Consider the following 72089-nt stretch of genomic DNA (forward strand, 5'->3'; position numbering starts at 1 on the left):
ACATCAAGGATTTGACACGTGGCAAATTTTATTTTTTTTTTAAATTAAAAAAATTTAAAAAAATTTAAAAAAATTTTAAAAAAAATTTTAAAAAATTAAAAAAATTTAAAAATCCAGAAGCTGACACGTGGCAAGGTAGTTAACATCGTTTGTGAAGACTTAACGGAGGGTACTACATTGATGCAATAATCAAAATTGGGTACTAAATTGAGACAAAGTTCAAAGTAGGTACCATTTTGAAATTTTCGAATTAAAATGGGTATGATTCGAGTAATTAAGCCTAAAAATTAATATCAATTATATTTATACCATAATGGTCAAATGACCATAGAAGACTAGTATCTTATCAGAAAAATACTACTGTTCCTACAGTGAACAAATAAGACGAGTTAGGTACAAACGTCACCTTACCATGTAGTCCGCTGTCTCCTCAGTTGGCCTATTCCTTGTTGGTATATGTCGGTTTGGACCCAGAAGGGGTTACCTGCAAAAGGGACTCCGAAGCTCAAGTGAGTCAAAACTCTCAAAAAGGTCAAATCTGTGATTAATGAATACGTACCTTTAATTACTGGGGTCCACACGTATTTATAGAGCATTAATAATGTTTGATTATCCCATGGGCCGGGCCTTGACTTGGGCTCTAGCTTGGGCTGTGAGTGGGCCTGGGTCCTAACCCAGGCCCTTAAGACCTATTGAACGCGGGAGCTTCCATTTTTACTAAGTCTTTAAGAGCGATCTAATCCGTTTACTTCTCAACTTGTCGGATGTCGTTCTTGGCCGTACACTGTCCTAGGTTGGCCGTTTTGTTGTTACTTTTGCTTTCGTTCAATTATGAGTTTGAGTCCATACCGACCCAAGTCGTGTACTTGGGTTGTAGAATAAAGAAAACTAAGCTTTGAACACCTCTTAATTTGATTCCTTCTACCTGCAATCAACTTTATCTTGTATAAAAAGCTCGATCCTACATATCAACAGCTATTAAAAAATATTTCTTTAGCCGAGTTTTTCTTCGTAATATGAAATAATAAAATAATATATAATAAATTTTCATTATTTTTCTATTCCTATATATATTATTCTTAAAACAGAAAAAAGGCCACAAAAAAAAAATCAACAATTTCAGTACCAGTCCAGCAAATGATCTCTAAATTTAATAATGGATTATTTGAAAGTAATAAAATTTTAATCATTTCCATTTTTTATATAATTCTTTCACACTCTTAAGGCAATGATGGAGTATTAGAAAAGTAATGATATTTTAATCATTTCCATTTTTATATAATTATTTCGCAATCTTTTAACATAATAAAACATGGAAAATTATTCCTTAACGATTGTTGACAAATGACAATACACCTCAATGTAAAACAAAAATTTGATGTGATTTAAAGAAAGAAAAAAAAAATGGTATATGTTAAAAAGGTGAAACTTTTTTAAAAAAGATGTTAAAAGATCATAAAATTTGACGCGATTTAAAGAAAGAAGAAAAAAAAATCGATATATGTTAAAAAGGTAAAACTTTTTTTTTAAAAATTGTTAAAATATCATAGTCCTAATAAAATATAAGAAAAGAATAAAATATAAGAAAAGTATGAAAACTACATGCTGCTATAAATTAGAGACTCCGCAATCCTCTTTCTCAAATTGCATTTCTCATATCAAGAACAAACCATCCACAAAAATGAAGCATTTAAGCTCGTATTTTACTCTCGCTACTGCCATTACTCTGTTATTTTCATTTGAACCTCCTTCACTTGATACTCGTGAAAAATTTGTTCAATGTCTTTACAACTATCCCCATATCTCCGACTCAATCTCCAATGCTGTCTACACACAAACCAACTCTTCATACTCCTCTATACTAGACATGTCCATTCGAAATTCTAGGTTCTTCAACTTAAGTGAAAAACCCCAAGTCATTGTCACGCCACTCGACGTTTCCCACATTCAAGCCACCATAATGTGCTCCCAACGTCATGGCCTGCAGATTCGAACCCGAAGTGGAGGCCATGATTATGAGGGTCTCTCCTACGTTGCTGAGGTTCCATTTGTCGTCCTTGACCTCATAAACCTTCGACAAATCAAAGTTGACGTAGAAAACCGAACTGCATGGGTTCAAGCTGGAGCAACTCTTGGTGAACTTTACTACACGATTAGCCAGAAAAGCAAAACACTAGGGTTCCCAGGGTGTGTGTGCCACTGTAGGCACTGGTGGCCATTTCAGTGGAGGTGGTTATGGATTCTTGATGCGTAAGTACGGTCTTGCCGCAGATAATATCATTGATGCTCACATAATAGATGTGAATGGTAATCTTCTTGACAGAAAAGCCATGGGTGAAGATCTGTTTTGGGCCATTAGGGGAGGTGGGGGAGCAAGCTTCGGAGTCATCGTGGCTTGGAAGATAAAGCTAGTTCCAGTTCCATCAACTGTGACAGTGTTCAATGTTGCAAGGACATTGGAAGAGAATGCAACCGAGATCATTCAAAAGTGGCAGCTTGTGGCGAATAAAATGGACGAGCGCATATTCATTAGGGTGGACGTGAAAAAGGCAAATTCAAGTGAACATGGAAAGCAAACAATACAAGCGAATTTTGTGTCCATGTTTCAAGGAGGTGTAGAAGAACTTATTCCATTGATGCAAAAGAGCTTGCCGGAGTTGGGTTTGGATAGAAAAGACTGTACTGAGACTAGTTGGATCGGTTCAGTTATCTTCGCGAATGCTGTTTTAGTTGGATCTTCAGTGAATGAAGCCCCTGAAGTTTTGCTGAACAGAACTCGATTTCGTCCAGGAATAAACAAAGCAAAATCTGATTATGTGAGGAAACCCATTCCTGTTGAAGGATTACAAGGGTTATGGCGGTTGCTTTATGAGGTTCCAGATGGTGAGCTTCAATTCGCGCCTTATGGAGGCAGAATGGATGAGATTTCCGAATCTGAACTTCCATTTCCACACAGATTTCGATACATATTTCATATTCACTATGTGGTCGTTTGGGAAGAGGAAGGGGAAGAGGCTGCACAAAAGTACATGAATTGGATAAGAAGATTGTATAAATATATGGAACCTTATGTTTCAAACTCTCCCAGAGCTACACCAGCTACGACCAAGCCAGTATTTGGGGTGTCAAGTATTTTGGTAACAATTTCAGGAGATTGGCTATAGTGAAGACCAGGATTGATCCTGAAAACTTTTTCAGAAACGAACAAAGCATTCCTACGCTTTCGGCGGACGAAGAAAATTAAATTAAATCGAAACCATCTAGTATCTACAAGTGAAATAAAATAGATGTCCTATATTTATGTTTTCGGAGTAATCGAAATACTCAAGATGTCCTATATATTCATCAAGTGTACTGTTTCGTTGTTGTATAAAGTCCTCTCCAGAAGGACTTGCAAAGGTTTAGCAATAATTTTATCACAATTGGTTTACTTTTGCGATTTCACATTTTTAACAAGAATCAAAGTTTAGTTCATAGGACAAGGTTAATTGTTCTTGCCTTCCCCTTTTTGTCAAATTACAATTACCTCTTTTTATCTCAAACTGTGCAGAATATTTACTCTCGAAGCACTCTCTTTGGTAAATCTAGAAGCATCTTTGTTGTCTAGAACTTAGGAAGATTAAGTCCAAGGTGATCTCTCACTCTTAGCTACCTAAATCCTTGCATTACAGCTTGAGCCTTTGCCCCAAGCCCAACATCCCTTCTGGATACTTAGTTTAGCACCAGTACAGGTCTGGCAAGATTGTTGGACCTCAATTCAAATTAGTTTCTCAATTCAATTTAAACCAGTGAAATAATCACAATTTAATCAAAAAATTTGCAGCTATATGATTGCAATAGTAAGAAATGATAAAGCAGATAAGCGTATCGTAAAAGAAGGGCGAAACAATTACAATAACCTTGCCTCTTTGAGTTTTTAGTTACTCATGATGATTGTAGATCTCCTCCCATTACAACTTCCCATCTCTTTCCCTCTACCCTAATTGATCTATTGAATTTAGAGAGAAAAGGGTATACAACAAATTTATTCTCTACTAGCTTGCCCCTGTAGATCAAGGAGGGGTCACTATTTTATAGACTGGTATGGGCGGTGCTCAGCTAACTTTTCCCAGCTTAGCCATACGAGCTTTATGTTTTGGATTCCCTTTTGTTTTGAATTAAGCCCATGTTCAATGTTGAGATTCTTCTATTACTGAGTTCATTGAGCTCTTTTTACTCCTGATCCCCTTTTTAATTTTATGGCTCAGTAGCTTTCTTTTGGCTTAGTTGCAGGACTTATGGTTGTGTTCTGTATCTTCAACTATTATGGTTGAGTTAGATTGGAATGGCTTAGCCACTCAACACCTTTCTCCCTTATTTTTCTGCAAAAGAGTGACATTTATCTTAAGATTCTCATTTTATCATCCAAAAATCATAGGAGTTGATATTTTCATTGAGAAAAGTATTTTTGTACCTTAGATAAGTGCCTAATTTGTTATGCAAAATAGATGTTATGCAGACACTTATCATTACTCGATCACCTTCTCATATTATCATTTTGAAAATTTTGGGATAGATGTGTGTTAAGAAAAAATGGAAAATTTTGATGATCATAACTTTCTCAAAAACATTTCAATTGATATTTTAATTTTTTAATAATATTATTAACTGTTGGTTAAGCTGACGCTATTTTCCCAGTATTAATAAAAGATAAATTAATTGGTGTCAATTAGGTCAACGTTTCCATTAATGTTTTTTATTTTTTAAATATATCTTACTTATCAGTTTCTGGATTGAAGCTACTATTAGTATTTTTTTTATCTATACTAGTTAGTGTCGGTTACAATTGTTAGCACAAATGATTTTGATGATTTTGTGCTTAAAGATTTGATGAAGATATATGAAACCATTGCATTGGAACATGTTGGACCCAAGGTTAAATTGATGAAGATGTGAAGATTTGATGTTTTAGGTGTTGATCAAGTCTTGTGATTGTGTGCTATATTTGGATTACTCATGAAGAAAACAAGCTTGAATATTGGAGTTCTTATTGTAGACCATTTAGCATTGTGTAGATGTATAGGGTCTTTTTTGTGTCTTTTAATTTGTTAAATTGGTTTTCAATAGGTTAAATGGTGTATTTTAATCTATTGAATGACTTTTTAACATATTAAAAGGTTTGTTGCAGTAGTTTTAATTGTTACATATTCAATCAGTTGATTTATTTTGAAATTGACTAATTTCACTTAAGTGAAATCAACTGATTGATTTGAAAATCAACCTGTTTAATTTCGTAACATTTTGAATATAAGTTTTGTTTTTCTCGAAGGAGAGGTAACACTTGCCATTTTCAGTGTGAAAATAGTTTGATATCAGTGGTATACTATCTTTCATGATCATAAAAAAGTCCAACTGTTGAAGATTGATATTGGATCATTCTTAGAGCTTTTTGTTTGGTTTTTGACCCTTGGAGGAAGATGTTTGGTAGGCTTAGTTTTCTAGTTTTTTAGTCGACTATTTTTGTGATTTAATTTGTTGATTTACACAGTACAGTATTTGAATTATGAAATCAATCGATTGTCTCTATTTTTTATTGGTTAAAAGTGTATTGTCTATAGTAGCATTTGCATCCTCATTTCGTGGCTGATTTGATTAAATTTAAAAATATTTTAAGGTTTTAAAAGTTACCTTAATTCTTTATTAGCCAATTCAACTCTTCAACCTTCTTGGCATTTCAACCATTTCAATACTTACAAGACCGACACTCATGTCAATAAAAAAATTTTATTAGCATCGATCAAATAGACACTCATGTCAATAATGTATTAAAAGTTCTTTTTATGCTTATAAAATCTTTTATAGGAAAAATTAAACCCCCTTTATACATCTATATATATCTCTCTCTCACACACACACACACGAATGCAAGTATGTATACACACATACATACACTAAAGTAGTAATATATATATATATATATATATATATATATATATATATATATATATATATATATATATATATATATATAAACTACAGTAATTGATCGAGGTCGTACCTGACCAAATAAAACATGAAAATGCAGTATACTCGATAGTTCAACCAAGGTCGTCTCTTAGTGACCAAACATTTCATTCAAAGAGCTTTTCAGATGCAATTCAACACAAAGGGGGAGGGGGTGGCAGATTCAGATTTTAGAATTATGAAAATATATTTAAAAAGTTTTGCAAATGTTAATAAAACGGATTAAAAACAGTATTGACTTCCTTGAATTCGAATGCAATTTCACTTATCACAGGTCACGTTATTAGGGTTTTGGTCTCACCCAATCCACTTGTTCAGACCCACTAAGTGAGGGTTAAAAACATGTTTCAATATGCAATTAAGCAATGCATACATCCATTCATTTCTGGCAGTCAACCCAATTCATTAAGCATGAATGAAATCAACCAAGAACAACCAACTCAATCTGTAATTAAGCATTAATAGAATAAAAGTAACCATTCATAACAAAATCAAGATGAAGAGAGGCATAACACGAATTCAAAACAAAACCTCAAAGTTCAATTCACTAGTGCAGAATCGCGTTTTTAACTCACCTTATAGGCCTCGGTTATTGCGGAACCAAAGCCTATAAGGACGCGGTGGCATTTTTGAAATTTTTTGAACTTTTTTGTCTCGGGTCCCTTTCCAACCGAAGCCTATAAGGGTTTATATGCTTCAGTTATCACTCAATTGAGGCCTATAACTCATCAATGTTCCCCAAAATTTCAAAACTGCCACTAGCAGCAGAGGCTTTGGCCTCGGGTGGAATAGGACCGAGGCCTATACGACTTTATGTCTCGGTTATTAATGGAACCGAGGCCATAGACCTTATTTAGGATTCCAAATTCGCGAACCTTGCACTGTTCATCTTCTCTGCGCGAACCCAAATCGCGAACTAGTTTTTTCTCCTCTGCGCAACTCCCCTAAAACGCAACCAGACCGGGAGCCAGCGCGATGTCACACCATCGTGTGCAACAACGACGTGAAACCAGGTTGCTGCTACGCGTTCAGAGCCATACTTCAATGACAGAGATCGACATTGCTGCGAGCGAAGACGCAAACAACCTCTGTTGCGACGCCATCAACCTCATCACTATTACTTTGTCTTGTGAGACAGATCTGTCTCGCACCTCCGACAACCACCACGAGTCGCGTCGCTGAAGGAACATCACTTATGACTCACGCGTGACTGCACCATCAACACCGCCATCAGAAACCTCCGCCACTGTCGCTACCGCTGTCGTTGCAGAATCACCACTGCGAGTCGCGTGTCACTGCAAAAAAAAAAAACCCTCCCGAGACGCGTGCTCCACCATGGTAGCAGAGTATGAGGATGCAGATAGAGGCAGTGCGATGAGTTCAAAAGCAAGTTCGAAACATTTTGGATTTAGGGTTCTAAACCCTCGAGAATCAGTATATCAGGATAGCCGATTTGGGGATTTTCAGTTCCAGATTTGGCTCCGGTCCTTTGCAACCGAGACCAAATATGCCTCGGGTCTAAAACCGAGGCAGAATAACGAAAATAACCGGGGCCAAAAGCCCTTACTGCACTGGTGATTGCATCTCCTTCAAGTAGTCAATACACTAAGTTAGAAAGCCATGAAATTCGAATTACAAACCAAAGGTAAACGAAAATACATCACCATTATGAAAAGAAAACAGACTGCAATAATGTGCAAATTGTTTAAAAATGCTCAAGAACGTGTGGAAACGAGTGAAAATGAAAACCCCCAAATGGGTGTTCTCTCAAAAACCTAAAAATGGAGAATGGGGGAGAGAGTGGTGGCTGCCCATGAAGGAGAAGACCTAAAACGTGGTCACATCAATTCTGCCACTCCTAATTACAAAAGTGCCACTCAGGGCTGCAAAATTACAAAATTGTCATTCTGGTCGTCAGAATTACAAAAATGCCAGTATGGGCTGAAATTGCTGGCCCAATGACGTGGATAGGCTAACTAACATGGCGTAGACGTGGCAATGATGTGGAAATCACGTGGCAACTCTCTCTTGACCTTAAGATAAATGTTCAAGCTCCAAAATTTGCTCCACATAATACCTAAAAATAATTACAAACAATAATTAGACCAATTAATGTCAAATTACTCAAAATTCGGAATAATGGTCAAATGAAGCCCAATTGAGAAAAATGCACTAACAAAAGACAATTAAGCACTAAAAACCCTCAAAAAGGACACAATAAGACAATGGAATAGGAGAAAATAATGACTCATCAATAACAAACCCAAAAGAAAAACTATTATATGAAGATTTCATTGATGATTTAAAAATCGTCATCTATCATGTGTTATTTAAAGAAAGCATTTTAGACTAAGGTCTAAACCATATGATGAAGATATTATATATATATATATATATATTTTGATTTTAATTCTATTAATAGAGATATCATATATTTTATTCTATTATATTACTATCAGATATTCCATTTTATGATGATACATATTAAGTTTTAATTTTTCTTCTTATGGGATATTGTATTCTATAAGTTTCTAATAAATTGATATGCAAACTCATTTCATACTTTGAATAAAATATTTCTCTTCTAACTTTCTCTCACTTGTATTTTATCAAATACTAACATGGTATGAGACACTAACATGATATCAAATACTAACACCATCATCTATATATTTATAGAACACAATTGGAATGAGTATGATTATTATGATTATTATATTAAGTGGCGATTTTGTGAAAAATCGACATCTATGAGAGTAAATAAGTGATAATTTTTTTCTTAACTATAGTTTATTTGGCTATTTTTAAAATGTTTATTTCATTTTTAGTTTTCTTTTCTCCTAACACTAAAAAAAAGTCATTAAATAACAATTAATCTAGAGACAAAATATAATTAATTAGTCATTATATTGACTAATTTAAATACTATATTTTAAAATTAAAAATTATTGATATTTAAAATAGTTTTTATTATTAATAAAAATTTATAGTTCGTTAATGGATCAAGAGTCTAAAATTTCTCCAACATTAGCTTTTGCTAAACATACTTGCATTTCAAAATATAAGAGAATCCTCTTACTCTAATTTTTTTTTTTCAAAAGGCTTATAGTCATTGAATTTTACATACATATCTTCTTGACTATAGACCTTTGACGGTTTAGAAATATCCAAGTAATTCTTTTATGGATTCAAATTTTCCCAAACTATCATATGTGTTAAGAACAAAACATTGTATCCCAACAAAATGGTGAAAACATGATATTTTGGATCTTTTATTTTCCCACAGTTCATACGAAGTCTTTGTAATCAAAGTTCTTTTGTAAATAACAAACTGTATTATTGAAAGCTAGAAAAGTAGGTATGCATAGCGCTAGTTATAATGTCGTACGGACCCATACAACCATACCAAAAGTAGGTATGCATGCAGTCAGTTATAATGACATAGAAATCCATACAACCATGCTATCACTGAACCATGTGGTATAATTTTATTGCCTTATTAAACTTTGACTTCTGATACAATCACAACCAAATCGTCTGAATTCAAAGTTTACAGAATCTATATCTCGGATACAAAACACGACACGCAAGATACTAACAAGGCTCTCGTTTAAACACGTGAATGAGATTGAATGTGTGGCTACTACAAAGTATGCACTAACATAAACTATTATATATTTCAATCACTTTAACGTGAGAATTTATTCTAAATATATCTATCTATTGGTAGTTTATTTCCTCTATTATCTTTCTTTAAAAAAAATTGATAAAAAAACATTTAATACCTCATTTATTACATATCTATATATCTATATATCTATCTATATATATATTATAATATATATAGCTTGTAAAATATATAAATAACCATTTAATTACTATCATATTTTTTTTATTGAGTTTGACATCAAGAATGTAATATATAACTATGCTAAAATAGTTGGATTAATACAAAAAAGTATGCTATAAAAGCCATCTTCGGTGTTATAATTATATAACCTGATACATTCTCTCCATATAAATAATATCTTTTACATAGAATCATTTTTTAGATAACTAATTAAAATATATTAGATTGATCTTAGTTGATCCGCACAGAGACATATTCTAAATCTTATAACAAGTTTATGTTACTATCCTTTAGTTGTTCCAGAAGCGAAAAGGTGATTTAATGGTGGTATTTTTTTTTTATTCGATGTACTTATTAAATTCTAAATGAAAAAAAAAAGATATCTCATGATTTTTTTCCACCATTTTATTATAAAGTTTAAAAATACTTATGAAGTGAGTCTATTATTTCGAATTTGATAAAAATTAAAAATTAACTGGTAAGTTAAGAACTAATTTAATTTTAACTCATTCAATAATAGTATTATTGATAAAACTATCATAAAAAACTTTTCCATGATTGTGATTGTGATGTAATGATAACAGTTAATTTCTAAAATTCATATTATTGGAAAATATTTGAATGATGTAATATCTGTTGTTTAAGTGATAAAAGAATAGGATCTTATCAGAAAAATAAACTATTAAATTTTGAATATTGTAAATTAAAGAATAAAGAGTAAACATCCCTTATTTAATTGCTTCCACCTGCAAGCAATTTTTTCATGCATGAAAAGCTCGACAACATAACGGCAGCAATTAAGTTCTTTTTGCTGAATTTTCTCTAATAAATATGAAATGATAAAATAATATAAATTATGCTATAAGTTTTTGTTTTTTTTTAATTATTATATACCATTATTCTAAAAATAGAAAAAGGACTAGAACTAATTCTTTTATTGCGTTTTCACGGTGTGAAAGCAAAACACATAATTGGCGCCCCAACATAAGGATGTTAAAATTAAACTCAGACTAGTATAAATTAGAGACTTTGCACTTCTCATATCAACAACAAAACCACCCACAGAAATGAAGTTTTTAAGCTCCTATTTTACCTTCGCTACTGCCATTGCTATTTTATTTTCATTTGAACCTCCTTCTGTTGATACTCATAAAAACTTTGTTCAATGTCTTTACAATTATCCCCATATCACCAACTCAATCTCCAATGTTGTTTACACACAAACCAACCCTTCCTACTCCTCTATTTTAGGCATGTCCATTCGAAATTCTAGGTTCTTCAACCGAAGCTCAAAACCCCAAGTCATTGTCACGCCACTCGACGTTTCCCACATTCAAGCCACCATAATCTGCTCCCAACGCCATGGCTTGCAGATTCGTACCCGAAGTGGAGGCCATGATTACGAAGGTCTATCGTACGTCGCGGAGGTTCCCTTTGTCATCCTTGACCTCTTTAACCTTCAACAGATCACAGTTGACGTAGAAAACCGAACTGCATGGGTTCAAGCTGGGGCAACTCTTGGTGAACTTTACTACACGATTAGCCAGAAAAGCAAAACGCTAGGGTTCCCAGCGGGTGTGTGTGCCACTGTAGGCACTGGTGGCCACTTCAGTGGAGGTGGTTATGGATCCTTGATGCGTAAGTACGGTCTTGCCGCAGATAATATCATTGATGCTCACATAATAGATGTGAATGGTAATCTTCTTGACAGAAAAGCCATGGGTGAAGATCTGTTTTGGGCCATTAGGGGAGGTGGGGGAGCAAGCTTCGGAGTCATCGTGGCTTGGAAGATAAAGCTAGTTCCAGTTCCATCAACTGTGACAGTGTTCAATGTTGCAAGGACATTGGAAGAGAATGCAACCGAGATCATTCAAAAGTGGCAGCTTGTGGCGAATAAAATGGACGAGCGCATATTCATTAGGGTGGACGTGAAAAAGGCAAATTCAAGTGAACATGGAAAGCAAACAATACAAGCGAATTTTGTGTCCATGTTTCAAGGAGGTGTAGAAGAACTTATTCCATTGATGCAAAAGAGCTTGCCGGAGTTGGGTTTGGACAAAAAAGATTGTACTGAGACGAGTTGGATTGGCTCCGTTGTGTTCGCGAATGCTGTGTTAGTTGGATCTGCAGTGAATGAAGCCCCAGAAGTTTTGCTGAACAGAACTCGATTTCGTCCAGGAATAAACAAAGCAAAATCTGATTATGTGAGGAAACCCATTCCTGTTGAAGGATTACAAGGGTTATGGCGGTTGCTTTATGAGGTTCCAGATGGTGAGCTTCAATTCGCCCCTTATGGAGGCAGAATGGATGAGATTTCGGACTCGGAAATTTCATTCGCGCACAGATCTGGATACATATTTCATATTCATTATGTGGTCGTTTGGGAAGAGGAAGGAGATGAGGCTGCACAACGGTACATGAATTGGATTAGAAAAGTGTATAAATATATGGAACCTTATGTTTCAAACTCTCCAAGAGCTGCATATGTGAATTACAGAGACCTTGACATTGGGATTAATAACAATGGCTACACCAGCTACGACCAAGCCAGCATTTGGGGTGTCAAGTATTTCGGTAACAATTTCAGGAGATTGGCCACAGTGAAGACCAAGGTTGATCCTCACAACTTTTTCAAAAACGAACAAAGCATTCCTACGCTATCCGCGGAGGAAGAAAATTAAATCAACTCTATACCATCTAGTGTCTACAATTGAAATAAAATAAATGTCCTACATTTATGATTTCAGAGTGATCCAAATATTGAAATTTTAGAATTATGTATGTTTCAAATTTAACCTAAAAAACATGTTATTAAATCATTATAAGAAAGTATCAAGTTTTCTTTTAAATATTATCGTTGGCTAAAATGTAAAATTATTAGAGTGTACTGTGTCACAAAAAGATTAATTATTTCTAAATCGATAAATGTAACATCATTTATAAATTTAATTTTACGTTATGAAAAACATGTATATTATTTAAATCTATGTTTAACCTATTAATAAATAAAAATGTTTATATTAGTGTCAGATTAGTGTTGTTTTAACCGATGATGATAATTGAGCACTATTGCAATGAAGGTCTTTGGCCACAGTTTTTTTTAGACGTTATGTTACGATTATCTTACTATAGTATATTAAGCTATAGTAAAAAATGAAAGACATTTAGAATACGATTACTGAGTAGTCTGTAATACCAAATAGGCTACGGCCCCTGTGTAACTATAGCCTATTATCATTTGAAAATCAATCAATTATGTAAAAATATTTTTAAAACACTGCAGAGTAATAGGTTTTGATTACAAACAGAACAATAGCCCATAACAAAATATATTATTGTTGACAAGCAAACCGTAGTCTATTATGTAATTTTTTAATTAAAAAATACACAGGAATATTACTGGTCCTGTCTAAAATTGAAGGCTAGAGTTAATGAACAAACCATATAATAGCCAACTCTTCCGTAGTTTTTTAATTTAAAAAAATACAAAGGAATAGACGGTTGTTTTTGGCATAATCGTAGTATATATAAGTTTTTTTTAATTTTTTTGTGTTGTTTTTTTTCACATAATTATGAATCCTAGACATATACAGAGAGACAACAACAACAACCAGAATAATTCCAGAACCCAAAGCAATGAATAATTATATGTATTTCAATAATTTTACATAGAAAGATACATAGTTTACCTGGTCTAATTTATTAGTTATAATATATTTTGCATAAGTGTTTGTTATATACACAATTGAATCTAGATGTAATGGTAGATGTAATGGTTGAGAATTCTTAAAATGTTGAAGAAAAGACAATAGTTTTAATTTGTACATAAAAAGACATAATTTCTTATTATTTTGAAATGTGTCCAACTTATTTGAATATGAGCATAAACGATGGTTGTTATCTATTACATGACATAATAACCACAATCATATGAGTATGTTCGATTATTACACTACAAATATGCCACCAAAATTATAAGTAATTGCGAAAGAAAAATAAGCAACTGATAATTGACATTATCATGTTTTTATTTTATCTATTTCTATATCTTATTGTTATTTTATTTTTAGATTTTATTTGATATTTAAGTTTTATTCAATAAAAGTGGAAAGTATAAATGTGTGGATTATATTTTACAAATAAGTAAAAATTTCAAAGATTTGGAAAGATTATCAACAGAATGGGTGGAATATTGAATAGTCAGATATCCACAAAGTTGGTTACATAAATTATAAATCAGAATAATTGAAGAATAATTTAAAGATATAGAATCTCCAAATATTAATATATATATATATATATATATATATATATATATATATATAAAGGATTATCTCTTACAAGTTATTCAATTACAAAATCAAGTCCAAATCTTAGGCCCAATCCAGTTATGAAAGTATATAAATTGAGGACCTGACATAAACTTGGAGAGAAAGAAACTTGATATCTCTACCCTTGAAGGTAGAAAGACACTCTAATAGAAGGAGACATTCAAATTCAACATCAGTCTAGTATTCAATATGACTAAAAGTAGCTAACTCCCTCGTTCATGGGATTGGGTGTAATGTATTCTTAATTCTCTCTGAATTCTTCATAAAATATAATTCTTTTTCATAATCAAAATAAATTATATTTGAATTACAGAGAATTAAGAATACATTACACTCAACCCCGTGAATGAGGAAGTTTGAATGCCTTTAGCCTTCAGAATGCCCTTCTACCCTCAAAAGTATTTAGATAAGGTTTCTTCTCTCTCTAAGTGTGTGTTTTGACCTTTGTCAGACTCTCAATTTATAGACTTTCATAGTTAGACTGGACCTAAAATTTGGACTCTTCTTAAACTTTTGAGATTTCGACTTATTTGCAAAATATAAACCAAATACTTATCTTTTCTAAATTTATTAAATAAAACCTAAAATATCAAATAAATGCAAAAATAAAATAAATAAAACATAAAATATAAAAAATAAATAAAATAAAACTTGATAATGTCAATTATCAAATTATTAGTACAATTTTAATCCCTAGGTATATTATGAAATTGTATAAACAATTTCAGCACTGTCTAGATGAATTATCCCACATTTTCAATGGAAGGTCCGTATCTCATTCAATAACATTCATTTTTTTTAGTTCCTTAGTAGATATCAATTTTAAACAACAAGCCTTAAATTTCATAAAAATTTGGCCAAAATTTCAAATTGGTCTAAGTTACATGAAAAGTGGTTATTAACTGCAATTAAATATACAACTAAAGATGAAAGATGACTGCAAAATACATTTAACAAAAATTCATGAAATTTAATATATATATATATATATATATATATATATATATTTTTTTTTTGAAATTTCATTCGCACATAGATCTGGATACATATTTCATATTCACTATGTGTTCGTTTGGGGGGAGGAAGGAGTTGAGGCTGCACAAAGGTACATGAATTGCATTAGAAGAGTGCATAAATATATGAAACCTTATGTTTCAAACTCTCCAAGAGCTGCATATCTGAATTACAGAGACCATGACATTGGGGTGACTAACAATGGCTACACCAGTTACGACCAAGCCGGTATTTGGGGTGTGAAGTATTTTGGTAACAATTTCAGGAGATTGGCTACAGTGAAGACCAAGGTCGATCCTCACAACTTCTTCAGAAACGAACAAAGTAGTATTCCTACGCTATCCGCGGACCAAGGAAATTAAATTAACTCCATATACCATCTAGTGTCTACAATTAAAATAAAATAAATGTCCTATTTATGATTTCAAAGTGATCGAAATATTGAAACTTTAGAATTATGTAAGTTTCAAATTTAACCTAAAAAAACATGTTATTAAATCAGAAAACGATTGACATCCAACTCTTGCTACTTTTTTTTACCACCAGTAAACGTGGTTTTTCATTTATAATTTATAATTTTCTTTTAAGTCATCCATGTGATAAAGAGAATCAAATTGAATTGTGCTTGTTTTAAAAAAAAAAAAACATTTATCACCTTCTCCTCTTCACTTTGCAACCCAAAATGTTGAACCAAACACGTTTCTATGCTCCTTTTCTTTGGTCTAAACTTTGGAAGCAATAGCCTAAGTTTTGTTCTTCATTTTTTTAGTCCTTTACCATTGTGGATTTTGTGGAGACAGGTTAAAATTGATCTTCTTCCTCGCGAGAGATTAGGGCTTTTGTGTTTCTTTTTGGACTTTCAAAATATGTCAATTTTATGTTATGCAAAAATTTCTTCGTGGATTATAGATCTATTGCTCTCCAGTTGCAAGTTAAGTTTAAAAATATGTTAGGCAAGTTATTCACAAAATGCACCTAGAGTTGGTCGATCCAAGTGGTATGTGGTTTGGTATTAGTATGCCCAGGTGGGGTTCACCATTTTAGTTAGAGATTGAATCGTGTTTCTTCTTGCACTTTCAAAATCTATTAATTTTATTTTGTGCAAAAACTCCTTGGTGGATAACAAGTTAATTGGTCAATAATTGCAAGTTAAGTTTAACAATGTGTCAGACAAGTTTTCCCCAAATGCACCTAGACCTGGTTTACAAACCCTAAACATTGTTGATGGAGAAGATGAAAACACACGCAATGGCACAAAAGCTCCATCTTTCGCAAGGAAGAAGATCAATTTCAACCTTCATCTTCATAAGACCCAATATGGCCCACGTAAAGGACAAGAAAAATTGAAGAACAAAACCTTGGATTACTGCTTCCAAAGTTCAGACCAAAGAAAAGGAGGAGAGAAAAGGGTTTTTGGTCCAAAGTTCTGGATTGCAAAGTGAAGAGGAGAAGGAGAGAAATGTTTTTGTTCAAAAATGTTCATAGTTCATTTTGATTCTCTTTACCAGCATGGATGATTTAAAAGAAAATTACAAAATTACAAATAAAAAGCCACGTGTGCTGCCAATTAAAGTGGTAAGATTTGGATATTAACAAATCATTTTTCTATTAAATTATTATAAGAAAATATCAAATTATCTTTTAAATATTATCGTTGGCTAAAATGTAAAATTGTTATAGTGTATTGTGTCACAAAAAGATTAATTATTTCTAAATCGATATACGTAACATAATTTATAAATTTAATTTTATGTTATGGAAAACATGTATATTGTTTAAATCTATGTTTAACCCTAATAAATAAAAATGTTTGTATTTGACCACAGTTTTGTAAAACGTTATGTTACGATTATCTTACTATAGTATATTAAGCTGTAGCAAAAAATCAAGACATTTAGAATATAATTACTGAGTAGTCTGTAATACCAAATAGGCTACGGCCCTATGTATCTATAACCTATTATCATTTGAAATTCATGTAAAAATATTATTAAAACACTGCAAAGTAATAGGTTTTGATTACACACAAAACCATAGCCTATAACAAAATATAGATATGGTTAGCTAACTGTAGTCTATTCTTATGTAACTTTTCATTAAAGAATACAGACGAATAGGTTACTGGTCCTGTCTAAAATTGTAGTCTATAACAAAATATAGGCTACGGTTAATGAACAAACCATATAATAGCCTATTCTTCCGTAGTCTTTAAATTAAAAAAAAAAATACAAAGTCTTTAAATTAAAAAAAAAATACAAAGGAATAGACTGTTGTTTTTAGCATAACCGTAGTATATATATATGAATCCTAGACATATACAGACAGGCAACACACTACAAAAAAAAACGTCATTTTTCTAGGGATTATTTAAGAGACGTTCTATAACCTCAAACAATAAACAAGCTTACAGGAGGTTTTGTAAACCCCTGATAAGTACAGAGGCTTTTTTTATTAAACCTCAGTTAAAATAGGTAATATTTTAATTTCTCGCTCATTCTTTTCGCCTTCTCTTTTATCTTTTCAGACCTTTTGAACGTGTTATTCACAAGTTTATTCTTCATCTTTTCTTCTCTTCGAATAGACTTTATTTCCTTATAAACTTTAACTTCTGAGTTAATCACAGCGAAATTGTCTGAACTCAAAGTTTACAGAATCTATATCTCGGATACAAAACACGACACGCAAGATACTAACAAGGCTCTCGTTTAAACACGTGAATGAGATTGAATGTGTGCCTACTACAAAGTATGCACTGACATAAACTATTATATAATTCAATCATTTTAACGTCAGAATTTATTCTAAATATATCTATCTATTGGTAGTTTATTTTCTCTGTTATCTTTCTTTAAAAAAAATGATAAAAAAACATTTAATACCTCATTTATTACACACACACACACATATATATATATATATATATATATATATATATATATATATATATATATATATATATATTATAATATTATAATATATAGCTTTAAAATATATAAATAATCATTTAATTATTACCATTTTATATGGAGTTTGACCTCAACAATGTAATATATAACTATGCTAAAATAGTTGGATTAATTAAAAAAAGTTTGCTATAAAATCCATCTTCGGTGTTATAATTATATAATTTGATGCATTCTCTCCATATAAATCATATATATCTTTTACAGAGAATATTTTTTAGGCAACTAACTAAAATATATTAGCTTGATCTTAGTTGATCCGCACAGAAACATATTCTAAATCTTATAACAAGTGTATGGGTTTCTGTCACTATTCTTTAGTTGTTCTAGAAGCGAAAAGGTGATAAAAGTATAGGACCTTATCAGAAAAAGATACTATTAAATTTTGAATATTGTAAATTAAAGAATAATCAGCAACAAAACAACAACAAATTTTTATTTTATCGAGGGTTCTTTAAGAGAGGTTATAAAAACCTCTAGAAAACAAATACTTGAAAGAGGTTTTCTAAACCCCTGTAAGTATAAGTATAAGGGATTTTCTTTATCAAATTTCAATTAAAATACATAATATTTTGATTTCTCGCGTATTCTTTTCACCTTTCGCTTTCATATGAATTTTTGTACCTTTATTCATATTTTTCCTTAGATCGTGTTTTTTAGAAGTGAATTCCTGATTATGGGTTATTGAAAGCGTTGATTTGAGAAAAATATTGTATTTTTTTTTTATGAAATGCAAAGCGAGGCAAAAACGCTGATTTGTAAGATTTATCTCGTTATAACATCATGCTTGCTACATGAGATTTGGGAATGATTCTAACCACTTTGCTAACAAACTCTCGTTATTTTAGTATAAGAAACGATTATAAATGTTGCACTCTTTCATTGCTCGAGATCTGTTAGTAAAGAAGGTAGATTCCCGATTCACAACAGGAGAGATTCATGATGCATAAACAGGAAAGATTCTTGACTTCTTTGATCATGTATTGTTGAGCCTCATGAATGAACCCCATTCAATGAACCATTAAGAAGGTAGTTGGTGTGTTGTATTAGTTGAGCTAGGAAGAAGGAAGCTTCTCAACCGTTAGGCCGAGACACTCTCCTATCTTTAAGTTGTAACCAGATGAGTTCTATGAGTGTGCTTGTGCCACCAAATGATGTTCTATGTATTTTTTTTATATGCCTTACCATTCTCCTTTCGTTTGATCTTCCCTACCCCTTCCCTCGTTTCCACCATTGTTGTTCGTCGAGGAGATGCATGGTTCGAAGATAAGAAAGTGCGCCAAGTGGATCTAGTTTAGTTCAACCAGATTGTGGTTTGAAGACGTCAATGGAATCGATTACGTTTGAATTGAAGCCTATTCCCTTTTCATTTGGAACCGATTCCCTTTTTCATGCATGCTTCTTTTACCTGGTTCCCTTTTTCATGGAACCTATTCGAAATTTTGATTGCATTTTTTGTTGTAGAAAGTTGTTGTTGTGTTGGGCACTGAAGGATTTCACTGCAGCTTAGTTGAAGGCTTATGACGTCGTGTCTGCTTCTGTTGGACGTTGGTGGTGGTGGCTTTTGTTGGTGTATTTGGTGTCAACGGTGGACATGTCGTAGTGGTGAGTTGTTTTGGGTCGTGTATGATGGTGTAGTGCTTCATAGTTATTATGATTTTAATGCACGTTGTTGTGTTTGGTATATGTGTTGTGGTTATTGGTTGTGACTATTTGTTGTTCTACACTGGTTGAACTAGTTTATTATTGTGACTGGTATATGGTGATGTGTGCTTAAGCAAGGCCACTTAAACCTTGATGTGGAGGTGATGAACTTGGAATATTTTAATTTTTGGAAAATATATGATATATATTGCTATTTGATTTAAACCTAGTGTTTCATTTGTTTGGTGTGTAACTTGATCTCACTTGTTGTTTGGTGTCTTGGGTGATATTTTCGTTGTGCGTTTTTGGTGTTAGACGTCATATCTTGGAAGGAGGTGTTTGTGTGTTTGGTTTGTTTGTGGTATCTGACTTTTGCAAAGCGTGTGAAGATGTTTATACAGTTAAGTCATAAGTTGTATAAGTTCTATGGTATTCATTGTCTATAATAAATATGTATTGTATGATAGTTGTATTCATTTTGAATGACTTTGATCACATTTTTTTCTTCTTTTGATATGGTATAAAACATGTACATTTTTTGGTTCATCTTTAATTGTATTTGTTTGTACGTAAGATGCTTATATCTTTTATACGGATAATTTAGATGGAAGAGGATTTATATGTGTCATTTTTCGATGGTGAGGATGTGCTAGATGATGTTGTTCATGTCGACTTCAATATAGTTGCACACTTACACCAACAATTACAATTTTTCGATGTTGTGTGTAGAATTGCATTAGGTAGTGGTTCTTGATGCAATTTGGTGTCGCATTGCATTAGAGAGTGATTCTTGATAGAGTTATCAAGTTCTTGACGTCATAGGGTTTAGAATTATTAAGGAGAACTTGTAAAATCTTGTAAACTCTTAGAAATCTTCTAGCTAGGGTTGTTAGTTTCATCTTAAATCGAATCAGTATAAAAATTGTTACCTTTTCTTTTCTTACATTTATTGTTATCTTTAATGTGTTTGAAATAGTCCATTAACACTGCATTTGTTAATTGATTAGAGCATTTGGTAAAGATTGAAAACAATTTCAAGAATTGTCTAAAAAGGTTAAAATCTTGAAATACCAATTCACCCCCTCCTTGTTTATATATATATATATATATATATATATATATATATATATATATATATATATATATATATATATATATATATATATATATATATATATAGTGGTAATGAATATATGTATGTTCCTAAAAAAAGCAAATTGTCCATTTTTGCGGGGTCTCAAAGGGGCATGAAAACACATAAGAACCCTTGAATTGAAATGGAAAAATAGATAGAACTTCAGTTACTTCGGAAATGGTAAGATCTTTGGCGCAAGAACGCAAGAGGAGGGGTTGATTCGTATCATCTTGACTTGGTTCTGATTTCTCTATTTTTTAAGAAAATCAAGTCTGGTTCTTCTCCTACCCGTATCGAATAGAACATGCTTAGACAAATCTTCTTCATAGAAAACCTGCTTTATTTAGATCGGGAAAATCATATGGTTTTATGAAATCATGTGCTATTTCTCGAATCCGTGGTCAATCCTATTTTCGATAGGAGCAGGTGACAATTGAATACAATATATATATATATATATATATATATATATATATATATATATATATATATATTAGACGTAACATTCTTAATAGTTATGCATTGTTGTGCATGCATTGAATATATTGAATATATATTCTACTTCAAGAAATAGTGTTAAGGATTTTGTCTTGGACATAGATTATCACCGAGAGTAGTTGATGTCATACCTAGTATATACAAACAATGTCTGGACATTATTCGAATAGGACCAAAGACATTTATTAACCTATGTCAACGATTAAGGGCAGCTGGGTTAGTTAAAGATGTTGTACGATGCACATTGGAGGAACAAGTTGCTAAGTTTCTACACATCATTAGGCATAATATCAAGAATCATAGTGTGTCATTTTTCTTCCATCATTCTAGCTCGACTGTTAGCAGACATCTTCATAATGTGTTGGATGCAATCTTAACTTTGGAGTCAGAGTTTTTAATTCAATCGTCGGGAACAAAGGTACAAGATCATGTCCTGAACAATAGTTGATTCTACCCGTACTTTAAGGTAATATTGCACATAATACTTTTTGTTTTCTTTTAGCAACTTACACAACAATCTTCATTTACAATTTTAATTTGGATGAAATAAGATTGTCTAGAGGCCACAGATGGAACTCATGTTTGAGTAAGGGTCCTAAGATCTAAGGCTCTTAGGTATCAAGGTAGGAAGGACTGGCCAACTCAAAACATTTTCGCCGTATGTGATTTTGATATGAAATTCACTTATGTGTTGGCTAGATGAGAGGGAACAACATCTAATTCAAGAGTATTGAAAGATGTTCTTGTTAGAGATGATCCTTTGGTCATACCCTTATTTGGTCTATTTTATTATGTTTACGTTGTCGGTAATTGATAACTTAATTGTTATCATTATCCTAGAAAAACACAATCTTGAAGATGTTGGTTTCATGCTAAAAAAAACAATAATCACTTCGCATAGAGGTGTAAGATATCACATGAAGAGGGCCACAAAATCCATGTGAACTATTTAATCACCCCAACATTTGTGTGTAAGAAATGTGATTGAGAGAACATTCGATGTGTTGAAGAAACGATTTCCTATCATAGCAAGTGGAACTGTGCCTCATTACGCTTTGGACACAATGACAGATATAATTTTAACATGTAGAATCCTCCACAATTTCCTACGAGATTTGAACACTGATGACTCTTTAACTGATAAGATTGATCGCGATGTGATTGATAAGATTGATGGAACATCTAGATGAACCATGAAATGCTTAATTGGACTGTGATGATGATTATATGGTTGGTTGTAATATTAGGGATGATATAGCAAATCAGATGTGATTTTATTACAAAAAAAAAAGCTACATGTACTTAATTAAGCACGTTTAGAATGGCTTAATTCAATAAAAATTTGTATGTTTATGAATTATTACATTACTATCATGTCATGAACATTTGTTTGCCCTCGGTATTATCACATGAAAAGAAGAAAGGGAGTATTAGCCGCTTTTGATGTGGTTCCTCGAGAGTTCACAAAATGGACTAAGGAAATGGATGAATAACTTCTAAATGCAATGATAGACGAATCACAATTAGGTAACAAGGTTGATGACAACTGGACAACACAAGCATACAATAACATAGTTCACCATCTTCACCAATCAGGGTTTGTTGGAATGACAAAAAACAATGTCAAAAACAGAAATAAAAAGTCTTGAAAGAGAGATGGCGCATTATGTATGATTTATTCTCTGCATTGTCAAAGCGTTTTGAAACAGAGGATGAAGTATGGTCTGATTTGATAAACGTAATTGAAATTGTTGATTACATTATTTTACGTATTAGGAATACTTGACTTTCCTTTTATTTATGGTCATTCACTTCAATTTCAGGCAAATCCTTTTGTAGATAAATTGAAGGGAATTACTATTAGGCACTATTATCTGATGGAGGAATTAAGGGGAGCCAATCGTGCCATAAAGGGTGGCATCTGCACAACACGTCAAGCATGTAACATCCCGATCGGATATTACGGGTTTAAATAATAATTAAAATAAGAAAATAAAATCTCATTAATTATAAATTAATTCCCAAAAATGAGGAAAATTTCAAATAATTTATTTCATAATAAAGATAACTCTAAATTCAAATTTTTCAAAATTCAATACAATATCAAAAACAGTCATATAATAGTTTACAACTTTATTCCAAAACCATAAGTGATAAAAACTCAATAAAACTGTTCCCATGAGTTTTTCCCCTCTCCACTGCTAAGCCTCACCAGATCCATCTGCAACATCATCTGCTCCTATGTACCGCATACACGATCATCGCCAAACACAAGCAGATAGGGTGAGCTAACAAAATAAACATATATATCTATGACACAATTATACAATCACATAACCACACCAAAGGAAATCCATCCCTTGATATCCCATCACATGGCCACCACCATGTTAATTGTGTTCTACATTTTCTAATGAGTACCTCAAGGTGTCTTACTGCCATACCTATCGGCCACAACGGATAGAGCACGTGCGGGAAACCATGCTACAGATCATACACCATAACGCCAGGTGGAGTTCCCATATACGAACTTAATTCATAACGTCCTAAGACTACCAAACTCGTCAATTACTACTAAGGAGAGCAATCTATTCGGACCCATCCGTATTGGCAACAACCAGCACACTCACATCGGCAACACTCGCCAACCCGAGTCACAACTCAAGAGTTCCTCGTGTTCATCCGCCATGCCGAGCCACAACTCAAGGAATGCCACGTGCTTAACCCCTATCCCGAGCCACAACTCAAGGGATACGTTCCGAGCTCAACTCAAGGAACACCAGCAAACCCACCTTTAAGATATCCTAGAAGCCTTGTAGATCACACACATCATAGCAAGCATAACATCCATTTGCTGCAGCAAAATCACCTGGCGGGGGACATGTATCGCCAGGCTTGTCGCTTCCAGATCGCCTGGCGGGTGACACGTACCGTCAGGTGCTAAGCGCCTTAGTCTTCACTGCCACTGCAACTATTGCCTGGTGAAACTTCCTCTGCCACCACGCGCCACGCGCCTTAGTATTCACTGAACTACAGACTCCACCTGGCACCTAGCGGTACAAACCCAACGTCGGGCGGTTCCTATTCCGTGAAAATATGAAAAATATCATTTTTCATGAATCAGAACACCACACAGCTCTGGTGTGGTGTCTGGCAGCCAATTGGGTGCCGCTAGGCGGTTCCTGCACCTGCGAACCTTACCCCCTTCGCAACAACTCTGATTTCCATCAATTTAAGACTCCATAGGATACGATCCTAGTTATTAGGATTACGATTCATCCCTAACACTTCCCATTCACGAATTCCTTCACATTTTCCCCTTAGATTCCTGCCCTTATAGAAATTCCCAATTCATCAACCCTAATATACAAGTTCATACAATTTTCACTCAATTGAATCCACTAGTGTATATATATTACATCGAATTCTGGCTTCTAATAATTTCCAAATGGTTAGTATTGTCTTTTTCCCCGAACAGAAGCAACTCAGAACCCCAAAACACCAAAATTAGGTCAAATCCACTCGTGTTTCTTGGTGGGTGTTCATTGCCGCCAGACAATTCAACCAAAAACCCAGAACCTAGGTTGCAGCTATGTGTCGCCTGGCGGCCAGGGAGGTGCCGCCAGGCGGTTCCTCTTCAGGAACCCAAAACCAGTGCAAAAAATGATGTGTTGCCTCGCGGTAATTCATCACCCGTCAGGCGGTTTCTGGAAAAATTCCAGAAACACAAAAATCACATGAATAAGTAGAATATGTGCATCCAATTCATCTTACATCTTAAGAAAATAACAACACATAAAAATAACGGAGTCCAGCTCCCCTAACCTGGTTTTCTTAGCTTATTTTGGAATTATTGTGAGTTCCCCCTTGATCACCAATGCTCTTCCTTTGACTCTATCTTAAAAGTGGTATAATTGTCATTCAAAGTCCATCATTAGTTGTTTTTCCAGCCTCTTAGGTTGCCTTCATGTGGCTGTTAGGGTTCCCAACCCTTCTCCTCTTTGCTAAAAATAAGTTTAGCAAAAAGAAAGCTTAATTTGAGTTAACCAAGGTTCAAACCCCTAACCATTCCCATGTCAAATCAAAGCACAACCATTTAACCAATTTATGTTTCGTGATGATCAATATAATTCTATGATTATATTATCACTCAACTTGATCAAACATATTATTAAAATAATAATAATTAAATAACACACAAATGACATACATAGGACTTAAACCCAAGTCCTCTCATATAATAAAGTACTCTCAACCACTTGAGCTAGTACTTTTCCACATCATACATGTCAGTATTAAATGCCATAAAGGCTCCCACTACCTGCCTTTATTAATTAATTATTTATTTAATTAATTAAATTCCACGGGTCTTACAAAGCACGATGTCATTGCGAGCAACATACGTTAGAGGTTAATCTTAATGATCAAATGGAGTACATGCTTGACCCACCTTTGCATGATGGAGGTAGTTACCCAACTCCACCAACTATGGATGAGTACAATCCTGGGCTTACTCAATCACAACCATCAGTTCTCTCATGTAGGACCTCAACGTCACAAGGCTCTAAAAGAAAAGCACCAATGGTTGATTTTATGAACTCAAAGTTTAAGAAACTTACTAAAAAACTAGATAGGTTTATGGATGTGATGGGAATGGGTAACTCCCGCTTCGAAAAGATATCATTTACAATAGAAAGACAGGTCATTGCAATTGAGAAGCGCAATGATATTCTTGTGGAGCAAGTCGGCATGATGCAACACATGACAAATTTTCATTACTCAGAAAGCGACATATGGGAGACGTTAGCCGACATGAACATATACGATGAAAATGTAATGGAATAGTGTTATGATTTCCTCTATGCAAATCTAGTGCATACAAAACGGCTAATGGACCTGCCTTCGGATATTATTTGGAATAAGTTAGTTAAGATGATGACAGGGAGTACTTAACTGTGTTGTTTATATTTCTTGACTAAGTTTGCTTAATTTGTGTTTGAAAGACTTCTATCATTTTGTATGTTAATGACTTTATGTGGACCTTCATATTTACATTACTTTTATAATAACAATAATTTGAATGTAAAATGTAATTTTCATTTTTGTTTTGAATATGGCGTCTTCATCAACAAGATCTAAATGTTGTAAGGGAAAAATAAAGATATAGACATAAACCTTCCTCATCAGACATTGCCATCAATGGAATATGTTCTAGATCAAAGACGTTTCTGTATAAGGAGAATTGCGGAACCTAAAATTATGAACTGCCAATCTTGTGCAACATCATGGCTTTATTTTCGTCACCACCTTACTTTCCAAGCCAACTTGGACTTCATTTCTTTGAACTGTCCATACTATGTTGATATCATCAAAGCCTTTATATTCAAACTCGAAGATATCTGGCAATGAATACTTATTAAGTGAGGTTAATGAGACGAAAATTAAACTTAAACCTGATGATTGGTTTAATATTGCACATCTCATGTATTAAGGTTGAAAATTATTGTATCCAAACATACCAAAATACCTCCCCTATGACCGTCACATGGCATTCGCTACTATGATTAGACAAAATCTGCAAGGTGAAAATGTAAAAATTGTGGGAACTCTAAAAATAAATGACAGACTCCTCCATTATGTGGTGGTCCATTGGTTGACATCCCGTCTAACTAATTTTGCAAAAGTAATGAAAGAATACATTTTTATGATATAGGCCCTCAAAACTAACATTTCTATTAATTGGGCACATCATATAATGCAAAGTATGCTAAAAAGAAATAGCAGTGAAGCATCTCTTCATACAGTATTTTAATAACCAGAATCATGCAATACAGTGGAATGGGCCTTTTTTGCTGAGGTTAGCACCACAATAGGGTTGAGACAACAATTCTCTACAAATTCTTTGAAAAAGATTAACATTGTTAATGTAAACGATGTATGGCATCATGTTCATGCAAATCAACCGGATCAGGTACAACCACAACCACAAAGTCATTTGCATGCAGTACAATAGCAAGCAGAAGTCCACCCAAATGTTAAAGTTCTTAGTTAAATATAGGGGGAGTTCAAGACATGGAATTTAGAATGCATGGATTAGAACACATGGATTGAAGAATGCAACGAATTGAGAAAAATGTTCATCGAGTGGAACAAAATGTGCACCACATGGAAGAATTTTATCACATTTAACCCTGGACATGAACAAATGTTATGATGAAGTCAATTTCAATATCAATGAAATCCTTAACAAATTGGACGACATTCAACACTCTTTCCACTAACTTGTATTTTTCAACTCAACTTTTTTATTTACATTATTCATTGAATTCAAAGTAATTTCATCTCCTATCATGTCTTAATCATTTTTATCTTCATTTTGTGTTATGCGTGTTGAACTCGGATGGATTCCAGAATATTGAAAGACGAATGAATATAGCTATTAACCGTCAAGTTGCAGCTCTTGAATGTGCGAACACACTCCTTAATAAGGAATAAAACCTAATTCCAAGAACCCCTTCAACTCAATATACAGAAGAGCAAATTTTTGAGTTACTAAGAAGCATGAACATTTCAAATGACAACTTATTCAGACAATGCTACGACTTTCTTTGTTGACATCCACTTCATACTAGACGTCTTGTGGGGATGCTAGAGAAAATCACTAAAATAGGTTGCAAACTTATATGAATGGAGGAGCTTAACTTTGATTATATTATTGATCATATTATATGTTCTCATGTGTGTACTTCTTTATTAATGTTGTGATTTCAAATGTTTAATTTTATTTTATTTTTGCTTTAATATTAAAAATTAAAAAATTTAAATTTTCAAATCAAATATATTATAATATTTATTTTTTAAATTAATAAACAATATTAATAATTTTATTCATCATCGAAAAAAATTCAAAATTAATTACAACTTATCTAAATATCATTTTATATTACTTTTAACACAAAGAACAATTTGGTAATCTTACAAATCCTTCATAAACTTTCACAAAATTTACTCTCAAATCAACACTGTTGTCACCTCTAAATCCCTATAAAAAAATGACATAAACTTCACCCTCAAATCCACCCAAATCAATCCTTTCCCTCTCTCACAAATCATTCCTCCCAAAAGAACACACCCTTAGTCTTTTATTCTCTTAGACTAGTTTAATTGTCCACCTCCATCACCTTCAGATTCACAAATCTTCTTCATTTTCTCCAATCATTATTCCCATATCCTCCATTTAATCATTTTCAACGACCAACACTCACAGTTTTCGCTCACAACCCTAACCGACATCAGTTTTCACTCCTTCATCCGTCGCTTACAAACGTCGACGAGCTTTGTCCAATGACAACACCAATAATTGGGGTTTCATCGGGTTTGTCGAGTGCCTCTTCTACATCGGCTCACCCTTAGCCACTCAAGCGTGTTAGCACACACCAGTGCAGAAAAGGACTTTGGCAACGGTTGTTTTTAATATTCTGCACCGATTCGGGAACCGAAGCATATTGGAGCGAGGCCAAAAGAGCATAGCTTTTGACCTCGATTAAGAACTGAAGCCATAGAGCCACCTTCTGCCTCGGTTCAATGGAACCCGAGGCCATAGATTTGATGAAGTAAAGTGCATGAGATCAAAAGAGGCATTGATGATAAGTTCCTTGTTTATTAAATCTAAAAATAAAGTGAAGATTATAAAGTTTATATATATATATATATATATATATATATATATATATATATATATATATATATATATATATATATATATATATATATTCTCGGTCTATTTTATTTAAACTCAGTACTTGATTCTCTTTCTTCTTCTTTTTTACCTTGTATTTCACGATTACATCCACAATTTTATTTTATTATATTCAATCACAATTATCAATATTCACTCATATATAACCTTTACACTCATATCATTTATTACCACCTTTAATACATTGCAATCATTTTAAAATTGGTATCCAATATATTTGCTTTCATTTTATTTATTTAATATTACATTCACTTTTTTGTTAAAATTTTCATCGTTTGTTTGTATGCATTCATCTTTTCTCATCATTGGATTTCAATAAATTTTAAAATTAATTTAAGTTTATATTTATTTCGTTATTTTTCTTTTATTTTTAAGTTTTCTTTCAAAATACTTCTATGCATCTTCATTTATTTATGGTTCTTAGTTTAAATTTAATTAAACATTTTAGAATTTAGTATTTTCATTTACTTTTGCAGTTTCATTCGATTTGTCGTAATCACTATAAATCGATGCAGTTTCATTTTAAGTTTAAAGCACTCGAGTTTTCGTTATTTTAATAAATTCTAGTTATTTGAATTTTTCATTATTTTGTTTCAATTTATAAATCACGCTTTCGTTTTATAATTATTTAAAAAAAAAATCTACTTATTTAAATTTTATTATTTTGTTCCAATTTATTTTATCACTCTTTTGTTTCATAATTAATCCATTGTCTAACAAACTTATTTTCTTTACTATTTTTTAGAGATAATGATGTTTAGTAATGGGTACATTTCTACAATTGCGTCCTTGTGAGATTCAACATAAGTTAGTTATACTACATTAAATTTAGTTAATTTGATAAATTTTAATCAATATGTTTTGTGACCAAAATGTTACACTACTAAAAATTCTCGTATTACATAAGAATTTTCTTGCAAATTTTTTTGCAAAAAAATTTGCAAGAAAAGACTTTTTCTTGTTATTTTCTCTAAGAATTATTTCCTACAAAAATATAAAATTCACAAATATTTCCTACAAAATTTATTGCGAAAAGTGTTTTATACAAAATATTTTGTAAAAAAATTGGCAGCAATTTCTTGCAAATTTTTTTTCCATAACAAAATTTATAAGTATTTCCTACAAAAAAAATTTAAAATAAAATTGGCATGAAATATGAATTTTTTTAGTAGTGTTATGTCAACGACCTAAGTGTCTAGACAACCTAGATCATTGTGTAAAGCGTGACTAAGGTGTTAGACCATTAAGGCATTAGATGACCAAGGTTAGACAATCTAAGACAACTTAAGTCATTAGAAGGCTTATGTGTCAAACGACCAAGGTGTGTTAAATGACCCAAAGAAACTTAAGTCATTATACAGGCTAAGTTTAAGACGACCTTTAATGTTGACACTTTTATGGCGTGCTTTGATGATCTAAATCAGATTTTTGATTTCTGATTCTTCGTGTAAATGAACATTTTGATACAAGTCTTTGAAACATAGATGCAATGATATGAATTACAACAAATGTTATAATTTTGAAAGAAGGAAGTTTTTAAATCAAAAGTTTGAATGAAATTAATATTGATAAATATCTTATGAATAAACTGTTTGATTGAATAAAATATATTATTGCTCTAACGATCAAATGCAGAGTCAAATTGCACAAAGTTTCCTTAACAGGACAATTTGTGAAGTTGGAGAGAGCAAAATTCAAAATCAAATCTGAGCTCAATCACAAAAATAAAGAAAATTTTCTAAAGATTATTAACTGATTCAAAATTAAAGTCTTGAAAAATAAAGTTGAAGATTCAGACCGAAGAATCAAGTCAAAGAATTAATCAAATGCAATTCAAAGTCTCAATGACTACATCAAAAATAAAGGTTGATTAACACAAGAGTATATGAGTAACTTATCTATTAGATTGAATAGATTGAATGCAAGATTGAAAACATACAAAGAAGGAGTAACATGACTATTAATACATAAATTAATAATCTATTTATTTAAATAAATTATTGTTAAAAATTGTAAAAGAAAACGAAATCACTGAAAAAAGAAACACATTCATACAACTAATATTTAATTATATATAATATTTAAAATATCTTAAAACCTTATAACTAATTATATATAATATTTAAGTATATTTTATTCTAATAAATTTAAAGTTTAACCATAACTAAATATTTTTATTTTTATAAGCAAACGTTTAACATCTTAGTAAAATTATAGTGGTTCTCGAAAAGATAACTCCAGATTTTAAAAATAAAATTCTACGTGTCCACAAAATATATAAAAGAAAAGAATAAAAAAAATGCGAAACCAATGGAGATTTAAGTCAAGACCTATGAAGAAAATGAAGAAAATGAAGGAAAAATGAAAAAAAAAAAGGAGTACAATTATTGGATGGTCTATCTCGACCAAATTTCATAGATAGATGAATAAAAGATATAAGATTAAGACAAAAAATATTGATTATTTCTTCTCTTAACATTAAATTGTGTCAACAATTAAATAGTTATGAATTTCAAAACATCATTCAAATTAAAAAATATATACTCCAAAACACAATCCTATAAATAAATAATACAACTGGACGTCCAAAACAATATATAAAAACGCGAACAAATATACAAAAAAATGTTTTGATGAGTTATTAAAACCTTATTTAATATATAAAATTTAATTTCTCATCGTATAAATAAAATAAAATTTAATAAAACAAAATATTTAATAATAATAGAAGAAAATTAAATATATAATAAAAATAAAAAATATATAATATATTTATCAATTATTTTTATCTTAAAAAAAGCTAAACTTGATAATGTGATTAGAAATATTATTGAACAGATATCGAGGCAAAGTATGAGTTGTACATCGGAAGTTCGTAACAAGATTGTTGTTATCAAACATGATAAAAGTAAGTAATTTTTATCTTTCCCTAGGATAAGAAACACAACACGCAAGATATGCCTAACAAGACACTTCTCTTTGGCTCACGTTTAAAACACTTGAAATGAGACTCTATATGTTTTTGCTAAAGTATGTAGTTTATACAAACTATTATATAATTTAATAATTGTTAACGGGATAATTTATCCTAAATATATCTCTTGAATTTTTTTTTCTTCATTATGTTTATAAATTATTTTCTTGATAAAAAATTATTTAATATATTATTTATTTATCTATATATCAAACACATAATAATATATAACTTTTAAAATATATAAAAAAACCATTTGATTATTATCATATTTTTTAATAAAATTTGACATCAACGAGGTAATATATAACTATGATAAACTAATAAAATATATGCCATAAAAAACCTGTGGGGTGTAATAATGATATAATTTGATATATATTCTCTCAATATAAATTATATATATATATATATATATATATATATATATATATATATATATATATATATATATATATATATATATATACTTAAAATCATTTTTGAGATTACTAATTAAAATATGTTAGTTTCATATTAGTTGATCCACACGCTTTATTTTTACAAATAAAACATATATTTAAACCTTGCAACAAATCTATGTAACTATCCTTTCATTTTGTTCTAGGAACGAAAAGGTGATTTAATGGTGGCTTTTTATTTTATATATTTATTAAATTCTAACTTACAAAAGTATCTCATGTAATTTTTTTCCACCCTTTTATATATAATTTACAAAAACGTAATGAGTTCTAGTTTTTCGAATTTGATAGAAATTAAAAATTAGCTGGTACATTAAGAAACTATTTAGTTTCAACTCATTCAACAAGAACTAATCACAAATTTATCTTGAAATATTTTCCATGATTGTGATTTGACAATAACTGTTAATTTATAAAATTCACATCGTAAGAAAATATTTCATTGATGCAACATCTGTTGTTTAAATGATAAAGACTAGGGTCTTATGAGAAAAATATAATATTAAAGTTTGAATATTGTAAATAAATTAAAAAAAAATTATTGAACATTCTACCTTAATGCCTTTTACGTGCAAGCAACTTTTTTTCGTGGTTAAGAAAAGCTCAATCCTGCATACCGACATCTATTAAAAAATATTTTTTAGCTTAGTTTTCTTTAATAACTATTAAATAATAAAATAATATATTATCAAATCACTGTAATAAAAAAAAAAACGCCTGAACAAAATGGTGGGAAAGTAATGATACTTTGACCTTTTTTCATTTTGTATATAATTATTTCATAATCTTAATATAATAATAAGATATCTAAGTAAGACAATAATAATAATAACAATAATTATTATTATTAATTTATTACATTTTTTTATGAAGGGTTAATTATATATATATATATATATATATATATATATATATATATATATATATATATATATAAATATAAGATATCATTTTTCATATTTAAAAATGACAGAAAAGGTGAGTAAGAGTATAAAGTTGCTTTGATTATGAAGGTTTAAGACCGAAAGCATCTTAAAAATATAATTGTTCAATTTTACGAGGGATTTTCAAATTGAAAGGTCAACATTCTCTGCTCAATTGCGTGAGCATACATGAAATGCAAGTTTGGTCATCCGTTACATTTTTTCTTCCTATTATGTCATCGTGTGAAACTTGTCCACGTATAATCTGTAGAATAGTCTCATGCCACATCACAAAATTGAATTGTCTCCTCCCATGTGGCAGAATTAGGCATGCATTTATTTTGTTTTTTGGATATACGCCAAAATTTGGTTAACTTAACTGCTGATTGCATTAAACTCCAAACTACTATAAATTAGAGACCCCGCATCACACTTTCTCAAACTCACTTTCCATATTAACAACAAACCATCCACAAAATGAAGACTCTAAGCTGCTATTATACCTTCGCTACTGTCATTGCTCTTTTATTTTCATTTACACCTTCTTCAGCAGATACTCATGAAAACTTTCTTCAATGTCTTTACAGTTATCCCCATAACACCAACTCAATCTCCAGTGTTCTTTACACCCAAACAAACTCTTCATATTTCTCTGTTCTAGATGCTACCATGCAAAATCTTAGGTTCTCCGACTCAAGAAAACCACTTGTCATCGTGACACCACAGGTTGTTTCCCACATTCAAGCCACAATAAAATGTTCCCAACGCCATGGCCTGCAGATTCGAACCCGAAGCGGAGGCCATGATTACGAAGGTCTCTCGTACGTTGCCCGGGTTCCGTTTGTCATCCTTGACCTCTTAAACTTCCGAGAAATCAAAGTTGACGTGGAAAACCGAACTGCGTGGGTTCAAGTTGGGGCAACCCTTGGTGAACTTTACTACACGATTAGCCAGGCAAGCAAAACACTAGGGTTCCCAGCTGGTGTATGCTACAGTGTGGGCGCTGGTGGCCACATCAGTGGAGGTGGCTATGGATTCTTGATGCGTAAGTACGGTCTTGCAGCAGATAATGTCATTGATGCTCACATAATAGACGTGAATGGTAATCTTCTTGACAGAAAAGCCATGGGTGAGGATCTGTTTTGGGCCATCAGAGGAGGTGGCGGAGCAAGCTTTGGAGTCATCGTGTCTTGGAAGATAAAACTAGTTCCAGTTCCATCAACCGTGACGGTGTTCAATGTTGAAAGGATATTGGAAGAAAATGCAACCGAGATCATTGAAAAGTGGCAACTTGTAGCGAATAAATTGGACGAGCGCATATTTCTTAGGATGGACTTGGCAAGGGCAAATTCAAGTCAACATGGAAAGCTAGCACTACAAGCGAATTTTGTGGCCATGTTTCAAGGAGGTGTTGAAGAACTTATTCCATTGATGCAAAAGAACTTCCCAGAGTTGGGTTTGAAACGAAAAGATTGTACTGAGACGAGTTGGATTGGCTCAGCAGTCTTCACGAATGGTGCGTTGATTGGATCTTCAGGCCATGAAGCCCCTGAAGTTTTGCTGAACAGAACTCAAATTCGTTCAGGGAAATACAAAGGAAAATCTGATTATGTGAGGAAACCCATTCCTGTTGATGGATTACGAGGGTTATGGCGCTGGCTTAACGACGATAAGGTTCAATATTCTCAGCTTCAATTTGCTCCTTATGGAGGCAAAATGGATAACATTTCCGAATCTGAAATTCCATTCGCACACAGATCTGGATACATATTTCATATTCACTATGTGGTCGTTTGGCAAGAGGAAGGGGACGAAGCTACACAAAGGCACGTGAATTGGATTAGAAGATTGTATAAATATATGGAACCTTATGTTTCAAACTCTCCAAGAGCTGCATATGTGAATTACAGAGACCTTGACATTGGGGTTAATAACAATGGCTACACCAGCTACCACCAAGCCAGCATTTGGGGTCTCAAGTATTTCAGTAACAATTTTAAGAGATTGGCTACAGTGAAGACCAAGGTTGATCCTCACAACTTTTTCAGAAACGAGCAAAGTATCCCTACGCTGTCCAAAGAATGAAATTATTAATTAGTTGTATACCCTCCATTATCGACACTTCAAATAAAACAAATGATGTATATCTACGTTTTTAATTTATAAAAAGTAACTAATTACACTCTACTATATATTAAAGTTTACCTTTTAATATATACGGAGTAAAGTTACTTATTGTACTAAATTGTATTTAGCATTTTTAATTGAAATAAAAAACAATACAGCATTTAATTTTAACTGAAACATTATTAGCTGTAGGTAAGATTTTACTAATTTTGATTTAAAAAGCTTTTATATGCTAAAAGATAAAAATATAGAAATAAATTGTATTTTTGCAAGTTTTATAAATTAATTTGTACATAAATTAATTTTAACATGTAAAAGAATTAATTAGTTTTTTAATTAAATTTTTATATAAGGAAATTTGAGACAAATAAAAAAGACCCGACCAAACTAACTTTATTTTTGTATTTTATCAACTTACCGAATTAACCTAAACCTTAGGGAAATCATTATGACTCCTATAATTTTATCCCTTTCCTTACTTTTATTACGGTAATACCTTAGAGATGAATCTAAGACAGCCAACACTAACAAGCCAGGCTCATGCAACTGAATTGAGCTTTCAGAACATAAGCAGGACTTTTTTATTTTGCTGTAACATAAATATTGTGGATAGGGGATACAACAATAATAGACGTGAATGGGTTACGTTGGACTAAAACAAAAGGGTTTTTTTACGTTGAACTTTAAGAGTTAATTATGTCATATAACAGTTTAACATAGATGTAGTTTTATGTCAGATATTTCACCTCACCTAAATAAACATATTTCTACACTGGACTAATTTACAGCAGACGTGAATGGGTATAATATATGGATACCTATGGAGAAAGTTTTGTCAGACTATATCCAAACAAAATCAGTTGGTTTTAACTTAAAATGTAGAGAAAAATTAATCCGGATATACATACAAAATAACCCAAATATTTGTATTAAGAGTTAAATAAAAAATAACAATCTAACCTAAAAATAAATAAAGGTTATCCATTACTTATTTTTGCATGACATCTTGGAACAATGGAAATTGGTCATTAAGAACATGAAACATTTGACTCACGTTACAAAAAGTTGAATATGTCTAGGAAATGATGACCCTCATCCAAATACATGTTGTAGTAGTTATGTTTAAACAAATAAGCTTACCTATTTTTTTTAGCAAAGTATAATATATATATATATATATATATATATATATATATATGAAATACTAGGAGTGTCTCAACTCTTAAAAAAGTTTGTTGCTCTCAAAAAAGATACTTTACATTTAATTTCAACAAATTCTCACACTTCTAATCCCAACAAAGATAAATATTCTTTGTTTTCACATAAGATTTGCCTTGCATTAGTCATTCTTATTTCAACAATAAAAATTGTATTTCTAATATATATCAAGGCAACCTATATCTTTGTAGTTGAAGAGTAGTATTTGTTGTAACCCTTGTATGTGAAGTTCTTATAAGATTAATGAGCCCTTTGCGGTGCTACCCACAATAATGCAACTTTTAGTGGTGCAGCCGTTAGCATTCCAAAAAAATTTCTTGCATCCATTGTTCAAGTTCGTTTAACTCCAATTTAAAATGGATTGAAACTTAAGCATATTGTCCTTTCTCATGATGCATTTCATTCCATCCTCCAGATTCGTTATTGTTGAGAATCAATATTGATCCTTCACTTTGTGATTGTGTGCGTCTTTGATGTGGCATAGGTAATACACTTTACCTGTAGAACATTTGTCCGTGTATGTCCTTGCACCTATATAATAATTTTTGCAAAAGCAAACCTCTAGGCTATGTGTGGTTACGACATTGTATATTTTCCTATTCGCATCAACCCTATTCTTTTATTTCATAGCTAGTTCATCTCGCGTGGTTATTACATACTTGATGTATTATGTTTTGCCCTTTATTTGAATCAATTTAGTCCCTTTAGATGGTTTGTTTTGTTTGTTTGTTTGTTTTCTGACGTAAAAGTGCACCAAGTGTTCTAGCTATGGTGTTTTAGTGCGTGTCACAATAATGTTCTTGTTAGAATTATGGTGCTTGATTTAGTCCCACATCGCTTAGAATAGTGAGATGTGGTTCTCTATTTTACTATATAAGAGACTCTATGTAAAGCTTTAAGATACACCAAAAATACAAATACTTCCTAGTGTAGTCGTGGACGTAGGCATACACATTGTAGCCGAACCACGTTAAATTCTCTGTGTCTATTTTTCTCTCCTTTATTCTTTCCTTTATTGCCTTGTTCCTAGCAATTGGTATCAAGAGCCATTTTTCTTAGTATGCTCTGTGGTTGCAGCATTGTCTGATCTTCCACATCAGAAAAGATTTGGTTTCTATTTTTTTTCTTCTTGGGGATCTCAGTTTAGAGAAGTAGTGGGAGCTTTGGTCAAAGGCAGCAGAAGCTTTGGTCAAAGGCAGCAGGAGCTTTGGTCAAAGGCAGCAGGAGCTTTGGTCAAAAGCCGCAGCAGGAGCTTTGGTCAAAAGCAGCAGGAGCTTTCGTCAAAGCAGCAAGAGCAATGGCATTGGAAGAAGGGAAGGTGAGGATTGAGAAGTTTGATGGCAGTGACTTCGGGTTCTGGAAGATGTAGATAGAGGACTACCTATATCAGAAGAAGTTGTATCTACCCTTAACAGGGCAGAAGCCAACTGACATGGAGCAGGCGGAATGGGATTTGTTAGATCGACAGACACTCGGTGTGATCCGATTGACATTAGCCAAGAATGTTGCGTTCAACATCATGAACGAGAACACAACCGTAGATTTGATGAAGGCATTGTCAAATATGTATGAGAAGCCATCTGCAGCCAATAAAGTGTATTTGATTCGCAGACTAGTCAACCTAAAAATGGGTGAAGGTAACTCGATTACTAATCATATTAGTGAATTCAATACAATTATTGCGCAGTTGACATCAGTGCAGATAACATTTGATGATGAGGTGAAAGCATTAATTTTATTATCATCTCTTCCGGAAAGTTGGAGTGCAACTGTTACTGCAGTTAGTAATTCTGCAAGTAATAGTAAGTTGAAGCTTGATAACATCCGTGACCTGATCTTAAGCGAAGATGTTCGCAGGAAAAGTTCAGGGGAATCTTCCAGTTCTAGTTCTGGTTCAGCATTGAGTACTGAAACTAGAGGAGGAAGTAGCCAAAAAGGTCGTAATCAAGGCCGAGGCAGATCAAAGTCTAGAGAGAAATCAAAACCAAAATTCCGGAATGATATCACTTGTTGGAATTGTTAGAAAAGGGGTCACTTTACAAATCAATGTAGGGCTCCAAGGAAGAACAACAACAACAAGAGGCAAGATAGTGATCAATCAGCAAATGCAGCAACTGATGAAATTGAAGATGCACTATTATGTAGTCTAGATTGTTCTATTGATTCATGGATTATGGACTCAGGTGCGTCATTTCATACTACACCTTCTTTAGAACTATTATCTAACTATGTTCCAGGAAAGTTTGGGAAGGTCTACCTTGCAGATGGAAAATCTCTTGATATTATAGGAAGAGGTGATATCAATATCAGAACCTCTAATGGAAGTGTGTGGACTTTGAAGAATGTCAGACATATTCCAGCCTTAAAGAGAAACTTAATATCTATAGGGCAGTTGGATGATGAGGGGCATTACACCACCTTTGGAGATGGACACTAGAAAGTAATGAAAGGTAATCTTGTTGTTGCTCGTGGAAAGAAGCGGGGATCTCTTTACATGATTGCAGATGAGGATATGATATCAGTTGCAGAAGTTGGCAACAGTTCCTCTTTGTGGCATCAGAGACTTGGGCATATGAGTGAGAAAGGAATGAAGCTCATGGTCTCAAAAGGTAAAATACCTAACTTGAAGCATGTTGACGTTGGACCTTGCGAACATTGTATCTTTGGAAAGCAGAAAAAGGTTAGCTTCTCCAAAACAAGTAAGTCCTCTAAAGTTGAAAGACTAGCACTATTGCATACAGATGTTTGGGGGCTAGCTCCAGTGAAATCTCTTAGAGGTTCACAGTATTACGTAACCTTCATTGATGACTCTACAAGAAAGGTATGGGTTTATTTTCTTAAGAATAAATGTGATGTGTTTTTCTGTGTTTAAAAGGTGGAAACAGGAGGTTGAGACTCAAACAGGTTTAAAGATTAAATGTTTGAAGTCTGATAATGGTGGAGAATATGACAGTAATCAATTCAAGGAGTTTTGTTCAGAGAATGGGATCAGAATGATCAAGACGATTCCAGGAACACCAGAACAAAATGGTGTGGCAGAAAGAATGAACAGAACCTTGAATGAGAGAGCAAGATGTATGAGAATCCAGTCAGGATTACCCAAGGTATTTTGGGCAGATGCAATAAGCACAGCAGCCTATCTCATAAACAGAGGACCATCAGTTCCTTTAGGCTATCAGTTACCTGAAGAAGTATGGTCTGGAAATGAGGTAAACCTTTCACATCTGAAAGTTTTTGGTTGTGCTTCATATATTTTGTTGAACTCTAATAGTAGAGATAAATTGGACCCTAAGGCAAAGCGATGCTATTTCATTGGCTATGGATCTGACATGTATGGCTACAGGTTTTGGGATGACCAAAACAAGAAAATTATCAGAAGTAGAAATGTTACTTTTAATGAAAACATGTTCTATAAGGACAGGACTGCAGAATTTGCAAATGCAAATAAAAAGCCAGAGCAGGTATCATTAGAAGAAGTTTCAGAAAGTGATGTAGCCAACAGAAGGCAGAATACAGATGTAGAGCCTGAGTCAGAGCCCGAGTCAGAGTTTGGGTCAGAACCTGAACAGATAGTAGAGTCAGTAACTCCTGAATTACCGACTAGAAGGTCTAGCAGAACCATTGTAGCACCACAAAGGTACTCCCCTTCATTGCATTACTTGTTGTTGACTGATGCTGGTGAGCCAGAGCATTTTGCTGAGGCTATGCAGGGAGGTGAATCTATTAAGTGGGAGCTAGCAATGGAAGATGAGATAAAGTCTCTTCAGAAGAATAAGACATGGTCTTTAACCAAGCTTCCAGAAGGAAAGAAGGTTTTGCAAAACAGGTGGGTCTATCGGTTAAAAGAAGAACCAGATGGCAGCAAACGATATAAGGCCAGACTCGTAGTGAAAGGGTTCCAACAGAGACAAGGAATTGACTTCACAGAAATTTTCTCTCCTGTTGTCAAGATGACTACCATCAGAGTTATCTTGAGTATAGTAGCTGCAGAAAATCTTCATCTGGAGCAGTTAGATGTGAAAACTGCATTCCTACATGGAGATCTTGAGGAAGAAATCTTTATGGCACAACCAAAAGGTTTTGAAGTACAAGGCAAAGAGAATCTTGTATGCAAGCTTCATAAAAGTTTGTATGGGTTGAAACAAGCACCGCGACAATGGTATAAGAAGTTTAATGAGTTTATGAGAAACTCAGGATTTCACAGATGTGAAGAAGATCATTGTTGTTATGTGAAGAAATATATTGATAGTTATATCATTCTTGCCTTGTATGTTGATGACATGTTGATTGTTGGTGCTAATATGGCAGAAATTGACAGGTTGAAGAAACAATTGTCAGAAAATTTTGAAATGAAGGATCTTGGTCCAGCCAAGCAAATTCTTGGTATGAGAATTTCCAGGGATAGATCTAAAGGTATTCTAAATTTATCTCAGGAAAAATATATTGAAAAATTGCTTAGCAGGTTCAATGTTGGAAATGCTAAAACCAGGAATACACCTTTGGGAACTCACTTAAAGTTCTCAAAAAGGCAATCTTCTCAGACAAAGGAAGAAGAAAATCACATGTCTAAAGTGCCATATGCATCTGCAGTAGGGAGCTTGATGTATGCTATGGTTTGCACCAGACCTGATATAGCACATGCAGTGGGAGTTGTGAGCAGGTTTCTATCCAATCCCGGAAAGGAGCATTGGGAAGGAGTGAAGTGGATATTGAGATATTTGAAGGGCACTTCAAAGATGCATTTGTCCTTTAAAAGAAGTAATCTCACTTTACAGGGGTTTTCTGATGCAGATTTGGGAGGTGATTTGGATGGTAGAAAGAGCACAACAGGTTATATTTTTACGTTGGGTGGCACAGCTATCAGTTGGAAGTCCAAACTTCAAGGAAGAGTCTCCCTTTCAACCACTGAAGCTGAATATATAGCTATCTCAGAAACAGCAAAAGAGATTATATGGTTGAAGAATCTTCTAAAAGAATTAGGAAAAGGGCAAGATGAACCTTCATTGTTCAGTGACAGTCAAAGTGTCATTTGTCTTGCTAAAAATCCAATTCTTCACTCTAGATGCAAACACATTGAATTGAAGTATCATTTTATCAGAAACTTGATAAATGATGGAGATTTGATTTTGTTGAAGATTCCAGGTGCAGAGAATCCAGCTGATATGTTAACCAAGACTGTCACAACAACTAAGTTGAGGCTTTGCATTGCCTCAACTGGCCTTCGAGAAGATTGATGATGAAGGCACTACACTAGGTGGTAATATAAATCAAACCCCAAGTGGGAGAATTGTTAGAATTATGGTGCTTGATTTAGTCCCACATCGCTTAGAATAGTGAGTTGTGGTTCTCTATTTTACTATATAAGAGACTCTATGTAAAGCTTTAAGATACACCAAAAATACAAATACTTCCTAGTGTAGTCGTGGACGTAGGCATACACATTGTAGCCGAACCACGTTAAATTCTCTGTGTCTATTTTTCTCTCCTTTATTCTTTCCTTTATTGCCTTGTTCCTAACAGTTCTAATACAATGCATAGGGCAAACATATACTAATTGGAATATGAGAAAGTTACTATGTTATTTTTGCTCCATATGCCTACATTCTCAACTATGCCATAAATAAAATTTCCTCTACATCAGGTTTGCTTTTTCTAAATATAATTTCATTTCTTTGTTCTATATACACCATATAATTGCTACCCACATTCCCTTCTAGATCATATTTCCTTTTTGGTTTAACTTCACTAGGTAGAACTATTTGAAATGTATCATTGGTTGGTTATGGTGTACATTAATAACTCATACCCAAAAGTCATACATATTTCATACTCTAGCTACTATCTTTCACTCAGAATAAATGATATTGATAGTACGATAAAATTATTTCATAACTAGCACTATAAGAAAAAGTGGTATTACCTACTGTAAAAATCTGTAGGTAACACATAAAATTTGTAGGTAAAATTGATTTATCTACGGATTACATACAGACAAAAATTCATAGGTAAACTAGTCATAGCTAAATTACATACAGATTTATCCGTAGGTAATTACATATAGACAAATCTGTAGATAATAACATATAGATTTATTCGTAGATAATTTACCTACTAATATATCTGTAGGTAATAATATATCCTTTTGATCATATTGATTTTTGTTCTACTTAATACAATCCTGAACATATTAAAATTTTTCATAAAATTCAAAATAAGACCAATACAGATGCACAAAACTTACAATATATAATTAAGAGTATCAAATGTAACATACAATGTTCATATCTAAATTTATCAACAATTTTAAAAATTCAAAGATTAATACATTCAACCATATAATTATATATAACAAAAGTTCCACTATCTAGTAATAATAAAAAACATGAATTCATCAGTTAATATATTATAGTCTGTAGTTGAAAACAACAGAAACAAAAGAGTAGGCTTCAAGTAACCCAACCAAGCTCATCAAAATAGGGACCAAGAACTAACAAAGAACTAAATTAAAAAGAAAATTAGTAGAGAATTGCTTTGGCATAACAGTTTTGATATTCTATAAAAACAATTCAGTTAGCTTGATGTAGAAACGAGTACAACTAAGTAGATAAACAATTATGCTTCTAAACTAGGCAAAAAAAATAGTTGGATCCAACTTTGAAAGCCAAAATAAAAGTGAGGTTACCTGAAAAAAGAAGACACATGAAAAAAGAAGCATACTCATATCATATAATCATTGAAAGACAAGCCTAGAAGATAACTGATTGGAAGAGCCATGAACAGAGTAATCATATAAGTGAGGAAATTATTCTTATAATTTATATACAAAATGAAGACTTTTCCCTGAATTTTTCCTATCCACACTCTTAAATCCTTTCAAAGGAACAATGAAAGTTGAAGATCAAATTAATCCCATACAATAAATCCTTATGAAAGAGAAACCAAAAGTCAATCACGAAAATCTTCTAATTTCATGACAACCGACAATCATCCCATGGTATCCGATCAGCACCAAAACGAAGCACAAAGCAATAGGGTAGACAAACTTGAACATGAATAATAACACATGTTTATTTGGAAATAACAACAACATCAACATTTGTAAGTAGCACCATTCTGATAAACAAGGTGAGCAGAGCAATTAGATAAAAAGAAAAATAATCTGAGGGGCAAGAAGAGTAAGGAAAAAGAAGAAAGGTGAATGTTTGGTACAAGCCTGGGTTTTGCTCCTAAGATCTCCTTTACAAGTGACTGCGGAAGGACGTGTGCCAACCCAAATCTAGAGCCCCAACAATGATAGAGGCAAGACAGCGTGGTGGCGATCTATGAGTTAGGGTTTCTCTCTTAAGATATCTTCCTTCTCCAGCTTCAAAAAGAAGAAGAATGACTGCGGAGGGACCGGAGTGACTGTGGAGGGATATTGCAACAAACTTTAGTTTTGATTCAATTATTGAAGATTTTAAGTCATTGAAATAGCAAATAGCGTAGAGCAACACTATGACTAAAGGTGATTTTTTCTTTTCTTAATATATTATTATTGATGATAAACTTTGTTTCACTTTCGTATATATTATTGTCATATTTTTTGTTGGATTCTACTATTATGTTTTGTTTTGAGTAGAGAAAATGATGAGAGGAAATGAAAACTTTTTTTTAATTAGAAAAATAACTTATAAATAAAAATATAACTTGAATCCCCTTAAATTTTTGTCCAAGTTCCACCATTGTGTGTGAGAATAAAATTTAATTAAATTTTTATTAGTATGTGTTGACTTTTATTGGTATTAAAAATGATATTTAATGAGTTAAAACATTATTTTGGTAAATTATAATTTTGAATATGAGAAAGAGAATGATTAATTATCTTTAGATTCTTATAATCAATCTTGATTCTATTTTCTTCTTTTATCTCTTTGTGACTCATCTTGCTTCTCCATGTTTTCTTCTCTTATAGAGTTTTTTTTAGTTGGTAGATTACAATCCTTGAATCTCATGTTGCATGTGTACCAATATTTTCATCCTCATTTCTGGTTAGTATGTTTTTTCTTTCTATTTGTGTTATTGTTGTTTTTATCTATTTGCTGGATTTGTATTAATTAGAATTAGAAATGTTTTCTTTTATCCATTTTTTTTGCATATATTTTGAAGAGGAAGTAAAAGTTTTCTACAAACTATTAATTAGATTAAGGTTTAGTATTTTTTTTTTGTGGATAATAGATTAATTGGAGTATAATTCAAAGTTGTTGGGTTTCCTATAGAAACATAATTCAAGTTTAAGGAAAAAAAAGACTTACTACTAGGGATGTCAAATAGAAAATTAGAAAATTTGAATAGGTTATTCAAAAATCCAAAAGAATAAGAAGAGGATAATTAAGGCTTTAATTGTATCAGAAAAAGAGAATGAGTAAATGTATAAAAATAAATAAGAAAAATGAATTAGAAAATACAAGTGGGTACTCCTTGAATGAACAAGATAATAACAATATATAGTCAAAAACAACAATAGAGTAGGAAAAGTAGTCAATGATGATGATAATTCTAATTCTCAAGATAACGAAGAGGAGATTGAGAGACTAGATGATGATTCTACTCTTAATAAAAAAAAATATATGATCCAAGTCAACGGAAGAATATTGATACAAATTTGAGGGATTTATCGGAAGAGAATGGTTATGTTAAAATCAATAATATAGATTTTTCTAAGGATATATATTCTAGGCACTTCTCTTAATCAAATTATATTCAAAGGCCTCTTTTTTTACATAAAAAACTCTGTTCGCGTAAGTATATGAAAGTGACATCGTAATGATATTTAACCCTCATATATTTCAAACACTCCATTAACAAAAAATAAAATAAAATTGGATATTTATGTATACTATTAACCAAATTATTTTTGACATATTTAAAATCAAACAATACATTTACGTTCAAAATAATACAAGCGAAAATAAATAAATACATAATTATAATGAATTTAGGAAATGAGTATAAATAAAGAAGACAAGGATGAACATGAATGAAGAAGATGAATATTGATGAAAGATTGACCCCAACCAAGGATGAAGGCACATGCTTAAGAAGACTAAGCATGTTTAGAAAGGAAGTTCACTAATCCTTCGTCCCTTTCATTTGTGTTTGTTATTTTTGATTCCCTAAGTTGACTTAGTTGAATCAACTTTAGTTGACTTGTTGACCTTTGACTATGTTTGACTTGTTAACTATAGTTGACTTGACTTAAGCCAACATGCTAATCTATGTTTATTTGCTTTGTAGGTTAATTAGGAGTAAGAAAGCAATGCTAGGTGGCACATGATGATTGGGGAGCATTAATGATGTGGATGAGAGAGTAAAGCAAATGCATAAAGTAAAAGGTATAAAACAAGTGTACCTATGTACCTTTGGTCTCCTTTGTTTTTAGCACACTTTGGCCACTTTTTGGAGACATATGAGACATATTCTTTGTCTCCTTTTGTGCTATATTTGACCTAGTTTCTAGAAGCTAGGGTTAGGTTTTTGTAGAGACATTCTTAGGTATCTTTTATTTGCTTAGAGGCCCTTAAACTCTTCTATATAAGGGGTGCTCCTAGACCTGTAAAAGGGTTGAACATTTTGAAGTAAAAACACTCTTGTGTCTCAACCATTTGTGAGAGTTTCCTCCCTTGGGAGTGAATACTTTTAAGCCTTATCTTGCATAGCAAGTGGCGGCACACATCCACTCATCTTCAAGGTTGCCATGGCTTCTAGCCTAGCCTTGTAGTGGCGTGCTTCTCACATTTTTACCATTTCTTTCCTTTCCATTTTATGTTTTCTTCTTCCTTTAATTGTTCTTTGTTTTCTATGGTTTATTTGCTTTCCATTTCCTTTTTGTTTTGAATCAATCCATCATCTTCTTCTCTTGAGCTTTGTGAAAGGAACCTTCACATCTAGATAGCTTGTTATCTTAATGTCCAGTGGGGATTTCGCTTAGCTTTCTTAATCAATTCACACCATATTCAATAATCTTAAAAAGGAACAAGATAATCCTTCATCAAATATGAATGAAGGAGATAATGAAAAGAATGCGGATGTAATATGAGGAGATCAAAGAGATGTATATGATTGAAAAAGAGGTGTGTGAATGAAGATGTAAATGGAAGATATGAATGTGAGGAGATTTATAAATGTGGATAAAAAGAAGAAGAGTGTGATGAAATTTATATAGAAAATGAGTAAAACAATTACAAGTGAATAAAATGTCAACCTTTTGCTTAAAAATAATATATGGTTCATACCATACACACAGATATTTTTAGATCGGTCTAAGACTATGCTAACTAAAAAATATAATTTATTTTAATTTATTTTTGTTCAGTGTCTCTTTAGCTAATGTTAATTTAAATAAATATAAATATAAAAAGTAAATAAGGTTAATGGCTATTAAATTGATACTAATCTCATTTATTTTATACTCTTCCTATAATTAATACTTGTTTAGTTGACATTATCTTAGATAAATAAGATTATAATATGTTAAGTTGATGTTAATATTATTTATTTTAATATTTATTTTATCTGACATTTGCTAAAATTTGATGTTAATACAATTGTTTATTTAATACCAAAAATTTAAAAGTGACTTTACATTTTTTTTGTTAATTTACGAGTTAATCCAGTACAAATAGTAATATTTATTTATTAAAAATATTTAAAAATAATTTTATTTTTTAATTTATTTTAAATTTTTTGTGTCATATTATAGATAATTAAGTTAGGTTAATAGTGTCGCAATTTGACCATACTAATATATAAAAAAGTACAATTTATATTTTCTTGTAAATACCCACGTATACAAAAGATGTATACAATATTTGCATAAATATACATGGGATAAATAAAATTCCCATATCATGGGATAAATAAAATTCTCATATCGTATATCTTCTTCCAAAACAACCAAGACATGAGACCATCTAAAAGTTTTTTTGATGTTTGAAAAGTTTTAAATCGATAGTAATCTCTCTTATACTTTAATATATATATATATATATATATATATATATATAATAAAGTAAAAGTTATAGTTTTATTTTTATTTTAACTTTTATTTGTGTTAGAATGATATGTAAATAAAATAATAAATTAATAAATGTATCCATATATTTTATAAATAATTATTTATTGTATATATTTAAATACAACTTTTTATATGTTTATGACACAATTTATAATTGATTGTCTAAGTCACAATTAATACACGATAATCAAAATCCTTCTATTTTTTTTCTTATAAAAAATTGAATATTTATATTTTAAGTTTTTGTAACTTTATTTTATTTGTTTTATATTCCTATTACATTATACCTATATTAGTGCAGGTAAGTTTTATCCATAGATATTTTGCTTCCGAAAACGTGTGAGCACAGTGCGACAACATTATTGGACACCAATCATATCATTGAAGATGCAGCAACTGTGTAAAATGTGCACAGAAGAAGAGAAAAAGAATATCATAACTGGAAACGCGTTGAAGAGTGAAGATCCAGACAAAAGAAAAACTTTTATAGTCAATGTCGTTTTTTTAACATGTACGGAAACTTCTACAACTAAGTTTAAGTATATTTTTATTTTTAATTTTTTTCGTAAAAAATAGAATTAATGTTTTTTAAAAAAAAATTGCATTGAAATTATTTAACATTTTAAATTTATTTCATAATATTATTTGAATTATTTATGTTAATTTATACAATTTTATTTTAATATTAGTTCATTTAAATTATTTATTTCTTAATATTAATTAAGAAATACGTTAAAAAAATATTAAATAAATTTAATAATAATTTCTTAAAAAATTAAATTTATATTTTTTCAAATTAAAAAACTAAATTAAACAAAAATAAAAAAAATAATTTCAATTTTATATTAAAATTTAAAACCACAAACATATCGAATCATTACTATTTAATCAACAAAACATTCAGAATTTATTTGGAAAATCCGGTAACGTACATCCTTCGATTTCTATACCTTTTTTTTTTCTATGTTAACCACAGAATATTATACATCAGACTGCTTCTAATAATTTCGATTAAAACTAATTTACTTAATTATTATTATTATTATTATTAACTTATTATAAATTTCGTCTGAATATTTTTAAAACTTTTAGTTAATTGTTTTTAGAATATACAAACATTACAAAAAATAGTGTATTAGTATCAGTTAAATGTCTATGCAAAATTAAAAAGTCGATGCTAAGCTAATGAAAAAATAGCGTCGATGTTGCATCCTAAACATCCTAATGTAAAATTATTTATAACAAAGCCTACTGATTACAAATTTTCACAAAACCATAAATTTATGATGAACAAAAGCGCATACATATCATATCACTTTATAAAAGAATATCAACACATAAAAATATCAATTATGAGAAATTAAAAAAAAAAATCGTGTCAACTATAAAGTGTTAGAAATTTAGAAAAATAAAAATACAGTTTAATAAGATTTTGAGAAAAAAAAAAAAGAAATCAACATACAACTATCTACCAAAATTAAAATCCTTATTATAGTCTGTATACCTTCAACCATATCTTATGGACTTTGGTGATGAACCATCTTTAGGAAACTTTTCATGTACCTAATTAACAGAAGCAAAGGAAAGTGTCACAATTCATAAATTGTCTTGTAGTGCCGGAAACATTTTAACATTATTGGATTTATACATATTTCGTAGTAGGATCATCCTAGTTTTTAGCATATCGATCATTCACTTAATAGATCCTCCTTTTCTTCGGGACATGAACATAGATGAAGCAATTAACATGACTTAAGTATGCCATAGATGGCTTCAATAAAGATCATTCATATCCTTAAGCTTTAAACTCTAAGATAACACATTCATATCCATACTACACTCCATGGCTCTTCACGCACGCAAGACGCTGCAGAAGAAACTTAAAAAAATTGAACTTCTCCAAGTTCTTGAAGAACTCCTAGGCCCTTCCTTTCAGGTTCTTGGTAATGAGCCTAGGAGAAATATTCCCATTTTAGTGACTTTGAAGGACAAAAGACATTTCATAAATAAGCATCATGAATTATCATTCAATTTCAAAGTGAAAATTACGAAAGGCGGATACATCTTATTTATACAGTAGAAAGCCTCAAACACTCAAAAAAACTGAAGGACGTGGACTAAAAGTTACAGAGTGCAGCTGCATAAGTTTTGTTCGTTCCTGCACCCCCAAACGTTTCTTCAGTACCAAAAAACTATTTTAATTCCTGTTTTATCCTCACATTAAAAAGTAAAGAAGAAAGAGTAGACCATTTGACCTGGCCCTTTTCTCTTCCTCTTCTATTCGAACAGTAGACCATTTTCTCTCTCTCTTCTATTCGCGCAGTAGCCCCTTGTCTCGCAGCAGCAGGCGCAGCCTCCACATCCCATTCCAGTGTTGCCATTGTTGTGTTTCAAATCCAGTTAAGTTATTCTACACCTATTTAATGATTTATATTTTTAGGTAATTATATTTTTAGGTAATTATATTTTTAGGTAATGACATGAATGCTTAAATGTTTTGTCTGTGCAATAGATCCATTTTTAATTCGGTATATAAATCATGTTTCAAACGGTTTATGTCAACTGTGGAAGTTGAGTTCCGTAACACATTTTTTTTTCTTTACTGAAAATGGTTATTATGGATGTCAACATCCGTTTTCGTCGTTTGAATTGCGGATGTCGATATCTGTTTCATGTTTTTTTTCAGCATTACGAATGTCGACATCTACTTTAGTGGTTTGAACTGCAGATGTCGACATCCATTTCATTTTTTTTTCGAGCATTACGGATGTGGACATCCGTTTCAGTGGTTTGAACTGTGAATGTTGACATCTGTTACATGTTTTTTTATTTTTTTATTTCGAGTACTGTCCACATCCGGTTCAGTATTTTGACATCTGTTTCATTTTTTTTTTCATGCACATAGTGAGTGAAATATAAGAAGCCAATCCATTTAATTTCAATGTGTATCATATATCTTATTATCGAATGTTAAATTGCAAATAATTTCTGGATCATATTGGAACATGTGATTAAATTAACATTGGAGACATGATTAAGAAGCAAGCAACGTGGTGAGTGTGATTACTCGAATGCTGAAAAATTTTACATTTGTAATTATAGTAAATACAATTCCCAATTAATTAATATTAATGTTATAAATTATATATATGCAATAATATCTAGCAGAGATTCTTGTTTTATGCTTCCTGGAATTGTTTTATGTTTGGTTATCTGTTATTTGTGCTGACTACAAAACCAATTTTGAAAAAAAAATAAAGAAATATATATAAACTTTAGTTTGGTAGCTGATATTTAGGAAAATAATAAATAGTGAGGTTTTGATTTGAAGCACTACGGATGTTGACATCTTGCATATACGAGTTGCTGATGTCGACGTCTGTTTCTCTTTTGTCCAATTGCATGAAAATCCAACCTAGCCCGTGAGTGGTGATGGCTCCACCTGCTATGTACTCAAACTTTCAATTTTATAGATATGGCTAGGACACGAGTTGATTTATCTAGAAGTGGTGGATCTTCTTTTACACACAATGTACTTGATAGTTCTGCATAGGGTGCTACACAGAGGAGACCAACTGCTTCAGCTCGTAGAAGGGCTCAGTAGGCTATACCCGCATTACGTGACAAAAACCCACCGTCAGATTATGAGGATGAGGATGTTGTTGAGCACGGGGATGTCGATGTTGCTCAAGACCAGGAGCAGGGGATTGGGAATGAGGGAGGAGGATTTCCTGGTGGTCCATTTGATACATCGTTACTGACTCGTTATGTTGATCATGTTGCACGTGTCATATGAGAGGGCTAGGTTAGTTAGAAGTTTTTATAAATGTTTTATTTTATTGTTGTTATGTTGTTTTATTGTTTTATATTTTTTTCTTAGGATCGAGAAAATAAATTAACAAACTACTATATTAATGTTTATATATGTTATATTATGGTTACTAAATCAAATGGATCAAGAATCAAAGCAACAAAAAAAATTCAAAATGAAAATTAAAAAAAAAGGTTGCGAATGTGGACATCTGCAACATGAAACTGACATTCATTTCAACATTATTGTGCATGTCGACATCCACAATAAAATTTTTCATTAAAATCATTTTTATATTTTTTAAATTAAATCAGTGTCATATAATTGAAAATAAATTAACAAACAACTATATTGATGTTTATACATGTTATAGTATGGTTACTACATCAAATGGATCAAGAACCAAAGCCAAAAAAATTTCAAAATGAAAATTAAAAAAAATAAAATAGGTTGTGGATGTGGACATCCGCAACACGAAACTGACATCCGTTTCAACATTATTGCGGATGTCGACATCCGTAATACAATTTTTTTCATTAAAATCATTTTTAATTTTTTTTAAAATTAAATCAATTTCATATAATTGAAAATAAATTAACAAACTATTATATTAATGTTTATACATGTTACAGTATGGTTACTGCATCAAATGGATCAAGAATCAAAGAAAAAAAAATAAAAAATAAAAATAAAAAAAAGTTGCAGATGTGGACATCCACAACACAAAACCGACATTCGTTTCAACATTATTACGGATGTCGATATCCGCTTCTAATTAGCATTATTGTGGATGTCGACAACTACTATTTCGATTATTATTTCATACATCAGAAACAAATAACAGCAATCAACCAACAACATTTATCAACCTCAACCAAGAACATTTATCATCATTTAAAATAAGATGCAATGATAACACTAACTTGGTTGTGTGAAACACAAGAACTTTGGAAGAAGGACCATTGAGAAATTGCACTAAGAGCTTCGAATAATGACCACAGACACAGGCAGTTGCTACGAGCTTGGAGAAGAGGGACCACACAATAAAAGGACCAAGGTCAGTGAACAAAAGTTCAGAGCAAAGTGTGTGGAGAGCACACAACACGTAACGGAAGAAATTTGGAGAAATTTGGAAGTGTAGGGAACTATTCGGAAACGAAAGAAGAAGTTTGGAGGTGCATTCTTCCGTTAAAAACAAAAGGCACAATAACTTTTTTAATTACCTCCAACAACCAAAGTAGGTGAAAGCTTTGGAAGTGCAGGGAGAAATCCCCTTAATTCGATATCCAACTCGTCCAAGTCTTAGATCTCTCAAAACTTCTTTCCAAGCCTTTGTGAGTGTTTTTTGCTTGTAGACCCAATTGAGGCCCAAATGTAGCCCTCTTATGTTTTTATTCCTTACAAAGGAAAATTAACTATTTCTATACAAAAAAGTTTTACTCTTACATTTTTATTTACAAAACTAGAGAGTGGGAGGGGAAATTACGATAATTCTTCTTCTTGTATTCTTTTCTCTCGACCTTTTTAGCCATAGGTATGATCATCGAATGGTTACCTGTCGTTGCCTCCCTAACAAGAAGGATTTGTCATCAGAATCAAGTAATGGTACCTAAGGGTTGATAGAAATTATTATTGGGATGACTACTATACCTCCTTTACTTTGAGAGGAGTAAGGGATTTTATGATTTTCTTTCTTTCTTTATTATTGTTCTAGCCAAACATGTTTAGGATTGGTCAGCCAGAAGTATTTAGTAGATCTCTCCTACTGCTCATCCTTCTTCCCCTTTTAACCACCCATTTTCCTACCTGTTAACTTTCTCTTCCAAAGACCGCTTCATTATGTGGTCTTTTACTCTTTGTCCCTCTGGCTCTTCAATGTTATATATCTTTATTAATCTTCCTTGAAACTCATTAACCTCAAACAAATAAAACGACCCATATCCTATTATTGATCAGATTGATCATTGGATCTATCACCACACAACCTCTCAAGCCTTAGCTTTAAGAATTGTGGGTCTTGATAATTCCTTCCATCTCATATTAGTGATCAGATCGGCCATTTGACTTATCAATACACAATCCCAAGTCTTAATTTTAAGAAGTGTGAGGCTTGATAGTTCTTCAAACCAAAATCAATTATTTGACTGAATCGACATTGGACTTAACACCAATCGCCCCTTAGCCTTAGCTTTATGCTTTTGGAGACCAAAGGTCTTGAATAAACTAAATGTTCCACTTTTTGCAATTTAGTATTTGATTGGTCCTCACTTAAAACTGATTCGTATAAACTGAATTATGTAAACCTGAAGTCCAGCTCACTTTGTAGTCTAGACAATCTTATTCTGAGAGAAAAGTTCATGCAAAGTTTCGAAACTAAAATTTTAAATGTAAAAGTGCAGTTTTCCTCCTTTTCAATTATGAAAATCTAACCTTATATATCTCTAACTACTAGGTAACCGACTAATTGAAAAATACAACCTACTAAAAGTTAGCAAACTGCCTAGAACCTTTCACCTACTTGTACAATTTGTTTTAACTAACTAAACTACTCTAACCTATAATCTAAGTAACAAGTTCTGAAGTCAGCTTCTCCTAAGTGCAACTAGTCGGCACAAGTCATTACAGCTCATCCATTTTACTTATTGGAGTTCCCAACTATTTGGTCCAGGTCACCACGCCAGCTGCATCAGGTTCTATGTCAGCTTATTAAGTCTAGCTTGGCAGTAAGTTACACACAAGTCACTTTGGCAGCTAGGTAAGCTTCTTATGCAGTCATCCAACAGGTCACATGAACAACAGTCACATGCACAACTTCATTCCACTTAAAAGGTTAATAATGGAGTATAAGAAAAAGAATCTCAGTCAAGCTTATCCTTTCCATTAAATTCATCATGTCATGAATAGTAATCAAGGATAAAAGAATCTATTGCTTTGTTCTTATCTAGGTGAACAAATCTTGTAAGAAGCCATGGATATTAATTTGTGTTCTTGCTATTTAATTTTTTAAAACCTTTATAGATCTTATACAAATTTAATTGGTTTGAACTGTGGTGTAACTCCCATCAAAGATTTAGACAAACTAACATATTTTATTCAAATAATTATTTTGTTGTATTTTTCATGCAGGCTTTACCAACACAATTCATTTGACTATATATGGTACAAATCTCCAAGAAAACATCATTTACTCTAATCCAGTTCATCTAACTACAAAGTTCTTCAAAGGTGTTTGGCCACAACCTTTTGAGTTCGCTTTGTCTTGTAGAATTTGTTATAGATTAAGCGTGTTAGACGACGATTTCATATGTCCTTTAGGATTCGACAGATGAAGTATGTCAAACTAATACCTTCAATTTATTTAGACAAGGTATTAGACTCAACATTTTAAATTAAGTATTGAAAAAGTATTATTTCATAATTACGGGGCGTTACAAAGGCTCTCAAATTTATTTTTTTTTTCCTATTTCAAAGAACGTTGTAGGGTGGCTCTCCTTATATAGGATGATGATCCACACAAAGTCAAGCCTAAAAGAGAATGTGAGACTTCTCTTATCATTGTATCCTAGGGTTTCTTTATCGCAACCTAAAATAGGCTTTTTTTAACAAAGAAACAAATGAACTCTAAGGGGTATATTGCCTGACAAAGTTATAGGTAATGTACAAATTTAGTTCATTTACTTCTTTAATCTTTTTATATTTAGTACAAAGTCTCCTTTGCTTAACGAGGTTTTTCCTTTAGCTCTTTAATCTTACTACCTGTGATAATTCCTATAAAACATTCTTGTATGGCTTGTACTCTTCTTTCATTTCTTTGTCTTTTGTCATGTTTCTTGTAGTTAGTGATGTCATCACAAAAATTGCCATTCTCTTTGTACATTTTTTAGACAACTTTTGTGATGTATAATTTTAGAGATAAACTTTCATCACTAATACAATTTGTTAATGACTTCTACGACGAGTGTTTAGGAACAACACATCTATATGTCACAATTATTTATAAAAGAAAGTTGTCTTATAACTTGATTCATGTTATTTTCTTCAATCATATAATTGATTCATGTTATTTTCTTCTCTCACCTAACGTTATCCAAAATTTAATATCCTCTGTGGCAGGGATAAGTTGCAGAAATTAAAATTTCCACACTAAAACAATGTAATTAATTTGTAGAAATTACCTCATAATTATTTTTCTAAAATTTTACTTTTAATTCATATAAAAAATGACTTTTAGTTTATGAAAAAGTAAATTTTGTTTTAATTTTTAAACATTTTGTGAAAAAAGAAAAAGCTATATATAAAAAATAAATATTTGTATATAGCTTTTTTTTCTTCTTAAAAAGAGACAAAACTTAATACTGTGATCAAAAGTATATGATTGAGCAAGCACCTCAAAAAGAGCAAACTATAGCTTAACAAGATTGTTATTGGACAAGATATAAAAGGTAGTGGTTATTATCTTTCTTTCGGAAGAGAAACACAACACGCAATGTCTTGACTGAGGCTCTTCGTCTTTGTTCACTTCAAATAGAAACTTTTTATATTATAAGAATTTATAAGATTGGAAAAGGAGTTATATTTCACTAAAAGAATAGATAAATAATAGGTCATTTGAAGCGAAACAATAGCACTTTTTATCGAGTAAAAGTACTTAATTTTCGCTTAAGTAGGACATTCAATTTTGGTTTAAGGTACACTTGGATGTACTTAAGCAATAAATATTATAATCCTATATAAAATAATTTAAAAGTGACTAAATTGAAAAAGGAACTAGTCATAATCGAAGTTATTGTCATTGCCCTTCTATTAAAAAAGTAGGAGCTCTAATCTGTACTAAAGGAGATGGGGTTAGATCCTAATCCTTATATATCTATATATATATATATATATATATATATATATATATATATATATATATATATATATATATATATAATTATAATTGTATATTAAAGTTTATGAAATTTTTTATGTCTGATAATTAAAGCGTGATTCTATTTTATAATGAATAAATAAAAATATCAAAGGACAATCTTATCTTTATATAAATACGTTATATGACATTATATTCTTCTCTATTTATGCATCCCATTGTCAATAACAGATAAAAGAATAATAAGGAATAATTAAACAGTTTTCTTAAAAGATCTGAAAAATCAAACCAATCTACTTTTTTATTATTATGAATTAAGTATGTTTTCACTTCTAATTCACATATGTTGTTTTCTTATAAAATTTGATATCAACAATCAAATTAATATATAAATATAATTAAATAGTTGGACTAATACAATTACATTTTATAAAAAAATTATTATCAGTGTAATAATTAAGGTAAGCTTCATCAATATTATTTGATATATTCTCTTATATATAAACCACATATATATATATATATATATATATATATATATATATATATATATTTTCCACGTGAAATAAATTTGAGATTACTACTTAAAATATAATAATTTCATGTAAGTTGATTCACAACCCCATATTTTTCAACACAATTTAGATCTTAAAAAATATTTTACTCTCCGTTGTATTGTTCTAGAAACTAGTAGGGACAGATGGTAGTAATTTTTTATTCAATAAAGCGCGAAAGTATCTTTTATGAAATTTTGTTTCTACCATTTTATTCATAATTAAAGAAAAAACCACTTATAAACTAAATTTAAATTTCCGACTTTGGTAGAAATAAAATTGTTAATTTTATGATAATTGTTTGATAAATTTATCTTCTAATAAAGTATTTAATTCCTTTACTATACGACAATCAATATGCTTTATATAACAATGGGCGTGAACAAAATACTTACAATAAGTGTAAAGATTATATATAGTTTTTTATAATTGTTTGGGAATAAAATATATATTCAACCACTTTTATAAAATAACATGTGGCATAACTAAACAAGTTAAAAGAGTAAAATAACACTTACCAATTAAAAGAAAACTTAAACGATAACAACTTAACAAAAAATTAATTAAAAATATTTGAATTCATAAAAATATTAAAAATTAATTAAACCTAATTAAATTAAACTTAATATATATATATATATATATTGGAATTACGTTACAATTATTCCTAAGTATTTTAAAAAAAAATATTTTGTCTTCCTAATATATATAAATCTGTTGGCCACTCTAGTATATAAATATACTACTTGATTTGAAAAGTAAACTATGTTTACTGACTTTAAGATCTTAGATTTGGATGCACACAGCAAAACCAATAAAAGAATAAAGATAAATAGTAGGTTCGTGCTTAATATTTTATTTTTACTATAATAAGAAAACAAAATTTTGTTTTGATATAAAAGTTTTAATTTTATTAATTTTGTTTAAAACTATTAATAGTTGTCTGTGTTTGACTTTTAGGAAATATTATCTAAAATTAATAGAAATAATTTTTTTTATTAAAACTTTTTTTTTATTGTATTAAAATTTAAATACAATATGTTGTACTGAATTGACTATATATTATTTTTTTAAATTAAATAGTTTTTCTGGAAAAATATTTGATTTTATTCTTTCCTAATATTTTTATTTAGGATTTATCTTTTTACATCAAAATATCTGACGTTCTCAATTTTAATCGTTGACTCGCGAAAAGTTTTAAAGTGTCAATTTTTTTCATATTGAATTTTTAATATTCTCATATTTTTTACTAATTTTATTGTTTTATAAACGAATTATTTAATTAATTTTTAAAATAAAAAATGTTGATATTGACATAATGTGGTTAATGGACATATTCTCATTTAGTATTTGATGAAACAGAAATTTATATCTATTAAAAATAAAATGAGAGCGATTATTATTACGAAGTTTGAGTTGAAATGGATAACTCGAACGTAATGTTCAATAAAATGAGAGCGATTATTCTTCATGTGAAATGTGTTGAAGGGTTGCATATTACTTTACGTTAATGACTTGTCTTCTCTCATTTGGCGGCATTATTCATGCGTTAATACGTAGGCTTCGGTTCATAATTCTAGCGTCTACACCTAAGAACGTTATCACGAAACTCCAGACTACTATAAATTACATTGGCATTACTCATGCTCAACTTGCACCTCTCCTATCAGCAAAAAAACTATCCTTACAATGAAGTATCTAAGCTCCTATTTTACCTTTGCTACTGCCATTGCTCTTTTATTTTCATTTAATCTTTCTTCAGCAGATTCTGATGAAAAGTTTGTTGAATGTCTTTACAATTATCCCCATATCACCAACTCAATTTCCAATGCTGTTCACACGCGGACCAACTTTTCATACTCCTCTGTCTTAGATGTTTCCATTCAAAATCGCAGGTTCTTAAACATAACCTCAAAACCCCAGGTCATTGTCACACCACTTGACGTTTCCCACATTCAAGCCACCATAATCTGTGCCCAACGCCATGGCCTGCAGATTCGAACACGAAGCGGAGGCCATGATTACGAGGGTCTCTCCTACGTTGCTGGGGTTCCCTTTGTTATCCTTGACCTCATAAACCTTCGAGGAATCGAAGTTGACGTAGAAAACAGCTCTGCATGGGTTGAAGCTGGGGCGACCATAGGTGAACTTTACGACAGGATTAGTCAGAAAAGCAAAACACTTGGGTTCCCAGCAGGTGAGTGCCCCACTGTGGGTGTTGGTGGCCACTTTAGCGGTGGTGGCTATGGATACAGATGCGTAAGTACGGTCTTGCTTCTGATCATGTAATTGATGCTAAGATTGTTGACGTCAATGGTAATCTCCTTGATAAAGAAACAATGGGCGAGGATCTATTTTGGGCCATCAGAGGTGGTGGTGGAGCAAGCTTTGGAGTCATCGTGGCTTGGAAGATAAAACTAGTTCCAGTTCCATCAACTGTCACAGTGTTCAATGTTGCAAGGACGTTGGAAGAAAATGCAACGGAGATTATTCATAAGTGGCAGCGTGTGGCAATCAAATTTAACGAAAACATAACCATGAAGGCCAACATGGAAAGGGTAAATTCAAGTAAAAGTGGGAATCCAAAAGTAGAAGCGCGGTTTGAATCGTTGTATCTGGGGCGTGTAGATGAGCTGATTCACATGATGCAAAAGAGCTTCCCGGAATTGGGTTTGGTGAGAGAAGAGTGCACTGAGATGAGTTGGATAGAATCAATTCTGTACAAGGCTGGTTTCCCTAGCGGTCAATCCACCAGTGTTTTGTTGAACAGAACTCAATTAAGCGGTTTGATGTTATTGAAAGCAAAATCTGATTATGTGAGGGATCCAATTCCAGATGTTGGGTTAGAACGGTTATGGCATTTCTTATATGAGGATGCAGCTAAATATGGTTACATTCAATTCACTCCTTATGGAGGAAGGATGAATGAGATTTCAGAATCCGAAACTCCATTCGCTCACAGATCTGGCTACATATTCCACATTCAATACAGGGTGTATTGGGAAGAAAAAGGGGATGAGGCAGCTCAAAGGTACATGAATTGGATTAGAAGAGTGTATAAATATATGAAACCTTATGTTTCAAAGTCTCCAAGAGCTGCATATATGAATTATAGAGACCTTGACATCGGAGTTAATAACAATGGTTACACAAGCTTCAGCCAAGCCAGCATTTGGGGCTTTAAGTATTTTGGTAATAACTTTAACAGATTGGCACAAGTGAAGACAAGGGTTGACCCTCGAAACTTCTTCAGAAACGAACAAAGCATTCCTCCTCTTATCTCGAAGGGGGACACAAATAGACCTTCTTGGGTGCCATTATAAATACTTTGTTATTTACTCTTAAAGGTGTTAATTAAGTGCATGCGATGGTATGAACATTACTCTTTTAGTAATTTTGTCAGTAGTGCATTTTATCTTCTTATCGTTGTTAAAACAAAGATACTATTTAGAACATTACTCTTATGGTAATGTTATCATTAGTGTATCTTATCTACTTATAGATGTTAATTAAGTCTATTCTTACAAAAACTCGAAAGGGCATCCTAGAGTTTTCAAATGTAAGTGTTTTTTATTAAATAATGATAAATGTTGGGTTTACGATAAATTTAAATAAATTAGTTAATCAGTTTGAGTAGTTAATGAGTTAGCTCTTGTAAGTATATTACATCATTTTTTACTTTAGACTACATTGAACTAGTTCACAAGTACAAAAGTGCTGTCTAAATATAGAAATGGCCACAAATATATATGCATGGCTTAAAACTACTAAAGATCACATTTTACAAATCGATGATTATTTAGGCAACATTTTTTTAAAAGTTGCCCATAGAAAATGTGGGCAAAACAATAAAATTGTGGCCTCTTCCTTCTGTTATTTCCTTATCAGTTGTACTATGCACTATGAATTTTCTTCATACCAATAGATTAGACAACGATAGGCATGACAACAACTAGAAAGCCATTGCGTAAAATAGCAATAAGCCAGAAATTTTTTTATTGTTGCTCATATAGTGAGTTTTATTTGCCTTAAACCTAGAAAGCTTTCAAAGAAAATGATGTCTATTTGTTTTAAGAAATATGGTAGAAAATGTTCATAATTATAGGCAACAACTGTTAAAATATAGATAGTTTAGACTCCATCTTTAAAATTATGATAATCTAACTTTAAATATTTTTTAATTACCATCATGTGACTAGTTAAATTATTGTAAGATAGATCAATTATCTTGTGGTGGAGGATAGCTCGGTCAAGTCACAATCAAATTATGACACTTTATTTGTTACAATCTTAAGAAGAAAAGAGTTACATTTTAACTATTAGCTATAACTTTTAGCTTAATGGTATGAAATAACATGGCTAAAAATTGTGACCACGGCTATATACTCCACATTCGGAAAATTGTGGTAAAATCGTTGCCTAAACTTAAGATCACGATTTTTTTTTTACTTTAGACAACATGCTATTTCATATTCCACCAGACATTTATATTTATATTCTCTATCACTACTAAAAAAACTCATATTTCCTGCCAATTTTGTTTTGAAAATTTTTTCGTATAACATACTTACAAATTTTGTTGTGAAATTTTTTTTTTAAGAAATTACTACCAATTTTCTTGTAAAATATTTTGTATAAAACACTTTTCGTAACAAATTTTGTAGGAAATACTTACAAATTTTATAATTTTGTAAGAAATAATTACTCACGAAGGAATTACCTACCAATTAAAATTCTTAGAAAAAATGACAGAAAAAACTCTTTTCTTGCAAATTTTTTTAACAAATTTGCAAGAAAAATCTCATGTAATATGAGAATTTCTAGTAGTGTATGTTTTTAGATACATAATAATCTCTTGTATACTTTTAAGAAAGTAATACTTACGTCTAGGATATATTAAATTCTTTTGAAGATGTTATTATATTATAATTATATATAAATACAATAATAAATTAATATATTTATATATTTATGTATTTTTTATAATTATTTATTTTACCTATTGAAACAAAAGAAACACAATTTTTTATAAGATAATTTATAATCGAACAATAATTAGAGTGAAATATATGATTTAAATTGTTCGTAAGTTAACATGATATACTTGTGGTTAGATAGGACTCACATTTGTGAGAAAAATTGTTAAAAATTTAAATATGAGTTAGAAGTTACATATTGAATTGAGATTAACAAAATCATCAATATATAAGAAGAAAAACTCTGTTTTCTTTTTATTATCTCTTATCAAAAAATGGTTTTATAACCATTAGATCCTCGCAGTGGTAGACGTTAGTGTTTTGTTTGGTCGAACAGATGCATAACACTCTTCATATAACTTCATTTGATAAGTTTTTTTTTTTTCGGTTTTCTTTTTTGTTTACAAATGATAAGCACACGTAATCTAAAGCATTTTATGGAGTGGAACACTTATAAATGTTAATTATGTGTGTCTATCTCTTATTTTCATACCAGATGGTCTAACTATGAAGTTTCTACGTAAAAAATCTTGAATACCTAAAGTTGTTCCACACAATCAATTTTTACGAAAAGGGGGAATGTGAGTCATGTGTAGATAGTCAGCTTGTTAGGTGCTACACTTTACTCAATTTTCGGGAAAAACTATTTGACCAATGTCTGATAAATCTTTGTTGGATTTGAAAACAAGAATCAAATTCAATGTGAAGATGTTTATGTTGATGATTGAAGAACAAGATGTGTTTAAAATAAGTTTTTGTTTTGAGTGTTGTTTGAGTCTTTCGCACACGGTAAAATCTTTTATTCCAACACATAACCTATACTAAAAATCAGTTGAAACAATATGTTTTTTATATTAAAAATATATGTGAAAAGTTTTATGGATTTATTAATCAATTAAGTCTTCATGTTTTTTTTTTTTGGGGTTCCAAACCATGTTAATAGATTGTACTCTTAATAATGGATTAAAGCAAAGAAGTGGAATACCATATCTAACGATATTAATCAATTATGGAATCTTTTGTAAGCAATTAAACGTATTTTACTACATTAAATACAAGCAAAAATTATATTTTAATTATTATTATTATTTTTTATTTTAAGTAACAGATATATCCTTCGTAAATAATTATTTTTTATAAAATTGTATAATTCGTAAATATTTTTTATAAAATTTTATTATATTCTTTTAGATAATTATTTCATATAAAATTATATAATTCATAAATATTTTTTACAAAATTTTTATTCTATTCGTAACTAAATTCTTACTAAAAATATTTTATGCAGACAATATATTCAAATTAATAAATTCAATTGATTTATTTGATATTGTTTTTTAATTTACATACATATGCACACAGTTTTTTTAATATTTTAACATAAATATTTCATATTTTATAAGATTTACTAATATTCTATTCATTTACAATATATATATATATATATATATATATATATATATATATATATATATATTATGCAGATAATATATTCAAATTAATAAGCCCAATTGATTTATGCAATATTTTTTTTAATTTATATACGTATACACATAAATATTTCATATCTAATAAGATTTACTGTTATTTTATTTATTTATATAATATATATTAGACGATTGAGATGTTTTATAGTGATAGTGTGTATAAATTAAACTCTTTCAATTGTTGTAAGGAAGCATATTTCTGAAAATTTTTTAAAGAAAAATAGTTTTTAAAATCAATAACAAAATTATTATATTATGTCATAGCAAATTATAAATAGTGTTTGTTATTATTACAGACATCTTCTGATTTTTAAAATATATATATATATATATATATATATATATATATATATATATATTTTGCAACTAGCTCACGACTTTAGCAAGAGAGAGTGTATCTCCCGTGCAAGCAACATTTAATTTTGAAAATTAAATTCAGAAGTCGTTTTTATGAATGACGATGTTTATAAAATAAAGTAGAAATTCGTGTGGTTTTTGCACGAAACATAATTGGTGGCGGAATTTACTAATATTTTGGGAATATCAAAATTTTGATTAAATTACTTTTTATCTATTTTTTCGTTTAAAAATTTGGTTTTTAAATTTTTTACAATTTCAATTTAGTTTAAATATTTTAAACATTAATTCAATTTGATATTTTTATAATTTTTTTTAATTTTTTAAAATTAAGGACCAAATTAAAAATTGAAAGACAAGAGAACCAACTTTATTTTTGAATAATGAAAATATGAACCAAAATAATAATTCCAAATTTATTATATAAAATAATAAAACATTATATTTACTTTTTTATGATAATAAAAAATAATAAAATTATTTATTATTATTATAATTGTAAAATTAAATATAAATAATTTTTTTATTTTGTTGTAATTAATTTTCATTTATAATGATTAAGTTTAAAAAATCAATAAAAATAAAAATAAAGTATTAAATTAAACAAATAATTACTTTAAAGATAATATTAATAAAATAATTATTTTAATTTACAAAAATATTTAAAAAGTAAAATTGAAAAATAAACATAAACAATAAATTTTTTTTCCTTTACATATATAAATATAAATATATATTAAATTTTATAAATATTAAAAAATTGGGGAAGGTTCATGACCCTTTTATAGATCCGCCGGTGCCCATAATCGATAATTTGTTTTTAAATATGTGTTTGTATAAACAACTAAACCATTTTAATAAAAAAACCCTTAATCACACTAATTTATGGACCTGAAACATGAAACCGATTGATCGAAAATTGCCAAATACGTATATATTTGACCACATATATAACTAATGGAATTTACTGTTTCTCCTCGTTTACCACAAAACATTTCTCTGTTTCATCATCTGCCACGGAATCGTAAGACACAAAAAGTAATCCATAAAATAAAAGTGCAACATATTAACAAATGGAGAATCTCATCAGCATTTTAGTTCTTCCTGAATATTACATCTCATCTACAGTCAAAGGCTATACATTATTGGTATAAACACGTGTTAACTCTGAAATGGTACGGAAAAACTGAGAATAGTTGCCATAAACACGTCGAAAGAACTGTTGAAGATTAATGAAATCAAAGGACTTCCTCTGAACCACATGTTTTCACAACAAAAGGAGCATTCAACTTTTCTTATCCTAAACAACGTGAAACAGAACCAAGAAAATATTGGAATTGTGGAACATTTTCATCCGCAGAAACCTAGCTTGCAAAAGGTAGAAAGACAGAAACAAGTGACAATTAAGTTCATCTAGTGGGACTTGTCTTGTGGCAGAAATACAAAACCCAACACCAACATCATACCAACCAATATGGGAATATACCATAATGGAAAAACAAAATTAATAATTAAACATTTCATTTTGGCTAAGCTTCTTGCTCGCAGTGGGTAGCAAAGAAAGAAGATTGATCCTTTCCATATATGTTGTTAACTTTATAATAAAAATATTATTCTTAATAATAACATTTATTATTTTTAACGATAATATTATAATAATAATATTATTATTATTATCATAATTATTCTATTACTATTGTAGAAAATTTGCGTAATGAATAAAAGTCCTTATTATACCTAATATTTTATTATAGTAATTTTATAATATTTTTATAAATATTAAGGGTAGCTAATAAATATTTTAATAATATTTTTACACTAAAATATTAATTATAATAACTAAATTAAAATTATCAATATTGCTATTTTTATTATAATTCATTTTTATTAAATAGTTTTAATTTACAATCACACTAGTTTTACTATCGACGAAGTATTTGTAAAAAGTAAAAAAATAGTTATAAACAAACAAGAAGGCATAAGCCCAAACAACTATGGAAAAGAAAGAGGATACACACTTTATCCCTTCTTTGAACCGATATTAGTATTATCCATTCTTAATTGTCTAAGCATATTATATTTGAGCTTTTACATAATCATTTATCTCTCAGTTAAAGAAGAACAGAAGCGCTTATACCCTCAAGTATTTTTAGATCAAATTTCTTTCTCTCCAAGATTGATATGTGACGTGTTGTTAACGGTGTTAATTATTTTTGTTCTGAAGGGATCTAATTGAGTCACTTTTTCAAAAGTGGAAACACAATTGACACTTTTTTCCCACGAGTACCAAATTGACACACTTCTACCAAAGTGATTTTGATGGAAAGATTTTCAAAGTAGATCTTCTAAAGTGTTTTCTAAGGCCAATTTTGTTGGTGTTTCACAATGCACTCCTCTAGATCCTATTGAGGAGGAGCAATTGAGGAACATGCGTTGGTTAGAGGCGACAAGTGGAAGGTTAAGGAACGAATATATGAGGTTGGACATGTTGATCCTCACGAAGATTGTGTAGACAATTACTTACAATAGACATAGGTAAGTTGTAGTGATCAAGTTCCTTTAAAGGAGATTATTCAATTTCGAGAGCAACTAACAACTATTAAGGATCGAATGTCCGATCAAATTTGTCAATTAACTTACTAGTTTCAAACCTTACAAAATTGTATGGGTACAATCATCCGGTGTCTCCTGCCTCAACTAGCAATTGCTACACAAAATATGTTTCAACCACTAAATACTCAACAACAAGTAAATCAAGTGCAGGACAATCAACAAGAGCAACATTGAAGAACAACATAATTCACCATGTAGTTATACTAATTATTAGTGTTAGAAGAATAACACAATTCCTCATGTGGTACTAATTTTTAGTGTTAGAAGATTTATCCAACCATCTTAATTCAAAGATGGTGAATTATGTTATTCTTCTAACACTAATCAATTTTTTTACGAATTTTTTTCCATAAATAAATCAATTTTATCTATAGATTTTACATGTTACCTACCTATTTTTGTAATAGGTGATATCACTTGTACATATAGAAGATATCTAATAATAATATTCAATTTTAATATAGTTTTTGAAAAAGTTTATAACAATATTTATTTTGAATGTGATAATTTTTTATTCAACGTTTTTACTGAACTCTAAATCAAAAAAGTATCTCATGTGATTTTTTCTCTCCACCATTTTATTTATAATTTAAAAATACTTATGATGTGATTATAATATTTGGAATTTGATAAATTTAAAAGTTAACTGGTATTTTAAGAAATGATTTAATTCAATTCATTCAATATTATCAATAAAGTTATCTTAAAAGACTTTTCCGTGATTAAGATTTGTTGATTATCGTTGCTCCATAAAATTTATAAAACTTTTGAACTATTATTGATTGACAAAGTTTTTTACAAACTTTCTTATTTAAGTAAAAAAAATATTATTTTATTATTTTATTTTAATTAAAAAATAAAAATTTAAGTTTGTTAATTCTATTTTTAGAAACTTTATTAACTTTGTCAAAAAAAAAAACAATTGGCAATAGGTAATTTTTCAAAACTTTTCCATTATATATATGTCAACCATCATCTAATCCTATTATTGCCCTTTATGTTAAACCTTGATACACTAAAAAATATTGAACATACATAAAATATATAATTTTTATGATTTGAAATACCACATAATTAAATAAAAAGTATTCTGACAACAAAGGTAGAATGAAATAACTCATTCACTATTTATGTCTACATCTAGATAATGCTTAATATTAATATTCAATTTTAATATGTTTTTTGAAAAAGTTATAACAATATTTATTTTACTCTGTGAACTCTCTCTCTCTCTCTCTCTCTATCTCTCTCTCTCTCTCTATATATATATATATATATATATAGTCCATACTACTATAAATTAGAGGCTCTGCGTTCCTCTTTCTCATATCAAGAACAATCCATCCATAAAAATGAAGTATCTAAGCTCCTGTTTTACCTTTGCTACTGCCATTCTTCTTCTATTTTCATTTCATCCTTCTACAGCAGATTCTCATGAAAAGTTTGTTCAATGTCTTTACAATTATCCCCATATAACCAACTCAATCTCCAATGTCGTTTACATCCAAACCAACTCTTCATACTCCTCTGTCTTAGATGTTTCCATTCAAAATCGCAGGTTCTTAAACATAACCTCAAAACCCCAGGTCATTGTCACACCACTTGACGTTTCGCACATTCAGGCCACCATAATCTGTGCCCAACGCCATAGCCTTCAAATTCGAACTCGAAGCGGAGGCCACGATTACGAGGGTCTTTCGTACGTTGCCGGGGTACCATTTGTCGTCGTTGACCTCATAAAACTTCGAAGAATCGAAGTTGACATAGAAAACAGAACTGCATGGGTTGAAGCTGGGGCGACCCTAGGTGAACTTTACTACAGGATTAGCCAGAAAAGTAAAACACTTGGGTTCCCAGCAGGTGAATGCCCCCCTGTGGGCGTTGGTGGCCACTTTAGCGGTGGTGGCTATGGATACATGATGCGTAAGTACGGTCTTGCTGCTGATCATGTAATTGATGCTAAGATTGTTGACGTCAATGGTAATCTCCTTGATAAAGAAACAATGGGCGAGGATCTATTTTGGGCCATTAGAGGTGGTGGTGGAGCAAGCTTTGGCGTCATCGTGGCTTGGAAGATAAAAGTAGTTCCAGTTCCATCAACTGTCACAGTATTCCAAGTTGCAAGGACGTTGGAAGAAAATGCAACGGAGATTATTCATAAGTGGCAGCGTGTGGCAAACAAATTTAACGAGAGCATAACCATGAAGGCCAACATGGTAAGGGTAAATTCAAGTAAAAGTGGGAATCCAACAGTAGAAGCGCAGTTTATATCCTTGTATCTTGGACGTGTTGATGAGCTGATTCCGATGATGCAAAAGAGCTTCCCGGAGTTGGGTTTGGTGAGAGAAGAGTGCACTGAGATGAGTTGGATAGAATCGATTCTGTGGAAGGCTGGATTCGCAGACGGTGAACCCACCGATGTTTTGCTGAACAGAACTCAATTAATCGGTTTGTTGTTTTTCAAAGCAAAATCTGATTATGTGAGAGATCCTATTCCAGATGATGGGTTAGAAGGGTTATGGCCTTTCTTTTATGAAGATGAGGCTAAATATGCTTACATTCAATTCACTCCCTATGGAGGAAGGATGGATGAGATTTCAGAATCCGAGACTCCATTCGCACACAGATCGGGCTACATATTCCACATTCAATACGGTGTGTATTGGGAAGAAAAAGGGGATGAGGCAGCTCAAAGGTACATGAATTGGATTAGAAGAGTGTATAAATATATGAAACCTTATGTTTCAAAGTCTCCAAGAGCTGCATATATGAATTATAGAGACCTTGACATCGGAGTTAATAACAATGGTTACACAAGCTTCAGCCAAGCCAGCATTTGGGGCTTTAAGTATTTTGGTAATAACTTTAACAGATTGGCACAAGTGAAGACAAGGGTTGACCCTCGAAACTTCTTCAGAAACGAACAAAGCATTCCTCCTCTTATCTCCAAGGGGGACATTAATAGACCTTCTTGGGTGCCATTATAAATACTTTGTTATTTACTATTAAAGGTGTTAATGAAGTGCATGCGATGGTATGAACATTACTCTTTTGGTAATTTTGTCAATTATTCATCTTATCTACTTAAAGCTATTAAAATAAAGGAAAATCATTTTTTGACTACTAAATTTTGACAACTTTCTCTTACAACCTTAGGTGACATCTTCTAAGTGGTTTTTCATTTTTCCATTTTCTTATTCTCAATATTTTAAAATCACTTAGAAGATGACACCTCATGTTGTAAGAGAAAGTTGTCAAAATTTAGTAGTCAAAATATCATTCTTCTAAAATAAAGCTACTACATTTAAAACAACACTCTTATGGAAATGTTGTCAATAGTGCATCTTATCTACTTATAGATGGTACTTAAGTCTGTTCTTAAGAAACTCAGTATGAACTGTTCAGGACGTCTTAGAGTTTTTAGATGTAAGTGTTTTCTATTAAATGAAGTTAAAGAACTGCTAAAAATGTCTAGTAGATTCAATTGAAAAGAGATAGTTGATGACATAAACTAAATTCAGATACTTAATTAGATCATTGTTTTACTTAAATGCAGGCTGGCTTATTATCATTGTTTTATTGACCATAATGCATTCTTAACTCTTTGTAAATTTTCATATTTAATATAATTTTGTTCCATCACTCTTGTGTTTTATTCTTGTTTTAATTGCATATTCTAGATTGAATGCATATGTGGAAATACTTGTTAATTGAAAGATAGTTTGAAAAACCTGATTAGAATAGAACCGCTATTGTCAACACCCAATTTCGTCCGAATTGTCTTTTCTTTATTTATTATTATTATTATTATTATTATTATTATATTTTACTTTGATTTTATTATGTGCTTTTATCTTATTTTATTTTTATTTATTTCTTTTATTTTTTCTTTTCTTTTCTTTTCTTTTTTTTCTTCTTTTTTTTCTTTTTCTTTGTTTTCAATTTTCTTCATATTTATTTTTTATTTTATTTTATTATTATTTTAAAAAAACGGATTAAAAGAAAAACAAAAAAAAAAGAAGCAAAAATTAACGGATTAACAAAAAGTGAAAGGAAAAAACAGATCTGAAAAAAAAAAGCAAAGAAAAAAATAATGGAACAGAGGTTTGGCATAAGCATTTAATTTTCTGAACAGAGGAGGCTAGCTCGTTCCTCATTTGGTACCTGGAACGTCCCATGGCTGCTACTCATCACACAAAAAAGGAAACCGCGGGGTGACTGAAGGAAGATGACAATGGATTGATTGAAGAGGGAAAGTGGACTCTGTTGCAGACAGAACAGGCGAAGAAGCAACCGCCGCTTCACACCTTTTTACATTTCTCAGACAATGAACAAAAGCAGATCTCATAAATATGAAAAAAGAGAGAACGAAAAACACAGAGCTAACTGGCAGCAGAGAAAAGATTTCAAAATATATCCAGAGCAACAAAAGAAAAAAGAACTTCGTAGCACAAAGGAGCTCGAACAGATTTTCATCACAGAAGAAGAACTGGAAAATGACAGAATAACACTTGGAAAGAAAACGCAAACGAGCAAAAAAAGAAGGAAGAATCGTAAGCACTTCATATGAATATGAATACTTGATGACGCAGTTGCATTGTGCTTGAGAATAATGAACATAATGTAGTCATATATATTGGGCTTTGCTTGTCATTTATTTGGCTGTTGTGTGCATTACAGTACTGTTGCTTGAATTCTCTATCATTAGAACAGAACCTTTCCCCATCATTCCTTCACTCACTTCCATCCTCACACAACTCGCACACATTCCATCCTTCATCTTCTTCACTAATAATCCTCCAAAAACCACCCTCGTATTGCTTCCTCCATTACTGTCACGCTCCCTTCATCTTAATCATCCATCTGCACAAAAACACGAAACAGAGACTCAAGAAAATACCCATACAAATCCCCCATTCACGTCTTCACCACTTCAACATCACACCATTCCCCTGCCCAAGAATACAAAACAGAATCCATTATCCCTCACCTCACCTTCAATCATCTCCTTCACACCACAAACCAACCCCTCCCACACGGTCACCAACAAACCGGAACCCCATTCCAGTGCCAAGCACTCAAGTCTCATTTTCCCCAATCAGCCACATCCAATCATAGCGCATAGATGAACAAGGAAGTAGAAACCCTCGCCGGCGGCGAGGAGCTCTGAACGGAGGAGCGTGGCCGCGTGATGGTTGCAGACCCAAACGCGGTGGCTGGCACGGTGGTGGCGAGTTGAGGGAGTCACGGCGCCTTTCTCTCTCGCGGAAGAAGAGAAGCAAGGATTGGGGATGAGTGGGCGCCGGAGTGGGCGCCGGCGACGGCTGGAACCGTTGACGTAGCCCCCGCTGGTCACACAAGCGAGATGCCGCCGCTATCTCGCGTTGGGGAGGAAGGAAGAGAAGGACGTGTCGCTGCCGGCTAAGCTCCTGGCGGTGGTCGACGTTGTCGTTAGGGTTCGTCGCCGG

The 72089-nt window shown here is 31.4% G+C and overlaps 1 protein-coding gene, 1 long non-coding RNA gene and 5 pseudogenes across 2 annotated transcripts in view; 6 read left to right on the top strand and 1 right to left on the bottom strand.

Moving 5' to 3' along the window:
* The first annotated feature begins 1681 nt into the window (after positions 1-1681).
* On the top strand, positions 1682-3250 carry LOC114175061 (cannabidiolic acid synthase-like 2; annotated as a pseudogene).
* Positions 3251-10888: 7638 nt separating this feature from the next.
* LOC114179235 (tetrahydroberberine oxidase pseudogene) lies at positions 10889-12809 on the top strand (annotated as a pseudogene).
* Positions 12810-15323: 2514 nt separating this feature from the next.
* On the top strand, positions 15324-26391 carry LOC146887497 (uncharacterized; annotated as a pseudogene).
* Positions 26392-34002: 7611 nt separating this feature from the next.
* On the top strand, positions 34003-35853 carry LOC114176634 (tetrahydroberberine oxidase). Its single transcript, XM_028061741.2, has one exon. The coding sequence runs from the start codon at positions 34033-34035 to the stop codon at positions 35638-35640; it is 1608 nt and encodes a 535-aa protein (XP_027917542.1). The 5' UTR covers positions 34003-34032; the 3' UTR covers positions 35641-35853.
* Positions 35854-58835: 22982 nt separating this feature from the next.
* LOC114177454 (tetrahydroberberine oxidase pseudogene) lies at positions 58836-60745 on the top strand (annotated as a pseudogene).
* A 7190-nt stretch (positions 60746-67935) lies between these two features.
* LOC114175087 (tetrahydroberberine oxidase pseudogene) lies at positions 67936-69667 on the top strand (annotated as a pseudogene).
* A 1045-nt stretch (positions 69668-70712) lies between these two features.
* LOC146887498 (uncharacterized) overlaps positions 70713-72089 on the bottom strand; it is a 1581-nt gene continuing 204 nt past the window's right edge. The window contains exons 1-2 of the long non-coding RNA XR_014994063.1: positions 71617-72089; positions 70713-71484 (exon numbers count right to left, since the gene is read on the bottom strand). The exon at positions 71617-72089 is cut by the window's right edge and continues 204 nt beyond it. This is a non-coding gene — a long non-coding RNA (uncharacterized LOC146887498). The remainder of the gene's footprint in view (positions 71485-71616) is intronic.

The sequence above is a fragment of the Vigna unguiculata genome, chromosome 3, assembly GCF_037176805.1.
Source record: "Vigna unguiculata cultivar grain cowpea cultivar isolate G323 ecotype 2 chromosome 3, ASM3717680v1, whole genome shotgun sequence".
In the NCBI taxonomy this organism is placed as follows: Eukaryota; Viridiplantae; Streptophyta; class Magnoliopsida; order Fabales; family Fabaceae; genus Vigna; species Vigna unguiculata.

Bases quoted from the DNA above. Each gene is read 5' to 3' on its own strand.
- LOC114176634 (XM_028061741.2), top strand. From the start codon at position 34,033: ATGAAGACTCTAAGCTGCTATTATACCTTCGCTACTGTCATTGCTCTT.